The sequence below is a fragment of the Primulina huaijiensis genome, chromosome 13 (assembly GCF_012295235.1).
Source record: "Primulina huaijiensis isolate GDHJ02 chromosome 13, ASM1229523v2, whole genome shotgun sequence".
In the NCBI taxonomy this organism is placed as follows: Eukaryota; Viridiplantae; Streptophyta; class Magnoliopsida; order Lamiales; family Gesneriaceae; genus Primulina; species Primulina huaijiensis.
Genome location: NC_133318.1, coordinates 13,342,857 through 13,403,925, shown reverse-complemented (window position 1 = coordinate 13,403,925; position 61,069 = coordinate 13,342,857). Strand labels below are relative to the sequence as shown.

Genomic DNA, 61,069 nt, shown 5'->3' with positions numbered 1-61,069 from the left:
AACAATTTAATAATTTTCATGCATGCGGTTTACATGTACTGATTTTCAGACGTTACAATTATAGACGAGGATTGTAGTGGAGTAAAACAAAAATTGTCATCCTAGAATTACTAGGAGACTCTGGCCACAAGTAAAATCATATTTTTATCATATGCAAAAACGGTGTTGTCGTTTAATGGAAAATACACCAAGAAGATTCATAGCCAATGAGAATTTAATAAACTAATATTAATTATCCAAGATTTTTGAGAACAAATCTTAATTATTTTTATTAAGTATGAAATTAATTAATTGTGTTGATTAAATAATTTGTGTGTTAAAAGATTTATTAGTAAAATACCCATTTTGAGACGATATTAAACTATATCGGTGTGAGATAAAAGAAAATTGAAGTGGAACGCTCGTAAGTTTATACAATGGGACACGAAAACAAGAACTAAGAATTCTCTCCTTTTCATTCAAGTTCTAGGTCCCCGTTTCACCCAAAACCTAGTCAACCGATTTTCTCATCGTCGACCTCTCATCGCCTTCGGAGACACTGCGTCGACACCCAAAATCGATAGCCAAAGGTCTGAAGTCTTCGATTTTTTGTACATGCTCCGCTTCTCGGCACCCCTGACACCTCGTTCGTGCGTGTGGTTCATCTGTATCGTCGGAAATCTTCATTTCGAGTTTTGTGTAGTTTTATTTCAGCATTTGGGTGTGATTTCAAGTCCATTTTTCAAGGTGAGTAGAAACTGATGTGCTTCAAATTTCAGTCCGAATTTGGGTATTTCACTTCGAAATTTTATGGAATAATGAGGATGGTCGTATTCTTGTGCATAAATACAAGGAACTACTCGATTTTTCGCAGCAGGCCGAGGGTCGAAAATGTAAGAGGAAAATTTTGATGTTTAAATCTCTTTTTCAGCAGCTAAGTTCGAGTTTCAATGGTGATGATTTCGAAATTGTGAAAGTGAGGATTAATGAATTGTGTAAATTCTCATATAATGTAGACTGAAATCTTCTTGTGAGATTCGAAATGTCTTCTAGAGGTAAAAATTTTGGAATCAAACAAAGAAAACGATGTGTAAATAGAAATCAACCATATATGTTGATGTAATCCGGGTGAATTGGGTGAGCAGGGTCAGGGCAATCCACCGGATGCGATAAAAATTGTGTTTAAGGAAAATGAACTAGGGATATGGCTTCAAACGTAACCTGCAAACAAGGAAATGAACTTGTGAATGGGCGCCGGAGAGGTGTCCGTTGTAGCCACTCCGATGCTTAAGTCAGCAGGTGAAAGATGAAAAAGAAAAGTTGTATATGTGTGAGTGAATATTCGTGAATGCTCCAAAGTTCCCAATCTTTCAAATGAAATACATACCTGCTATTTATAGCAGGAAATCTCATGATTACCTTGTTTTCACTGCTCATCTACTAATTAGGGTAAAATGGATGTCCATACCCTACTTCTGATAACTTGTTCTGACACGCTAACCCTTGTGGTTCTGACAATAATTGTAACACCTTTCTTTTTTACTTGACACGATTAATGATATTTTTACTCATAGTCAAAATAGGGTTTGAATGATATACTTATATTATAAAGCAATTCAAATAAGGTGTATCAATTTGACGGTTTATAAAATTTTTGGCATGATGTCCCTACATTTTATAAAAGCTAAAAACTCAAGCAACAACATCTATACATACGTATAAGCATATTTTCATATACAAAAATACACCGTATCGTTATACATATAGTCATAAACGTCGTTTCAGACCCTGACATAAAATCCAATATAATACATATGCGGAAGCTATACAATAAGACGTCCAAGTTCTTGTCGAGGTAAGGCACGTCACAAGCATCCATTGGCGAACCGGCATCCTATAAATCTTCATTACCTGATCCTGTAATACACGAGCTACATCAGCTTATAAAACTCAATAAGTTGACACTTATACGTATCAATATGCATCGAAGAATTATACATATCAAGTCGTGATCAACAATGAATCTTTAAAGCATGTCATACTATAGCATATATTCATGTTCATTTCTGTACTTGAGCCTCATTAGTTGACCTGTACCACTGTGCTTGCTTTATTATATAGCTACTACTGTGTTGGACGTCAGGGTGCCCTGTGACAACCCCACGCCCCATGAACATATATTGGCCAATAGATTTGATGGAATTTAAACAACCCATGATGTCAACAAGCTCATATATCATATAAAAATCAGTCATTTTCTTTTTTCTTCCATGTTCATGTTCATGACATAGCACCTATCTTCAATATTCATGAATGTCTTTCATATTTAATACATAACAATGAAATATGCTGCTATGTTTTCATCAATAACACATGCTAACAATGCACATATAACAATACTCAATGGGAAGCATTTGAAATTCATAATATTACTTATGTATTACTTCAAGAACATGCCAACTTACAGTCCAAGCGTAAGAATACTGGTTTGGGACGATGTTTCTCGCTCCTATACTGTCAAATACATCAATAAGCCAATAACTATGTGTATACTAGGTGAAATGACCATGAAAGAGCTGAATATTTACCACCCTAGGATATTCTTGTGATGGAGAATAAAATTCTAGTGTAACGATCATGGGCCATTAGGCTGAACCAACATGGGTCTCGGCCCATACCCATGCACCACTACTGATCATGGGTTGTTAGGATGGTCCAGACACTGCCACTCATAGAATATCCCACCCCTGAAAAGTGGTTTATTTCGCCTTCCCCAACACTTGAACCCAGGACCTCCAGACTTAATACCTAGATTCTTGAAGTGTTGGTACCATGAGGACTAATTTATAACTGAAACTGTTATAAGGATTTTATGCTAATTTCCTCCTTATTTTTGACCCATGAATTTGAAGCCATCCACTTACAAATGCTTCCCCCAAAAATCACATTTTTGTGCCGAGCGAAATCGAAGCCATTCATCGACAAAGCTAGAAACCACCGCATCCACTACAAGAATCGTAGCTGACCCAAATTTAAGTCGGTTTCTTCTGTCGATATTGGGTATTAACCCCACCGAGAGCAGAAAACAGGTTGGAGGGAACTCTGAATCTGAACTCAAATTTCTTCAATCGTGGGGTTGAAATCAGGGCAACGAACGATCAGAGTTCTTCTCTACGTATGTAAGAACGTTACAGATTCAACTTAAGTTTGGTCAAGCCTATGAATTTCCATAAGAAATGAACCTATCAAACGTCTGATGTAAATGACTATTCTGAAATTTTGCGCTTATTTCTAGATTGGAAAATTCATATGCAGTCTCTCACACAGGTCGTGGCCAAGGAAACTGTTTGTTGAAAGTGGATATGTATTTTCGGTTTGAATGTCAAATTTGTTATTCCATATGGTGTTGCTTGTTTTTCGAACAATTATGCGCTCTCACAAACACGCACGCACGCACTCGCTTTACGCACATGTTTTACTATGTGGGCAGTTGAAGTACTTCTAAATCTTTATCTGACTTCAAACTTTTTTATTGTTTTCCAATCTTTTAAGTAAAATAACTCCGTGTAGATTGGCATTAGGGCCATAAGGATACAAGAGTAATTCTAGTTCAAAGTTGCGATTGTATTAGAAGATGTCAATTTCTTTTATATTTTGGTAATGGATGATTTAAATATTTGATTGGATAGACTGTTAATTTAGTTTCTTGCATATGTTGTCAGGTTTTGATTTTAGCTATCTTTGGGTTTTGAACGAAAACTGATTCTCTTTGGAGTGGGTGGGGGGACTAAGGGCTTGCTCTTGGTCCCCTGCTAATGAGTTGCAAAAGAAGTTAAGCTCATTAGATGGAGAAACTCAGTGCGAAACTTCAAAGCCCACTTCTTGGGGTTCCCCTTAAGTGCAAAGTTTTCGACAGGAGAAATAAAGGAGATTATGCTTCAGTGAATGGAATTAACATAAAACTCTGCAGAGAAGGTTCAAATTTTCAAACATGTAAATGTGCTAAGAAACATGATTGGATTTTCGAGAGGATGAAATTTACTCACTTTTATGGCAAACATGTCGAGTTATTGTGGAGGAACCTAGAATTGAGGAGTGGTTGGATGATTAATTCCGTGAAAGAGCCTTTTATTCGAAGCAAGACCTTGATCAAGTCTATTACTCCTGTGTGGGAAGAGGGGCTTTTTTTGGTTAGATGCTCTGTCCTTTTCACCGTGATATCTGGCTTATGTTTACTTGTGTGGTATGGGCAGTTGAAAGCAAAACATTATGTAGAAGGCAAGCTATTACCTTCTGTTTGTGCCATGCTGAGTGACCAAATTCAGCGGGAGCTTGATTTTGGTAAGGTTCGAAGAATTTCACCTTTGAGCATTACTTTAGAGTCATGCTCATTTGGTCCTCATAGTGAAGAGTTCTCTTGTGGTGAGGCTTCTGCAGTCAAACTACGTATTCGTCCTTTTGCTAGTCTTAGAAGGGGAAAAATTGTTGTTGATGCTGTGTTGTCCGATCCAAGTTTCTTGGTAGTGCAAAAGAAGAACTTCACTTGGTTGGGGTTACCATATTCTGAAGGCTGCCCTGACAGGCACTTGTCCGCTGAAGAAGGAATTGATTATCGCACAAAAACAAGGAGGATTGCAAAGGAGGAAGCTGCCATTCGATGGGACACCGAAAGAGATGAAAGAGCAAGAGAATCTGCTCAAAAAGGTTATATACTTTCTGAATGTAATCATGTTCAACTTGAGGATGATAATTTGAAGGAGACTATGAGTCTTCCCGGAAGGTTGGCGGCTCCGGAGTCGTTACTGTATATGGACGAGAAACTGCACTGGAGAGATCATCATTGCATGGAAGCTGGAGCAGAGTATGATTTGAAGCATGCCAACTTAGAGAAATCTTTTGGATCCAAAGTTTCTTCCGTGGAAACAAGCATTTGGTCGACAATTATGCCTGGACCTATTAGGCGTCGTGTCAAGAAGAAGGCCCTCAACAAAGATTCTTCTATATTGGGTGTTGCATCTAAAAGAAGACTTCTTGAGCGTAGTGCGTCTGCAGCTTGTTTATATTTCCAGAGACAATTGTTCGAGAAGTGTGAAAATTCAACCGATGAATCCAAAGGTTTCGATGACAGGGTTGCCTCCAATTATTCAATGAATTCTGAAGGAGAAGAGAGAGCTGAGCCTCAGGATGTTAAGGATAGAAATGGAAAAATCATTGACAGTGATGATGAAATTGTCCAAGATACTGAGAATGTTTCGACTAGCAAAGTAATCTCTCAACAGGATGACAAGTGGAAAAAGGATTTTGTTTATGGAGTGAATTTGGAAGGGCAGGCTAGGAGCCTCACAAACAATTTAAGTTCTCTAAGAGATCCGTTTCTTTTTACTCTTGATAAACTTAGCATGGCTACAAACTCCAGTGACGAATATTCATCACCTACAAATGCTCTAGGAATTATAGAAACCAAGAAAAGATCTGCAAGAAATGAAAATTTGGAAGCGGGGGTTATTAATACAGGCACAGAGACTAGAAATGAAGATGCTAGATTGGTTGGGGAACAGAAAGAGCCACAAAATGATATCTTGACTGCTCAAGCACAAAATGATATCTTGACTGCTCAAGCAGGTCATGCATGTAGTGAATTTAGTCCGATGCCACTTGACCCTTCAAGTTCGATTCAACAGTTTCTCTTGAGCTTACATTCTGGTTTATCTTCAGTCTCTAAAAATTTTGGTGAGGCATGGTCTGGTTTACTTGTCAATCGTTTGCAGAAACTAAAGTCGGAGATCTTTATCGGATTTGATGATCTATCCATGGAACTAGTTGATGATATTGATGCAGAAAATGCTTCTGGAATTGAGAAGAAGATTCCAGTTATACTCGATTCATTACATTTTAAAGGCGGTACCCTCATGCTACTGGCATATGGTGATGCAGAACCAAGGTAAGGTTTACCCATGCTAAGTTTACATCTGAATTCCTTTTTGCCTCACATTCTATCACCAAAGGACTTGATGTTTTAAGGCATTCGATAATATTAGTGTCTTATTTTTGTTTAGCTTCAATTGAATGCTCTTAAAAATGAGTGTTTGAACAGTTAGATTGGTAAAAGTTTGTGGTTTACTAGAGGATGGGCTTTTTTCATTTATATGCAAGTCTTACTTGGATTGTATATAGTTGAGGTTTGCTTGCACCAAGTATATTGGCTTAGTCCAGCTAAATTTGGTATTTTTTTATAGGGAAATGGAAGTTGCTGGTGGACACGTTAAATTTCAAAACCAATATGGGCGTGTGCATGTGCAAGTTAGTGGAAATTGTAAAATGTGGGGATCGGGTTTGATCATGGAAGATGGTGGATGGTTGTCCACAGATGTTTATGTTGATACCAGTGAGCAGAAATGGCATGCAAATTTGAAAGTTTATAATTTCTTCGTTCCGGTAAAGTACATTTGCATCATTTTTTTCCGTCCCTGTATTTTGATAAATTATAGCCAAGTTTTTTGTGCAGCTTTTTGAGAGGATTTTGGACCTTCCAATCACATGGAATAAAGGCAGAGCTAGTGGTGAGGTGCTTGTCAAACTTCACACTCTCTCTTGCATTATACATACAAGCATAAGTGCACACACAAGCGAGTGCATAGCCTAATTTATGAATATTATATGCATATGTATAATTTTTAATTTTTTAAATAATTGATTTAGTTTTGATTTCTTACAAAATCTTTTAAATAATTGATTTAATTTTTATTTTTTACAAAATAAATAATTTTAAATCCACGATTTAGTTAAGATTTTTTGTATCTAGAATGACAGAAATTACTAAAAAGTACATGGAATGATTTCTAAATATCAAATATGAGGTCACGACAAAGTTGAAAAAAAAAAAATATTTGTGTAAAAGGCCATATCAAAAGTGGTTAGTATAACACCCTCAAGCTTTATAAGTAGAATCATAGAATGTAGAGATAGCATGGATATAGTAGAGATAGTCACAATTACCATTAGTTTAAGTAGAAAGAAATATATGCTTCTTGTGTGATTTTTCGTTATAAATTATGAAAATTTGTTAATAATATGATGTTAATATTTATATGTATTAATTTGTCAAGTCCTTCATTGAGAAAGATAATGCCCAATGATTAAAATTTGAGATGGTTAATAAATTAAATCTTAGAATAATATCAAATAAAATCTCATAATCTAATTTTAACATGTGCTGTGCGACAAGTTTGATCATTTTATTCTGAATAAAGCAGTACCCTTAACCTCGATGAATGAAGAATGTTTGAGGAGTAATTCAAAAGAGAATTTAATAGTTAAATATCGAAAATTTTATCTCCAACTATGTCAATACAAAGTGTGGATCTCTAAATTGTGTTCTCTCATAATTTTCTCACTTTATCATTGAATTTGTTAGCGATGATGATGGTAATAGTTTTGTTAGATTTACTATCTTTCAACTTTGATTAGAAGATGACAAACTATTTTTGAAAAAAAAAATGCAGTTGTCATACTCTTCATCGTTTCATGCATTATTATTTTTATTTTATTTTTAAAATTTGCCTCGTGTGCATCTACTACGTATATTATAAATCAATCAATGAAAGTAATTTCAATCTGCATAAACACAATTGATCATTTATGACTTATTGAATGTAAAGTATGAATCAATTTACGTTAGTTGGTATAGTCTTGCTTAATTTCTTGGATCTGTGCATGCCATGCTGGTATTTCAATAAGAACTTGAAACAGTCAAATAAAGTATTTGCATTCTATAATGGTATTTTTTTTTTCAGTTGCCATTTATTCAAATTTATAAATGGTATGACATGATATGAAACAACATTACGATGTGCGCTTAAGAAAGGCTTAAAAAAGATGAACACATCCAACTTTTATTAAAGAATATATTGATTACAAAAGTTAAGAGAAAAATGAACTACATGTTATGAGGATATCCCACATTGAACAAAGATCAATTTGATTATGTAAATTTCTTAAATAAAATGATGAAGTGAATATACCAGAATATCAACATCACGTGTGCATGGATTTCTATAAAATTCAGCTTATAAGTTTTGCCCTTCCTAAGACAGAAAGTAACAGGATTGAAAAGTTAACTGCCAATCAATCACACTGAACCAAGTGACGACAATATTTTGTAATCTATAGATCCTAGGGAACAAAGAAGCCAACAAGTTGAAGGAAGGTGTGGGAATGGAAATAAACTAGTTGATAATCCCAAATACACATAGCCAGTGAAGTAGTCATTGAGGAAGGTGAAGCAATCGTAAATTTGTTAGTTTCTCCATGTGATTTCATGGGTTGGACGATTAAAACTCTTGAAAATTAATTTTGAGATTGTTACTGATAAATTCGTGAACTCTTGAAGTTCTTTTTCTATGTTTTACAATTTCGTTTCAGATTATTAGTAATAAATTGTACTTCTTCTTTTGTGAGTTCTATAATTTCTTCTAAGATTATTGCTGATAAATTTGCCGATCTATTAAAAATTCTTCTCACACTTATTACTAATAAATTTGACAAATCCTTGATATTCTTTTACATATGTTTAAAATTTGTTTGAAGATTATTACTACTAAATATGATAAATGCTTGACATTCATCTCTAAAATTCTTTTTAAGGTTATTAATATAAATTTTAAATTAATTACTAAAGTTTCAGAATGTTGTGTTTGAAATAAACTCAAAAGCGCTCGGTCTATGTTACCTCGTGGGAAATGCAGAATGTATGCTATATGGAAATCGTTTCTTCCAGTACAACTCAACCACTCAAATAGTTGTGAAAAGGAATAATTATGAAGAATAATTTTTTTCCATAATTAGACAATATTATCTCTGACCCACACTTTGAGATTCACACATATGGATAGAAATGTACGCCCGTGTGTGTGTGTGTGTGTGTGTAGATTAAGAAAGATCTAGTGAAGTTGACATTTGTTTGTGCAGTGTTTCTTCTTTTTTGTTGCATCAGAGTATCCAATATTTCACTTTCAATATCCTTTTTGTCTATTATGCCCTTTATTATTTCTCCAAGCAGTCAAGCATAAAGGTATCTTTAAAACAAAAATATGATGTTTTGTTACCAATTACAATTCCTGACCTTGAATTTGTGGCAGGTTCACATTTGCATGTCGAAAGGAGAAACATTTCCCAATCTTCATGGGCAGCTAGATGTAACAGGATTGGCCTTTCACATCTATGATGCCCCCTCACGGTTTTCTGTAGGTCTTTATATCACTTTTTTATGCTTAACTTTTTGTGCATCTCTCTGAACAAATTTTATTCCAATGTCAATCATATTGTTCATCGCATATCTTTAGCTACCAAGTTTGTAAATTTTGTAGGAATGTGGTGTTTAGGAAACACGAGCAGCAGGCATGCTTAACGGACCGGTTCGGGCCGGAACCGACCCGGAACCGGTCCGATAAGCCCGGAACCGGATCCGGTATGTGAGAACGGGACCCGAAACCAAACACAATCCATTAATTTGTGGGTTGAACCGGTTCAGTATTTTCTGAACCGGTTCAACCGGTTCCGGATCCGGTTCCAAACCGGTTCCGGGACGTATCCGGATCCGACAATCGAATTTTTTAAAAAAAAAATGAAAAAAGGCACTTGGGCCAACGGCTGCAAATTAGGAACCGGTAGGAACCCGTCCGAAACCGGTCCGGTGGAACCGATAAGCATGCCTGTCGAGCAGTTCTTGCACTTGCAATTAGTTCCATGCCTGCTAGTTTACTTAGGTGTCAAACAAAAGAACAGTTACAGCACAAGAGCATTCCGAAGGTTTTGATAAATTCAAAGAAAGCACAATCTATTCATCAGTAGCAACACTGTTCTATGCCTTTCTGTTCATCATATTGTAGCAATACTGTTCTATGCCTTTCTTGGTTGGTTGAAGGATTTCAACTCTTTCTTCATTCTTAGAAGGAATTTCAACTCTTTCTTCATTCTTAGGGTAAGATGTGGAACTACAAGATAGCTTTTTGTGTCTTAACTTATATACAGATATAGCATTGAATTGGTAGCAGGATGTGCTTTATACCAATGATTGTTAATGTTTGATTGCATGGAGAATCTTCCTTATGACTTAATTGTTTCTGTTTATTAGATAATTTATTTGGCAATTCAGCGTCATTAGAGAATTTTCGTGTATAATGGAAGCCCATTCCACTAGGAGAGCTGAAATAGGAAGTTTTCAGTTGTTTCGCTGCTTAAAGTTCAACCATTTTTTTCTTTATCCTTGTTTTATTTATCTGATGTACTTTAGTGGTTTCCCTTTTTTCATAGGATATATCAGCAAGCTTGTTTTTCCGCGCCCAGCGAATATTTTTACCCAATGCTAGGGGGTGGTTTGGCAATGTTCCTTTAGAAGCATCTGGGGATTTTGGTGTTGATCCTGAGGAAGGTGAATATCACCTAATGTGCCAGGTATTTAGATGCTCACCTTGACAACATATCCATCTGCAGGAATCATACATAACTTTATGAAATTTCTGGAATTTTTGTGCTCTGAAACCAACAAGTTTGATAAATGTCACGCTTTACTTTTATTGCTTTCTAATTTTAGTTTAAAGTTAAATTATTGATTTTCTAAGGATTGTCATTCATATCTCAGGTTCCGTCGGTAGAAGTGAATGCTTTGATGCGGTCCTTCAAGATGAAGCCTTTGTTGTTTCCAGTATGTCTCCCTTTTTCTCTAGATGATTGCTCTGAGCATACATCGGTTGTGCCGATCTTTCTCTATGTCTGGCACAGTGTTGCAAATATAACATACACAGTAAAATGTAAAGCCATCACCAATGTAAACTACAACTTCTTGAATATTAATCACCTTACCTATTACCACCATAGCTAGCAGTACAAATACCTTCAATCTGGCTTTAATACCACCACTGATGGATCCGCCTGAATTTAACCTGCAACTTAGAGTGCCAATTACCTCTGACATCAAGTTGAGATATGTATGACACATGCATACCACTATGTCATATTTTATGCAGCAAGCTGGTTGGATTTATATTATGCAACTATCCTCACATTTGTCAGTTTCTCCTCTCATAATGATGATCTTTCTCATGATTTTAGTTTTGCTGGGTAAATTATTTCTTAAGGAGTTTGGCACTAAATCTTCTTGCTTTATTTATGTTCACTTATTTTCCCTCAGTATGATTTGGTAGTCACTTTTGTTAATTTTTATTCGCTTAACCATAATTGTTTCAGTTGGCTGGATCAGTAACAGCTGTATTCAATTGTCAAGGACCGTTGGATGCTCCTATATTTGTAGGGAGTGCATTGGTCTCGAGAAAACTTATTCATTCGTCTGCTGATACTTCTCAATCCGCTGCACATGAGGCAATGATGACCAACAAAGAGGCTGGTGCAGTGGCAGCCATTGACCGTATTCCATTCTCTTACGTTTCTGCTAATTTTACCTTTAACACTGATAATTGTGTGAGTGTTTAGTGTTTACTGAAATAAAGTTTATATGGTTCAAAAAGAGGCTGCTTCAGCATTTTTTTCTCTTTACATTCCTATTCATCTGGAATTCTCCTTGTGCATTCAGGTTGCGGACCTTTATGGAATCAGAGCTACACTAGTTGATGGAGGTGAAATTCGTGGAGCGGGAAATGCTTGGATTTGTCCAGAGGTTTTTAGTTGACTAGAAGATAAACTATGTTCTATCAGTTTGATTGAATACTTGTTATTAGTCGAGTGTTTAAACCTTAAGTTATAAATTTTTGTTTTTAAGAAAAAGTAGATCTATAACTCAGGTTAGTTTCATCAATTTAGCTCTGTCATTTGTTTTATTATTTAACAACTCAAATCATACTTGTAAAATTAATTTCGAGATTGTGATTAGTTAATGACAAAATATAAATGATTGATTAGTTAAATCCCGTGTCATTTACGGATTGATGCCTAATGCTCTAGCCCAATTATATCAAGTTAGCTCTGGAATTTCTGTTCGATTTGATATTCTGTAGTTTGAAAGATCAACATATCAGGTCTTATGAGGATAAATTCTTCATAATGTGACGTATAGAGATAAAAAGCATTTTATACTATATTGTTCTTTATGGAATCTGTTAGGCAATTTGTGAAATGAAGCCCTGACTTATATTCCTACTCCATATGGTATTAAATTGCTTTCTTGTTTCAGGGTGAGGTTGATGACACGGCACTGGACATTAACTTTTCAGGCAATTTATATTTTGATAGAATTATGCGCCGCTATGTACCTGGTTATCATCAAGCGATGCCCCTTAAATTAGAAGATCTGAATGGTGAAACACAAGTTTCTGGCTCATTGTTAAGACCGTAAGATATCTTGCCAGATTTTTATACTTGTGATCGATACAGATTGATTTTGTCTGATGAAATCTGTTGTGCTTCTGGATGGAAATCTAATCATAGTTTAAGAATGCAGGAAATTTGACATCAAATGGGTCGCGCCTAGAGCTGAAGGATCACTTTTTGATGCCCGTGGAGATGTGATAATTTCTAATGATTACATTTCTATCAACTCTTCATCAGCTGCATTTGAGCTGTATTCAAAAGTTTCAACTTCATATACTGATGAAAATCGGTTAAATTGGAGAGAATGTGGTAAAACAGTTGCCATTCCATTCTCCGTGGAAGGAGTGGAGTTAGATTTAAGAATGCGTAATTTTGAATTTTTTAACTTGGTCTCTCCCTATGCTTTTGATTCTCTGCGGCCTGTGCATCTGAAAGCTACTGGAAGAATTAAGTTTCAAGGAAAGGTGAAGGAAACTTGCCATACTATAGAATTGCCTCCATTGGAAGGTGATAAAAATGCAAAGAGTCTTTCTGGTGATGTTTCGATCTCAGGTCTTAAACTCAATCAATTGATGCTGGCACCTCAGTTAGCTGGAGTGTTGAGCATTACATCGAAGGGTATCAAGGTGTGCCTCTTTCCTTCTTGTGTCTTCGAGTTAACCTTGAGATTTTTTATTTGTTCCTAGTGATGCATGTCTCAAATGATTCTCTCCGTTTAATTATTTCTAGCTTGTGAAGATGGTGGATGAGTGTGACCGATATCTTTCAGAGAAGTATGAAAATTTTAAATGCTTTTAAATTCATGCTTATGATGTAACTAGTGATGCATGTCTCAAATGATTCTCTCCGTTTAATTATTTCTAGCTTGTGAAGATGGTGGATGAGTGTGACCGATATCTTTCAGAGAAGTATGAAAATTTTAAATGCTTTTAAATTCATGCTTATGATATAAGGAGAAGTATAAAAAAATTTCAGGGATGAACAAAGGATCTCAGTTATGTGTCAGAGCCAACTTTCTGCAGTTTGATATGTGGCTTGTGCTGTTCTTGTTTCCAATCACAGTCTCTTTACCGTTGAACCTAGGTTTAGAATAATGACTAAGGCTATCTCTATAGGCGGTCCAAGGCTATCCGGCGGGCGAGTGGCAGAGCACGCGGCCAAAGCGATCAATGATTTTAAAATCCTAGTCAACTGTCGAAGTCAAATAATTTTAAAAACCAGTCAAAGTCAATCAATTTAAAAAACTTTGATATAATAAAAACACCTCTCGGTCTCTTTTGTATTAACTTTTGGTTTCAAGTGTCCACCATGATCCACCACCTGCCTTAAACCGTCTCCAATCGCCTCTGTCATGATCCACCACCTTAATTATCTTGTTAGTTTGCATTTATATATTTATTTACACTTTGTCTAGACTGTATTATATTGTTTGACCTTCGTAATCATTATGGAGGTGATCGAAATGCTTTTCCAATCACGAAGATCAAATTCCTAAATTGATTGGTCAATCTTGTTTCTTAAATATTTTAATGAAGGTCAAATTCTTGGATTGATTGGTCAATCTTGTTTCTTATATATTTTAATGGTGATGCAGTTAGATGCTACTGGTAGGCCAGACGAAAGTCTTGCAGTTGAAATTGTTGGACCTTTGCAGTCAATTTCTGAAGAAAATCTAGCTGGGAAATTGCTCTCCTTTTCTCTGCAGAAAGGTCAAATGAAAGCTAAAGCATGTTATCGACCATCTCATTCCGCCAACTTGGAGGTTCAATCTGCTCTGTTATGACTTGATTTACTTGCAACTCTGTCATTTCTTCTTGCTCTTCATGCTGTATGCACTTCTTTTCTCTGAATTGATGCAAATGTGTGCTCTTAAACGTGAGCAGATCCGCCACTTACCCTTGGATGAGCTGGAGCTGGCCTCACTTCGTGGAGCGATTTCAAGGGTAAACCTCTGGGGGTCATGACTAAACATGTCGTAACAAATGCCCAACATCTCACTTCCCTTTGCTGCCTTTAACTTTCTTTATCTTTAAATGCTATTTTAATTTCCACCCCAAACATGCTTGATATTTCAGTTGAATTATCCATTTGGCAGGCATTTTGAACTGAATGAAGCTTTATAAATTTCAAACTCTGTAACTAAAGAGTGGTTGATGCCTTTTCTTTGTCAAAAATAAGTACTTAGAATTTGATGCATACCTTGCTGTCTCTCTATGTTTTTGTAGCCATACGGTTATGATGGTGCCGGATTCAAATGAAAATAGCTTGGTTTCTGGTTAACACGAAATAGCATGATTATTTTATGTAGAAATACTGATCTTTTCAGTAGCTGAAGATGATCTCCGTAGCTGACAGCGAGGGCATGTATTGTTACTAGAGAATAAACATTGAAAGCATACGCGGAACTTTTTTTTGTCTAAATTGTTGCTTGTCTGCTGTTAGCTTAAGTTTTTATTATCTTCCAGGCCGAACTTCAGCTGAACTTTCTGATAAGAAGGGGCCATGGTGTGCTATCTGTCATGCGGCCAAAATTCAGTGGTGTGTTGGGAGAAGCTTTAGATGTGGCTGCCCGATGGAGTGGAGATGTGGTGAGTACCATCTAGCTTTGTTTAATGATGTTATTAAGCAAACTCATGAAATTGGTTTCCACTTCATGTTATAGATCACCGTCGAAAGAGCTATTTTGGAACAAAGCAACAGCAGATATGAACTGCAAGGAGAGTATGTGTTGCCTGGATCGAGAGATCGAAGCACTGCCGGGAACAAAAAAGGGAGCTTGTTCCAGAAAGTAATGACCGGTCATCTGGGCAGTATGATTTCTGCAATGGGTAGGTGGAGGATGAGACTTGAGGTCCCTAAAGCTGAGATTGCTGAGATGCTTCCGCTTGCTAGGCTTTTATCTCGAAGTTCTGATCCTGCTGTTCAATCTAGATCAAAGGTTGTAGTCTACACTTGTTACAAGATGACCAATTTTGAAGATGATTTAATGTGAATTGTGTGGGTGCATAGTTGAAGCCCAAGATACCATATCAGGAGCTCTGTTGCTTCGCTTTCATCTATTATGAGAATTTTGTACGAGCCATTTGGATCCTTGCAAGTGCATTAAATCAATTATCTTACTGGTAAAGATAAAATTGAAGTAATAAGCTTCAGGTTTATGTGGTAGGCACTGAAATTTGAGATTGGCTTTTGAAAATCATTTTAGCCCAGGTATCCTTATTTTTAATTGTAATACATTTGGATCTCACAATGAAAGTACTAGAAGTAATAGGGGCGGTCACTGATTTCAATTATAAATGCTCCAATGTAGCAGCCCAATAAAAGAGCTAGTCTGCTAGTAACCTTTATTAGGAAATTTTCCCATTTTCACTTGTATGCAGAAGGGAAGCTCTTAGCGGTAATCAATAGTCATATGTTATTAATTCAAATCTTTTTGTTTCTTCCCTCAAAAATTTTAAACTTGATCGAGGTAACTACTCAGAGCTAGATAGAAGGTTTCATTTGCACAGCTTGTTTAAATTTTATGAAGCGCATTCTATTATGTTTGTGCACGAATTTTATTCAGGAATTATACCTTTTCTTATAACACCCCCCCTTCCCCCGGATGTGAGGTTTGTGTTTTACTGTACTGCAGACACACATATTCGTATGTGAATAAATAACATTTGTTTATGTCTATCTTTCTTTTCAGGACATTTTCATTCAAAGTTTGCAGTCAGTTGGATTATGTGCTGAAACTGTTCAAAAGTTACTTGAGGTAATTCAGTTCCCAAGATTCTGATAAATTCAATCAAATGAGGAGTTTCTGAATGTATTTAACTCGTTTGATTTATATTATTGTATTATTGTGTAAACTTTTGTAGGAAATTCGCGGTCATTGTGCTTCATCATACGAAATTGTCCTAGATCACGACCTTCCAGGTTTGGCTGAGCTTAAAGGTCGCTGGCGTGGTTCGCTAGATGCAAGTGGAGGAGGCAATGGAGATACAAAGGTATACATATCTGCACCTTTTGCTCAATGAATGCCTGAGTGACATTGTTCGAAGAATAGAAGTGCATAATTGATTTACTACAGCTTGTTCAAAGGAAAATAATATAGACACAGAATGAATAAAATTCATTAAAATTTGTGCCTGAATTCAAAGTTGTTCAATAACTTTGACCGTCCTTGCTAATTGGTTTTTAATTTTTGTCTCCTTTAGGCAGAATTTGACTTTCATGGAGAAGAATGGGAGTGGGGAACATATACAACCCAACGTATTCTAGCAGCTGGGATGTACAGTAATAATGACGGTTTGCGACTAGAGAAAATCTTTATCCAAAGGGATAATGCGACAATCCATGCAGATGGGACAGTTTTAGGGCCAAAAACAAATTTGCATTTTGCTGTTCTGAATTTCCCCGTCAGTTTAGTCCCCACTTTGGTTCAGGTTATTGAAAATTCAGCCACGGAAGCCGTTCATTCTTTGCGGCAATTTTTGTCACCGATTAGAGGTATACTGCACATGGAAGGTGATCTTAAAGGAAATTTAGTGAAACCAGAATGTGATGTCCAAGTAAGGCTCCTGGATGGGGCAGTTGGAGGTATCGATCTTGGGAGGGCAGAAATTGTTGCCTCCTTAACTTCATCGAGTCGATTCCTTTTTAATGCAAAATTTGAGCCCAATGTTCAAAATGGTCATGTACATTTTCAAGGAAGTATTCCTTTGACACTTGTACCAAACATTGTTGCTGAGGAAGAAAGTACTGAAAGTGATAGAAAGGAAGCCACATGGGTAGGTGGTTGGGACACTGAGAGAAGTAAAATATCTGCAGATGAGGCTAATGATAGAAAAGGATCAAGAGAAAAAAATCAAGAGGTATGGGACACACAGTTGGCTGAGAGCCTTAGAGGTTTGAACTGGAACATACTGGATGCGGGAGAAGTTAGGATTGATGCTGATGTTAAGGATGGTGGCATGATGTTGCTAACAGCATTATCTCCTTATGCTAAATGGCTCCACGGCAATGCTGAAGTTATGCTTCAGGTTGGTATAAAATTTTCTGTCTTTTCATTATAGAAGCCTGTAAATATCAGAAGCATGCAAATTTCAGGGATGTTTATTAGGCATTGAAATTGCTTTCCAAGGAATCCTTGTTTGTGTAATTCGCCAGGTTTGTCTGTGATATGTTTTTCTTTGTACTTTGTAAGGTAAGGGGTACCGTTGAACAACCAGTGCTAGATGGATCTGCCTATTTTCACCGGGCGACTGTGTCTTCACCTGTACTCAGGAAGCCAGTTACCAATTTTGGAGGAACTGTTCTTATAAATTCGAATAGATTGCGTATCAGTTCATTGGAGGGTAGAGTAAACAGAAGGGGGAAACTGTATGTAAAAGGGAATCTGCCTTTGAGAACCAGCGAATCATCTCTCAGTGACAAACTGGACTTAAAATGTGAGGTTCTGGAAGTGCTCGCGAGGAATACTTTGAGGTATTCTTTTAAAAAAACTTAAAGTATATGTTGGCTAGGTTTGTTTTTTTTCTTTTCTTTTTGTGTTTCATTTTCTAAAAAAATATTTTGCCTTCTTACTCGAGCATTGCACTTAATTCAAATTTTCATCTTTCTCCAACAATACCATCATTGTTATTATTATATTATGGCAAAATACAATATATTTCAAAAGTTAGTCATATAATATGAAAAATTTACCAGAAAACTTACCATGATTCCGCTATTGTTTCTTTCCAAAACCAAACATACATTTCATTTTCCAATACATTTTCAAAACACATTTTCTTAGAAGAACCTTTAAAAACACCTGAAAAAAAAGCATGCATTCCCTTTGTATTTGTTAATAAGGGTTTTGTACCTTTCCCATCCCATTTTATCATTGTTTTGTTTATATTTGAAAGTTTGGATATCGTAGTGGTCAGGTTGACTCTCAGTTGCAAATAACTGGATCCATTATGCAACCAAACATATCTGGGAAGATTAAAATTAGCCACGGAGAAGCATATCTACCACATGACAAGGGTGGTGGGGTTGCTCCCTTTAATAGAGAAACATTAAATGAACCAAGGCTGCCAACTGGTGGTTATAGTCGCATGGTTGCATCAAAGTATATTTCACGATTTCTCAACCTTATACCCGATGCTTCAAATATCTCATCCAATGAACCATCTGGTTAGTTTGAGTCTCTTTAAATTTAATTTCATACCTATGGTTAATTTCACAGTAAATTTAATTTCATACCTATGGTTAATTTCACAGTATTCCAAAATAAGTTTTTCTTTGGAAGTACAACAATTTCCTACTGAAAAATAAAAAAAATTGAAAAAACTGTGTTGAGTTTTAAGTTGATACAATGCTTTGAAAATTCATATGGAAAGATATGCTTGTAATAGGTTGATTTCGTGAACTCTTTTGTCTGCGACCATGGGAAAAAAATACCAAAAATTGGAAATTTTCAGGTAACCGTGATGAGATTGAGAAAGAGACGGTGCTGGTAAGTACAAAGCCTAAACTTGATGTTCGCCTGATGGACTTAAGGGTCACTCTTGGACCAGAACTGAGGATAGTTTATCCTTTGATACTCAATTTTGCTGTACGGGGAGAGCTTGAATTGAATGGCCCAGCTCATCCAAAACGGATAAGAACTAAAGGCACTCTAACATTTGAGAATGGTGATGTGAATCTTGTAGCAACACAGGTGCTCTTTACATATTGTGTGAAAACCATATTTAGCTGGTGTAACTTAATGATCTCTTTTTAAAAGAAATGTTGTGTGCTTCTCCCCAAATCCAGGTTCGGCTCAAAAGGGAGCATCTTAACATAGCAAAGTTTGAGCCCGAAAATGGACTCGATCCTACGCTAGATATAACCCTGGTAGGATCAGAATGGCAATTTAGAATTCAAAGTCGAGCTAGCAAATGGCAAGAGAAGTTGGTAGTAACATCAACACGATCTGTGGAGCAAGATGTCCTTTCAGCAACTGAGGTAATTTGGATGCTAAATCACAAGAAGATTTATAGTGAATTGTGAGAAATTTTTATGTACGTTGGACATAAAAATATTATATTTTGAATGATCCGAAATGAGGTTAGTGTCAGAATAAGGCTCAAAAGTTGGAATATGAGTAGTGATATAATGGGGGCTTAATCATGAATTTATTTTTGCTAATATAATTGGCTTTACATTAAAAGATGATAACATGATATGAGTCATATGACTGGATTTTACTCTAGTGAATATTACAACACTCTGTCCACACTTGTATGCCATGGGAGCTAATGAAAACTAAATTATTTCGAAGTCTCAGGTTCAAATCACAAGCTGTTGCGTGCATGAAATTTTTTTTAAAGATATAGACTGATGGACTCTAAAGCCGTAAAACTGCTGGGTCTCTTGCATGTTTTACATATGCTTGTCGTATGTGAAGAAAAAATGTGGCATGTTTTATGTTCAAGGCTCTATCTGACTTTGCCTGTCCACAATTTTCTGAACCTGTTTTGTTGCTATTCATTTAGTTTTTGTACGTGGGAGGATAGAGATCAGTGTCTAAGAAAGAAATTAAGTTATCTTACATCAATTATGGTTTCTGTATATACAGGCTGCTAGAGTTTTCGAGAGTCAACTAGCTGAATCAATATTAGAAGGTGATGGCCAGCTTGCATTCAAGAAACTTGCAACTGCTACGCTTGAAACCTTGATGCCAAGGATAGAGGGCAAGGGAGAATTTGGACAAGCTAGGTGGAGGCTTGTTTATGCTCCACAGATCCCAAGTTTACTTGCTGTGGATCCCACCGTTGATCCTCTCAAGTCTCTCGCTAGCAACATTTCATTCGGGACAGAAGTTGAAGTTCAACTGGGAAAGCGGCTTCAGGTTCTCAAATTTTCCTTACTCTCTATATGAAAATTTACAGGTGTTTTGCATTCATCTCCCCAGTACTTGGTGTATTTGACACTAACTTCTCTTATCAAGTGCAAAAATTATAAGTTATGATCCAAAATTTGCTTTTTAAGATTTTTTATGAGTTTTTTTTGGGGAAACCCCCTGAAATGTGGATATTAGCACCTTTACCTATTTCTGACTTTTTTTGGTTTCCTAATAACACTTGTACGTATTCAGGCCTCTGTTGTCAGACAGATGAAAGATTCAGAAATGGCGATGCAGTGGACGTTGATTTACCAGCTTACAAGCCGATTGAGGGTTCTCCTACAATCCGGTCCATTCAAACGTCTTTTATTTGAATACTCTACAACTTCACAGGACTGACCTTTAAGCCAGCAAGTTTTCTGCATTCTTTTTCTATGACAAGAGTAGTGCAACACACACTGTTCTAGTCTAGGGCAAAGCTTTCCTCGCTGTGTTTTGGTGTAGTGTAAAGTTTTCCTATTTGATTCAGGGAAATCTTGACAGTGTAAATTAATTCTTGTAAATATCCATTATAGTATTTGTTTAAATATCTTGTTTCGTGGTTCTACTTTTAGCAGCTTGATATTTTATGCTACAATTGGTTCTCATATGTGATTATCCATATCATCATTTTTGCAATTTTATTAGCTTATCGTGTTGGATGTGATTGCTAGTTTTGTTTTGTTTTGTTGTTTTTAAAACAAAACACTACCCAGTCAGGATGGGGGTACCCCTACCAGTCAAAAAAGAAAATTGAGACCGGAACAAAACATCACCGTCAGTGATTGCTAGTAGTTAAGGAAACTAGAATAAGTTTTGCTTACTTCATCATCCCCTTCCGAAAATAAATTATGGTAGAAGTCGCATGTTTAAACAATTTATGAGGGGAATTTAATGCTAAAACAATTATATTAGAGCTATTTGATTTGATGCATTATTTGGTTCACACTTTTAAATTATAGTTTCGGGAAGTTTGACACAGCAAGTGTCGTCTTCCAAGCTTAATTGGCAAATCAGTTGTCATGTTCAGTCGGTGTCCTAATCAACTTCTTGGAATTTTGAAGAACATAATTTTGTTTGTATGATTTAAGTTTTTCATGTATATGAGTTCATTCAAACTTTTTGGTATTAAATTTGAGAAACAAAATTCTTTATATTTTGCCATAGTTTGACGATGTTATGAGCAATACTGCTATTTCCTACAGCCGGTTTATGATTTAAAAAGTAAGTTTGATTAAGTTGATTTGAGCTGTAACTGAAATGATATAGCAATAATTCAAACAGTTTTGATTCCAATTCGACGTAGATGCTGAAATTATAATATAAATATAAAAAACTAAATGTCTAAATCCAGAGACTCCCTCCTATGACTTGTCAATAATAATAATAATGAAATGGGCATGACAGATATAGTATCGCTAACAAATACATTCCTAAGAAAAAAACAACAAATTCAAGTAGGTTAAGCAAAAGATCCATCACCAAAATCTCCAGGGGTCCTTATAAGGAGGAACATAGTTTTCTGTGGGAGGGAGAAGACGGAAAGACGCCACGGTTTTCACCAGGAAAGGCCCCATCTGCATAACCAAAACAAGCATTCAGATTTGTGCAGCTTTCGTGTCCCTAATATCTTAGATTGCTTCCCATATCAAGGAATCTATAATAGGAACATGAGCACAATGAATTTTGTCCAAAGTAAAACCACACTCACTTTGTCCCATTGCTTGCTTAGAGTTGAAGCATTCAGAGAGTACAAATAACCTGCGATAGAACAGAACTCAGGAAAAATCCATTTATAGAAGCACCACATTAAACATCTTTTTATTCCCTTCTTCAAGAATTAACATTTCAAAACAATGAGGGAAAATTTAAACGTTGGAAATGCTCATAATGGTGTGTGAATATTAAGAAAAATATTAGTTGTGGATAAACTGTATATAATGTAATATTTAGTTGTAAATATTCTACATTATTACAGGTTAGTTAGTCGGAGAGAATCATTCACTCACATTTATTATGGCTTCATTAATGGGAGAGAATCACTCACTTTCTCTAGTTAATTGTTCTTATAGTTATATATATTCATTGTCTCGTATAATAGAAAGAAAGATATTCTTCATTCTCTCAACCTGTATCATTCTTCTTTACCATTTATATGGTATCAGAGAATAAAAAAATACTCAAACGAGTTTCGCTCTTTTCCAAATGGCCGAAACCCAACCTTCTGCCACCTCAAAATAATTCTTCAGCCACATCCTCCAGTCAAAGTCAACCCATAATTATCGATTATCTTGATAGTCCCTCATCCATCATTTCCATCAATGCCAACATTCAAATCTTTGTCAAACTCACATTCACCAATTACTCATCATGGCGATTTCAATTCCATGCAATTCTCATAGGCTATGACCTTGTGGGATTTCATTGATGGATCTAAACCTTGCCCCCCACAAATAATCAACATCATTGATGCTGTCACTTCAAATCCAAATTTCACTATTTGGATCCGACAAGACCAACTAATACTCAGAGCTATAGCCAGTTCTATCACTCCAAATCTTGTTCTTTTTATTTCATCTGCTCGTACATCAAGAAAGCATGGAAAATATATATGTCACCCTCTCGAGGTCGAGTTACACAATTAAAAGAAAACCTTTGAATTCTCGCACAAAAGGGACACAATCAATAACCGACTACATGTAACATGTTAAAGTTATTGCCGATGAACTTGCCATGCTCAATCATTGTATCGATAATGATGATCTTGTGTTGAAAATCTTAAGCGGTCTTGATGAAGAATACAAAGATCTGCGTTCAGCCGTACAAGTTCGTGAAAGCCCTGTTACATTTGAAGAATTGCATGAAAAACTCATTAACTTTGAAGTCCACCTCAAGTATGAAGCACGAAAGAAAATTAACATCTCTCACATGCCTCAACCATCCCACACAAAAATCATCTCATTTTCCACCACAATAGCCACCACCACCAAACCGCACAGTACACACCAACAAATATAAAAAAACCATCGTCCTCAATTTCCTGCCAATATATCCCCATATCCATCTCAACCTTTTTCTCATAGTCGTCCATATTTTGGAAAGTCTCAGTTATGTAGGGAACAAGGTCACTCCGCAAAGCGTTGCCCTATGTTTAAAAACATGACTCGGTCTCCCATGCCTCAGCCCAGCAAAAATACAAACAATTCTCCCATACACCAAGCACATTTTATCACTCCTCAAGCCTATCCAGCCGGCCCTCCTGCTCCTTCTGAAACAGAATGGTTACTCAACTCCGGTGCATCACACCATGTCACATCCGATCTACAAAATCTGTCTCTTCACTCTGACTACCCTGTAACTGAGAATATACATATCGGAGATGGCAAAGGCTTACCTATCACTCATAGCAGCTCAACAACACTATCTTCTTCTTCTAAATCGTTTCTGTTAGATAATGTTTTTGTGTTCCTATGAAAAAGAACCTCATATTTGTTTCACAATTTTGTTCTTATAATCATGTTTCAATTGAACTCTTACCATCCTCATTTTATATTACGCGGGCAACTCTATTGAAAGGAGCGACTAAAGATGGTGTTTATACGTGGCAGCATGTATCACCAAATACGAAACCCGTCATTACCTTTTCGTCAATAAACACTTCCGCCAACCAGTGGCATTATCGCCTTGGTCATCCCTCTTCCAGTATTTTGCGTCATTTAATTTTCAATCAATGGTTGTATGTGTCATCTTCTTTAGAGTCCAACTTCACTTGTAATTCTTGTATTGCAATAAAACACATAAATTACCATTTTCAATTTCATCTCTTTCAAGTTCTCGTCCTCTAGAATTAGTATACTCTGATGTGTGGACCTCCTCAATTGTTTCGTACAATTAGTATAATTATTATGTCATTTTCGTGGATAATTACACTGATTATATTTGGCTTTATCACCTTAAGCACAAATCTGGTGTATTCAACATTTTTACTCCTTTTAAAGCTCTTGTGGAAAAATATTTAAACAAATCATCATCACACTTTACACAGATAATAGTGGTTCACTCAAATCTTTGCTTGCCACCAATGGTATTTCTCATCTTACCACCCATCCACACACCCGAGCATAATGAATTTTCTGAGCGCCGTCAACGACACATTATCGAGACAGGTCTCACATTACTTCGTCATGGGCACATGCCACTTTCTTGGCCACATACTTTTCCACTGCCGTTTATCACATAAATCGTTTCTGTTAGATAATGTCTTTGGTTGGGATTTAAGGGGATCTTACCCTGAACGGTTGTTTGAATTTATTTAATCACCGACTTGTGTTTTATTCTTGATTATATTATTGTTTTTCCTCGAATTATTGAAGACTAGCTAACTTTGATAATATTTTATATTGTAAGTGAGTTCAAGAGAATAAGTTGCAATAGGAACGAATAATATAATCCGTGGATTTACAATTTGCATAGACATATAAAATTGAATACATGGTGATAGTCATAATCCAATAGGTCGAAAGCTAAGAGATTCCATAGATCGTGCATGCAATTCACCGTTGATATCGTATCGAATTAGTTTAAAATAGCTTGAGAAAGTGTGTTAATTATTTAGGAAACTTTGTCAAAGGTAATGAACATTAGTATAGATTAATAATTGAAAATAATTAGGGGTAGGTGAACCGAGATTCCTAACAAATTCACTTTCTGTTTAATTTTAAATATTCATTTTACATTGCTTATTTAGCCTTTGAGCCAATTAGTCAATTAAATTCTAGTAGTTAACACTCATCTCAATTATCATTTGCTAAAGAATATATAATTGAAAATAATATGCGAGTGATACAGTCTCGGTTGAAGGATATCCGTACTTTATACACTATACTATACCTTGAATCATGCATTTGCGATCATTTTGAGCTTGAACTTTTAAATAATTTTTACTGGAGACTTTTAGTGCAAGAAAAACTTGATCATTAGGTTGTCTCTCTTATCCATGGCTTCGGCCATACGGATCTCACAAGCTTGAACCTCGTTCTCACCCTTGCGTATTTCTTGGTTACTCATNTATCGCGCCATGTCACATTTGTTGAGACAATTTTCCCTTTTTGAATTAATCACTAACTATTCCCCGTCCGCTTGATACCATTTTCCAAGAGTGGACGTCGAAAACTATATCTACACTCCAATCTTCCTCGCATAATACTTTCTCACCTCCTCAATCTTCATCACCTCCTGATTTCTTCTTCCCTCAACAAAGTTCATTACATGAAGTTATTCCTTTGCCTACTCCACCATCAGCTACTATAATTTCCCAAATTCCTGCTACTTCTCCGAGTCAACACCAACATTCTAGAGTTTCTCCTTCCAATCCCAAACATATCTCCATTGGGGTAGACTTTGGCGATCATGTGGCCAACCCTACTCAGCATTCCCTTCGCGAACTCCATAGTATGTCATCGTATGAATTATCTTTATCAACATCCTCCATTCCTTCACCCCAACCAGCAAATCACTCATCATCTCAAAATATTCATCCAATGCGAACACAAGCCAAAAACCACATACACAAACCTATCACCAAACTTAGCTTGACTATCACAAATTCCTCACCATATATTGAATCCACTTCTGTCTCCCAAGCCAAGAAACATTATGAATGGCGGGCAGCCATGTCCGACGAGTTTAATGCTCACTTAAGTAATGGCACTTGGAGTCTTGTTCCTCCAAAATCTTCACAAAACTTGATTGGCTGTAAATGGGTATTTCGCATTAAATGCCACCCTGATGGTTTCATCAATCACTTTAAGGCTAGGCTTGTTGCCAAGGGCTCTCGCCAACTACCGGGCATTGACTATCAAGAGAAATTTAGTCCAGTCATCAACCCAACCACAGTTCGCCTTGTAATTAGTCTTGCCCTCTCTAAAGGGTGGTCTGTCAAGCAAATGGATGTCAATAATGCTTTTCTTCATGGATACTTAACTAAAGATGTCTACATGGTTCAACCTCCAAGCTTCATTTACAAGAACAACATTCGTCTGTCAACTCAAGAAATCACTTGTTGTAGCCTCTGTCACTGCTGAAATCACTTGGCTTCAGTCGATATTACATGAATTAGGAGTTCATATTTCCACCACTCCGGCAGTTTATTGTGATAATATTGGTGCTACATACTTATGTGAAAATCCAGTCTTCCATTCTCGGATGAAACATATTGCTATTGACTTTCATTTTGTTCGAGAAAAAGTACAAAGCAGCACGATTCGAGTTTCCCATGTCTCTTCCGATGATCAACTGGCGGATGGACTCACTAAAGCATTATCTCGACACCGTCTCAAGAAACTTCGAGTCAAGATTGGTGTCCTCCCAAGAGACACCATCTTGAGGGGGTATATTAAGGAAAGCATTAGCTGTTGATAAACTGTGTATAATGTAATATTTAGCTTTAAATATTCTACATAATTACAGGTTAATTAGTAGGAGAGAATCTTTCACTAACATTTATTATACTTTGATTAATGGTATAGAATCACTCACTTTCTCTAGTTAATTGTTCTTGCAGTTACATATATTCATTCTCGTATAATGGAAAATAAGATATTCTTCATTCTCTCAAACTGTATCATTCTTCTTTACACTTTACCGTGACACCCAACACATACACAACATATATATTTATATTTTATACATACAAAAATGTAGATGGAGAAAAAATTACACCAACACAATATACTCTATAAAAAATAAAATTTTACTTCACATTAAAATTTAATGTACTTGTATAGTGTATATATATGTAATATTTTATAAAGAATTACCCCAAATATTAACTACTTTGGTCTCTATGTGTGAATAACATTTTAAAAATGACAATACTACCCATATCCCTCTAAACAAACTAATTTTCAAATTACCAAACTATTCATTATCCACAAAATAAATTATATTTATATTTAATATAATTGCTAATTTTCATGCAAAAATTCACAATATTTATAGAACATACATAATTTTTTAATGTAATTGCATCATTAATTTCATTTTTTTTTAAAAAAAATCGCGCATAATCCAAATAATAATCACAATTTATAAAATTAAATAATTTTTTAATATAATGCATCATTAATTTTCATTATCCAAATAATAATTACAAATTATAACAAAATAATTACAAATATTTTCAATATAATTATTCATAGTTATATATAAAAATTAACTTAACTTAAAAAATAATAACAAACAATTTGTAGAAGCATGCAACACATGCAGATGCGTGCAAATTAATACCAGAATATAATAATGTATCTTACCATCACGTGCAGCTGTCGAAGCAACAAAATGTCTGTAAAGATTTGGTNTATACAAAAGCCAATATTCTTCAGTGGTGAATGAATGGGGGCCAACTTACAGATTTGGTTGGTGATTTTCGAACCAGGTATTCGTAATACCAATAAGATTCACCATCAATCTGAGAGAAAAAAAACATGATAAGCTTGATACAAGAAAATGTCAAATTATAGCGCCAAGATTAGTGCTGTTACTAGTTGAGACAAATAGATTAGAGAATAAAAATTATACTTACTATAGAAGAATGTGCATCAAGAACTGAACTTTCATCCATTCGCTGACTAGAGGTTACACGCTGTTCGTAACAATAGGATGCAATTCAAAGAATTTTAGGGGAGAAAATGGCTATCTATTTAAAAGTCATTTGGAATTGATCAAAAGTGGCGAAACAAAATTAAAATTGAAATCATACAGATTCGTTAAACAAAATTTCAAAGAGAGCAGCAGGCATGAGAGGCGAAGCCTCATAGAGACAGATCAAATGTAGTTGGTGTTTTAAAAACAAGATTAATAAATATATAGAAGTATATCTCTGATAAAGTTACACATTCCCTGAATCCTCCTTTGTAGCTAGCAAACTTGACAATAAATCAGAATCTGGAGTGATTATTTAGTGATCAGATGACCAAAAAGTATATTGCTTGTGGTAGACAAGAGAGTCAAAATACCAGAGCAGACTTGTCAGCTAAAACGGATTCAGCAACATCTTTAGGACTCCACGTACTTTTGTCCTTGGATCTCAAGAACAGTGAATTGGGGGGACCTATCTGAACCAAAGAGCATAAAAAAAATTCTTATCGGAAAACCTGCAAAGACATGTCAAACTGAAAAATAAGACCGGCGGACCAAATTACCGAAACAGAAATTATGAGGTTATCGATGAAATCTACTCTCTCAGAAACAATGCGGAGCCGTGCATCAGCTGTGTAATAGACCAAGACATGAGTGAGTAAGTTAGATGCATGTATTGTCAAAATCTTGTTTCACTCTGAAAATACTAAAGCCACTTCATCTTGATCAGCCATCTACATCACGGACCAAAGCATTCAAGGAATATAGGTAGAATGGATAAGCAACATATTGACACTTTTACTCACAGAATTTGCACAAAAACTATGATAGAGCTTACTAACTTACGGGACAATGGCGCAGCTGATGAATAACGCTCCGGTTTTCTCGATTCAACCCTTCAAATAGATGAAAAGAGTGAGGTTCCTACAATTAGTGATACAAGCTAACTAGATTAGGTTATAGTAGGTTTTTCGGTCATTCATATCCCATTCAAAGAAAAGGTAAATCGATGTATCACCAGAGCATCCAAGTTTTGAAAAGTTTTCTTGTACTCTTATTCATCTTTGTCACAAATAAAAGGTTTTGTGTTGGAAGAAATGGAAAGCGCAAGTAAGATATTGAGGAAATTAATTGTTTTATTCAGGAATGGGTGGCTTGGGGTCATCTCCATAAGAGGTCATTTCCATAAGAAATTGATCAATCTCTAAGTCAACAAAAAATGGAAGGTCTGAACAACCATTTTCCAAGCTCAATTTTTCATTTCACAAGCAGGCATTGAAAAAAGTTATGTAGCTGGAGTTTGTTCACGACAACATGCAGAAAAATTGTTCCTTGAATATTGTTAGGATAACCAATAACAAATTGAATATGAAGAATGAAATCAAGTTGCACAAACTGTGCAAGAACCTTAATAAAGTTTGATGCATCTCATTTATTCATTACCATCCTGACCTTAAATTCTACACCATATTATCATTTCATAGATCATATTTTTCATGCACTCTGCCTCACGAGGCATGAACCAAGCAAACAGGGGGAGCAGTATGCAAAAGGCAGATGTACAGAAGTGCTTTCAGGTTTTAGACAAAAATATATAATGTCCCACTTAATGAATATTTTAACAACTAAGCATGTCTTACATTCACCAATTTTCATTAGCTATGTCTAAGATCCACCTATACGAGATGAAATTAATTGGCAGTGCTAAGGATGCAGCCTGAGATTGGGAGATCAAACACATAAGAATCAAGCCTCCCAATTCAACTCACAAGGTTCATCACCAACGCTTAGTCAAGAGAAGGGAATGTAGTAGTATTGTTGTTTTAAGAAGTAAATGGCATGTTTTGATATATTTCAATATTTCTCAGAAACATATTTCCAGGGAATGTGGTGTTGTTCAGTTTTGGAAGCAACCTCTAAATATCTTGTATCATGAATATATTGGATAACTTAAATTTTCAAATATAATGTAAATATTTTAAAAATTGAAAGAATAATGCACCATGTTAGAATTTAATATACTGATATAATTATAATTTTTTTCTATATAATGAAACATTAATTGAAAAATAATAAAATTGAAGGAGAATGTGGAAGCCAATAAAAATGCATGTTTGGGAAAGTATTTAAAAATAACATAGGTATGCTTATATTTCTGGGCAATGAAAGTATTTCCCAAAAACATAAACAAATATTTCATAGCATTCTTCACAGAAATCCTGGATGACTTAAAAGGGCGTGATAAAAGCTGAATAACAATGCATAAACAAATTCAAGAAGTGCTCACCACTTGAAGACAAACTTAGAAGAAGGTAATTCTGTTGGATATGAGTATGAGTAGGCATTTAATTCATCAACCATCACATCCATTTTCAAGTCTTCCTCGCTGCAAGACCCTGCAAAGTAGGCTAGGCAGTTCAACATCCATGCAAACTCATCAACACCCAATTTATCAAGCCCCTCATGGACATTGGAGGACAATCTGAATTCAATCCTTATATTGTTATATAACAGCCCTTGATCTCTTCAACTTCTCCCAAGAACAAAACAAAACGATCATAAAAAAAATCTGAATTAACATGATAACTTCATCTCTTGATTGACATTTAAACAGGAAAAACATTCAGCAGTATCAAGGTGGCTAGTGTCTAAAATTTTTAAGAACTTAACGGGATCTCGAGCCTTTGGCCATCCATATTTTAAAGTGGCCTCTCATACATTGCAATATTCAAATGCATAAAATTTTGGTGACTTGATCTAAGACACTTACGCACTGCATATCTTATATAAATCTAGTATTGAATTTTGTTATATCCAATCCAGAACTGTCCTCAGTCAGAACACTTCACCTTATTTTCACAGTTGCACCACAATTGGCCTTGCCTAATTAATGATAACCACAAATATATGAATAATGATTCCTTTTTCAATAACACGTGCATTTCAATATTCAATAGGGTTGAACGTAGCTCAATTAGTATCAACCCCTTTTCAGTCTCTTTTATGAAAAATATAGCATTTTGAAATATTTAAACTAAATTTAGCATACCTTAAATATCAAAGTATGACACTCCTAATCATCATCCACACATTTATCAATTCAACCATCATTTAGTGATTATTATGAAATAAAATTTTACTTGGGTTGACACATACCACAGACCGTCTCCTCATAAAAAAACACCAAATAAGTATCTTTATTTTTTTTATCATTAAAAAGCATTTCTCAAGACTTCCCCCATAACATTTTCCCAAAACATACAGAAACCTTAAGCTCCTTCTCAACTATATCATTCAACAGCTTAGAGAACTTATAAAGCAAATAATAGTCTAGTTGAAAATAAAATATTACAAATTGGTGCTGTCAAAAAAAATCAAAAATTGGCAGTACCAGTCAGAAATATTCATTTTTAGATCCATGTCGAAATCAAAACAAATAAGATAATGCGTGGCCTATATTTACCCAAGGTTGGGAAAACTAGAGAAAGTGAAGAAGAGAACCCCGTAAACAATAAATCCCGCCTCCACATTCCAAGTTTCGAAAATGGTCTCGAAGAATCAACACAGCATGCCGTTACCCTTCTTACTTTCCAATGTTTTTTTTGGGTTGAAACTGGAATTTTTTCAGTATTATCCCTTGTCAACCAAGAAAAAAAAAACAAACTCAGAACAAGAAAAGATATATCCCTTGGAATTCAGAACAATAAATGGGGATATCACCTGAAAAAAGAGAGATTTGGAGGGACAGTTGAGAAAAGAGATGTAGTCATTGGGTTTTTTGTGTCAGCACTACTCTAGTCTTTAGCAAGATAACTATGCTACTAGTTTTACCTTTTTTATTTTATTAATTTATTTAAAATGAGAAATTTAGTGTTATAAATTTAACAAGCAAGATAAAAATGGAGAAGAGTGAATTTAGATATGAACTATTGAAAATTAATATTTAAAATGTGTATGTTGAATATTTGAATGTTGAAAATAAGAGTTGTAAATATTGAAAATTAGTGCGTGATGGTGTAGGTAATGATGATTTTATTTTTGTATTATTTGTAAGATTTTCTATAAATAGATCTCTCATTTGTGAAGAAAATCACAATTGAGTTGAGAGAAAAATATTATAAAGTGTGTACTGTGATAATTTTGAGAGTTTGAGATTTTTACTTTTTACCGTAAATTTTTACTTTTTCACAACACGTTATCAGCACGAAGCTCTAAAAGTCCTCCATATTTTTCCAAGCTCCAAAACGGAAGAAAAAGATAACAAAAGTAATAATATTTATTTTACTGTTTATTTATTTATTGTGTATATACTTAATATATAATATAATGTTATAATAAAATAAATTTTTCAAAAACTTGTTATAAATCCTGGGAAGATGTTAAGACGACATCCCAAACTCCCGGTAAGGGATACGACAAGTATAAAAGTCTATAAGGTTTTTTAAAAAAAATATCTTATGACACCTTATTATAATATTGTGATATGATATACATAATTATTTAAAACATTACTAATATTATATACACCATATTATTACCATAAAATTATACAAATACATACATTTATTTTCTTGTACACCAACGGTCATAAACGGTAACAAAACGGCTAGTTTTTGCCCTATAAATATGATCTCACAAACATATTCAATCACTCCAACTTTCTCTTCTTCTCTAAAATTATTCTTCATCAAATTTTTGAAGAAAAAAGAAGATGGCTTTCACAAAGTTATTTTTAATTATTTTGGTTATAATACTCACGAATCTTGTACTTATCGGAGAATATCCTCCTCATGTGTTTTCTTTATTTTTACGAATGCTTGTATTTGTTGTTTATCCATTACTTTGTATTGTAATATTCATTAACTAATAAAATGCATCGTAATTTTTTTTAGTACCACCATGTCAAACTTGGCAAAGCTCGAATTCATTGCTCTTGATATTACGGGGAAAAATTATATGCCATGGACTCTCGATGTAGAAATGCATCTTGAGTCATTAGGTCTAAATGAGACCATAAAAGAAAATGGCATATGCACATCACAAGAAAAGACAAGAGCCATGATATTTTTGCGTCGACATCTCGACGACGGATTAAAATGTGAATATCTGATTGAAAAAGATCACATGGTTTTGTGGAAGGGATTAAAAGAAAGATTCGAACATATAAGGGAAGTTATACTTCCGACCGCCCGGGATGAATGGAATACGTTGAGATTCCAAGATTTTAAGAAAGTCAGTGATTACAATTCAGCGATGTATCGAATAATCTCGCAGCTAAAATTTTGTGGACATGAGGTTACAGAATCAAAAATGCTTGAAAAAACATTTTCCACGTTTCACGCATCAAATATAACTCTACAACAACAATATAGAGTGCGTGGATTTGCGAGATATTCTGAACTCATCGCCTGTCTTCTCGTGGCGGAAAAGAATAATGAGCTGTTAATGAGAAATCATCAAGCACGACCCACTGGTTCAACGGCATTTCCTGAAGTAAATGTCGTAAACAAAAATGAATGTAAACCTGGAAACCAAAATCATAGTTATAAACAAGATTTTGGTCGAGGACAAAATCGAGGTCGTGGTCGTGGACGTGGACGTGGAAGTGGTCGTGGTCGTGGCGGTGGTTTTGAAAATAATCGAGATAGTTATTTCTATAACTCAACTCAAAAGAGCGTCCCAAACCATCCACCGAAAAGGCATCATGAGAATATGAGTGTTAATGAGAATCACTCAAAAAGATTTGAAATTTCTTGTTTCAGATGTGGTACTCCAGGACATTTGTCCCGTATTTGTCGAGCCCCTGAGCACCTTTATAAACTTTATAAAGAATCATTAAAGGGGAAAGAAAAGGAGACCAATTTTACTGAACACAATGAACATTTGAATAATTCAACTCATTTCGATGCTGGAGATTTTCTGATTGATTTCTCAGACAATGACCAATTTGCTGATGGAATAGATATGTAAAAAAATTTTATTTTTCCATATACTTGTATGATAATATTTTATCGTGTGTTAAATTTTTAAATATGTATTGCATTGTATTTTATTTTTATAAATGTATTGTCAGTAATTTTATTTCATTGCACATTTTTTTTGAAGTTCAAATATGGAAAATGCTATGAACCAAGCTGAAGTTTGCATACCTGATAGTGGTACAACGCACACTATCCTCCGAGATAAAAGATATTTCTTGGAACTAAAACCAACAAAAACAATGGTGAATACAATATCAGGTCCTGTAGACTTGATTAAAGGATGTGGTAAAGCACAATTTTTGTTACCTAATGGTACAAAATTTTTGATCAATGATGCTTTATATTCACCACAATCGAAAAGAAATTTGTTGAGTTTTAATGATATATATTCCCATGGGTATGATACTCAAACAATGAATGAAGGGAATGAGAAATATATGTGTCTTACCACATATAAATCAGGAAAGAAATATGTGATTGAAAAACTACCAATGCTCCCTACTGGATTGCATTATACACATATACGTCCCATTGAATCAAACATGGTAATTGATAATTCTTCAATATTAACCAATTGGCATGATCGATTAGGACATCCTGGTTCAACAATGATGCGAAGAATTATAGAAAATACACATGGTCATCCATTGAAAGACCAGAAGATCTTTCAGAATAATAAGTTTCAATGTAAAGCATGTTCTCTTGGAAAACTTATTATAAGACCATCACCAGCCAAAATCCAAACTGAATCACCAATGTTTCTTGAACGTATTCAGGGTGATATTTGTGGACCAATCCATCCACCATGTGGACCATTCAGATACTTTATGGTATTGATTGATGCCTCCAGCAGATGGTCACATGTATGTTTATTGTCAACTCGAAATGTTGCATTTGCAAGATTACTTGCTCAAATAATAAAATTGAGGAATCAATTTCTCGATTATACAATCAAGAAAATTAGACTTGATAATGCTGGTGAATTTACTTCCCAGACTTTCAATGATTATTGTATGTCTATGGGAATCATTGTTGAGCATCCTGTTGCTCATGTACATACACAGAATGGATTGGCTGAATCATTGATTAAACGTCTGCAAATGATTGCTAGACCAATGATTATGAAAACAAAGCTCCCTATTTCTATATGGGACATGCAATTTTACATGCCGCTGCATTAATTCGGATCAGACCAAGTGCATATCATAAATACTCCCCATTGCAGCTTGCATTTGGTAAAGAACCAGACATTTCTCATCTGAGAATTTTTGGATATATGGTGTATGTGCCTATTGCACCACCTCAACTGTAACGCCCCGAAAATTTAAAGGTTCACGCGAACTACATGCATTGAGTTATTAAATTCTTTGTATTTTAATTAAATGTTTTAGTTGCATAAATTAATTATGTTGTGCATATTTACATGTTTAAAATATATTTTTCTACACGGTTGCATTAAAATATATTTTTAAAGGTTTTTCGAGTTGCGATCGAGGAACGGAGACCGAGGGCTGAAAAAATGTAAAATATTTTTATAAAATAATTGTTTTTAATTATTTAAAATATGGGTGATGCTTTTTCTTATTTTTGAAAATAAGGGGTTTTGAGGTGATTTTATACGTCGGAGCGTGATTTTTATCGGTGTTGGATTTTCAACAAAAATACGAACTTTTTAGCAACCCGACTATTAGACTCACAAACATATTTTTACCAAAACAATTTTTTATATTTTAATTAAATATTAATTAAGACTAATGGGCCTAATTGTTGGCTTAATAGGCCTAAAGCCTAATTAGTAATTAATTAACTATAAAATATATGAAAAACCCTCCCCAAACCACAACTCTCTCACGCCACTTTCAGTATTTTGTGCCATCAAAACTCTTCCAAACACTTGAGAAAACACACGGCACACACATAAATTTTGAGAAGAAACCTTCGGTGAAAGCTAAGGGAGTTTATAGCCACGGTTCTCGTCCGTTCTTCGCAATCGTCAACAAGTTTTCGTGCGTTAAATACGCAAAGGCATGCCTAGTCTTTCCTTCAAACATCATCACACCATATTATGATTTATTGCATGTTTTGAATGACAAATCAAGGGCCATGATAATTATTTTCGAAATTGCATGCACATGGGTTCTAAACTTGAGTTTTTGTTTACCCAAATCATGTATTTGTATTGTCTAAGGGGCTGCCATGATTAGAGTATGGATTAAGGGTTGTTTTATACAATTTTAAGGGCCTAGAAACAAGCACAATAAGCTGCACAAATATTAACAGAAGCTGGAAACCCATTTACGAATATGTGTGTCTTGAGGGCTCGGTTGATGGGTGCTTGTGGCTTGGCTTGGCTGGGGCTGGACCAGGCTGGGATAGGGTCATGTGTGAGTCAAGGGAAGAGTCCTAGCCATGCTAGGACTCAAGACAAGTGGGCTGGGAGGAGTCCTATCCAAGAAGGACTCCCACCCGAGAGGAATTAAGGGGCTGCGCAGGTGTTCAGCAGGTGCAGGGTTAAGGAGCTCGGCCTGGGGGCTCTGGGCTGGGTTAGGTCAACTCTTTAGGGTCTTAGTAGGGTGCTTAAGGGCCTGGGCAGGGGCTGTGGCGGCTTGGTTGGCTGCTGGTTCAAGAAGACGTGAGATATGCATGGCAGCAAGTGCTGCGCGTGATGCTGCTGTCACGTTTCAGTGCTGCGTGCGTGGGTTCTGGTGGCTGGGCTGGGTCTGGGCTTGGTCCAGGGATGGTTAGGGATAGGTGGGTGGTCAGTGGTTAAGGGCTGGTAGAGTCCTAGGCGGCTAGGAGTCCCAATGCAACAAGGACACTACAAACACACACATGCAGAATTTTAGGGCGAGTTCCAGCAAGTTTTTGGTCGGGCCAGGGCTTGTTTTACGGGCTGGGCTTGGTCAGTAGGGTCCCTAGGTGGGTTGGCTAGGTTTTGGCTCAAGGTGGCCCGGGCGTGGCTCGAGTAAATCGGGAGATGGCTCGGTAGGTTCATTAGTGTGTCAAAAACGAAAATTAAAAGGCTAAAAATGAATCTATGGGTCCACGGGTGTGGCTCATGACTTGAAAGGGTAGAATAAATAATAAAAATTCTATGTTTAAAATTTGGGATCAAAATAATGAGTTTTGAATTTATTCGAGATTTAATCGCCGCACGAAACGCTAATTAACGAATTAATTGAAACACATAGTTTTAAGCTTTATAAAATTATGAAAAATTAGATTTAAGCTTGAATAATTATTATAAGTCTAAGTTTTTAATTTGGGAATTTTATATTAAGTTTTGGTTTAATTCAGGATTAAAACGCATTAATACGTCACATTTAAAGATTAATTTAAAAGTCCTCGTTTTAGGCTAAATAAAAATATGGGAAAATTCATGTAAGCTTAAATAATTATTTGGGACATGTTAGAGTCAATAGAATTAAGAAAATATCAAAAACGTTAAATTTTACGTGTAGGGGTAAAACGGTCTTTTCACACCTAGAAATTAGTAATCGTCATGGCAGTGTCCTGAATGCTNAAAATTCATGTAAGCTTAAATAATTATTTGGGACATGTTAGAGTCAATGGAATTAAGAAAATGTCAAAAACGTGAAATTTTACGTCTAGGGGTAAAACGGTCTTTTCACACCTAGAAATTAGTAATCGTCATGGCAGTGTCCTGAATGCTGTTTTATATGCTAATATGATTATTTTCAATGATTATGGATGTTTATGAATTTTTATATGTTAATATGTCTATTTTAAATGTTAAGGATTCTTATATGTTAAAATGGTTATTTTAAAGGTTTATGATTTAAATGTCAAAAGGTTATTTTAAATGTTTATTATGTTAAAATGTTGATTTTAAAACGTTTATGGCTTTTAATGATTTTTATATGTTAAAACGTTGATTTTTAAATGTTTATGGATTTTTATGATTTAACATTGACATTTAAAAGATATGTTGCATGCTTGGTTTAAAAGAAAAACGATATTATATGCATATTTTTGTTAAGTGATGGAAATACGACATGTTGAAGGACGTGAAGGGATTGTGACTACTACATGTTGGAAATATCGTGAGGGTTATGATCCTAGTGGGAGCCGACGATCGTGTTTCCTTGGATACGGATATGAATACGAATACGTGATACGAATACGAATATGTTAATACGTTGGCCAGGGCCCAGTTGACCGGTGAGAGTGTTGCTGGTGTCCCCCGCCGCCCAGTACTGTGGTTTCTTTAGATGGATCCATCGCCCATTAAGATTAAGAATACGAGTCACAATCACGATCTGAATTCAACATACACGAACATGAATATGAATATGGATACGAATATAGATATGGATATGAATATGAATATGTTTATGTTGATAGNTATGGGAATCATTGTTGAGCATCCTGTTGCTCATGTACATACTCAAAATGGATTGGCTGAATCATTGATTAAACGTCTGCAAATGATTGCTAGACCAATGATTATGAAAACAAAGCTCCCTATTTCTATATGGGGACATGCAATTTTACATGCTGCTTCATTAATTCGCATCAGACCAAGTGCATATCATAAATACTCCCCATTGCAGCTTGCATTTGGTAAAGAACCAGACATTTCTCATCTGAGAATTTTTGGATGTATGGTGTATGTGCCTATTGCACCACCTCAACGAAAGAAAATGGGACCTCAAAGAAAGATTGGAATTTATATTGGTTATGATAGTCCATCGATCATTCGATATCTTGAACCACAGACAGGCGACGTGTTCACAGCACGTTTTGCTGATTGTCATTTTAATGAGGAAATCTTCCCAATGTTAGGGGGAGAACAGAAACATACCGAAAAAGAAATTACATGGTATGTATCATCATTGTTACATCTGGATCCAAGAACAAAACAATGTGAAAAAGATGTACAGCAAATTGTGCACTTGCAAAGAATAGCAAATCAAATACCAGATGCATTTGCAGACACAAAAGGGGTAACTAAATCATATATACATGCTGCAAATGCCCCTGCTCGAATTGAAATTCCGAAGAAACAAATTGAAGATAGTCATGATGTCATTAAACGCCTGAAGCGTGGAAGGCCAGTTGGTTCCAAGGATAAAAATCCTCGAAAAAGAAAATTCATAGAGAAACACAATGATCACAAAATAGAGAATGATGTTCCTGAAGAAACACATAATGATCACAAAATAGAGAATGATGTTCCTGAAGAAACACATGATGATGAAAATGTTTTGTCAGAACCACAAACTGACGAGAATCATGAAATCTCTATCAATTATATTAATACTGGAAAAATATGGAACCGAAAAGATATAGAAGAAATTGATGATATATTTTCTTATAATGTGGCAATCGACATCATAAATGATAATGAAGATCATGAACCAAAATCTTTTGGTGAATGTAAAAATCGGCAGGATTGGATAAAATGGAAAGATGCCATCCAGGTTGAATTGGATTCGCTAAATAAACGTAATGTTTTTGGACCTATAGTCCTTACACCTGAAGGTGTAAAACCTGTTGGATACAAATGGGTTTTTATTCGAAAGCGAAATGAGAAAAATGAAATAGTAAGATATAAAGCTCGACTTGTTGCACAAGGTTTTTCTCAAAGGCCTGGAATTGATTATGAAGAAACGTATTCTCCCGTGATGGATGCAATTACGTTTCGGTATTTGATTAGCTTGGTAGTATCTGAAAATTTAGAAATGCGTCTTATAGATGTTGTTACAGCTTACTTATATGGATCACTTGATAGTAATATATATATGAAAATCCCTGAAGGATTTAAGATGCCTGAAGCACAAAGTTCAAAACCCAGAAAATGTTATTCTGTGAAATTACAAAGATCATTATATGGTTTAAAGCAATCTGGCCGAATGTGGTATAATCGGCTAAGTGATCATTTGATGAAAAAGGGATATGTAAATAATTCAATATGCCCTTGTGTTTTCATTAAGAAAATAACATGCGGATGCGTAATTATTGCTGTATATGTTGATCATTTAAACATCATTGGAACAAATAATGAAATTCATGAAGTTGTGTCATACTTGAAGGAAGAATTTGAAATGAAGGATCTTGGAAAAACCAAGTATTGTCTGGGTTTACAAATTGAACAAAAAAAATGTGGAATATTTGTTCACCAGAAAAATTATACAGAAAAGATCCTTAAACGTTTTAATATGGATAAATCAAATCCTTTAAGTACTCCAATGGTTGTTAGATCATTAAACATAGAAAAGGATCCATTCCGTCCATGTGAAGATGATGAAGATATTCTTGGTCCAGACGTACCATATATAAGTGCTATCGGTGCCCTTATGTATATTACAAATTGTACAAGGCCCGATATATCTTTTGCTGTAAATTTATTAGCANGAGATTATTGCACTACATGAAGCAAGCCGTGAATGTGTGTGGTTAAAATCAATGACCCAACATATCCAAATCTCATGCGGATTATCATTCGACGAGAAGCCTGTGATACTATATGAAGATAATGCTGCATGTGTTGCTCAAATGAAAGAAGGATACATAAAAAGCGACAGAACTAAACATATTCCTCCTAAGTTCTTCGCATTCACCAAAGAGCTTGAGAAGAATAAATGTATTGATGTTCGTCACATTCAATCAAGTGAAAACTCATCAGATCTCTTCACAAAGGCACTTCCTACGACAATATTCAGAAAGCACATATATAATATTGGGATGCGCAATCTACGAAATTTGTGAAGAATTGTTCGTATCAACATGAGGGGGAGTTTACGTGACTGCACTCTTTTTCCCTTACTATGGTTTTTATCCCAATGGGTTTTTCCTAGTAAGGTTTTTAATGAGGCAGTACAAAAACACGTAATGAAGACATCATCGTATCATGATCATCATTACAAGGGGGAGTGTTGAAAATTAATATTTAAAATGTGTATGTTGAATATTTGAATGTTGAATATTTGAATGTTGAAAATAAGAGTTGTAAATATTGAAAATTAGTGTGTGATGATGTAGGTAATGATGATTTTATTTTTGGATTATTTGTAAAGATTTTCTATAAATAGATCTCTCATTTGTGAAGAAAATCACAATTGAGTTGAGAGAAAAATATTATAAAGTGTGTAGTGTGATAATTTTGAGAGTTTGAGATTTTTACTTTTTACCATAAATTTTTACTTTTTCACAACATGAACCTTATTTTTAATTTATAATTTATAATTTATAATTAAGATCTACGTTTAAAATAGTATCATAACACTATCATTTTCATGATTATTTCCATTTGATAAAATGGTTTGGTTTATTGGAAACTTTATAAAGACTCAAGTCTTGTCTAGTTAAAATCTTAGTAAAATTTATGGGAGAAAATACTCGATCTAAAGAAAATAAGAGTACAATAATATATCATTCTCGTTGGATATGCTTCTGACGATGAATGCGTATGGTTAAAAACTTATTAGTAAAAACATAATGGGACAAAAAACCGGTGAATGAAAAAGAATAAGACATCCATGCAGCTTGTGAACAATCTCATTAAAAATCTTGTTATTAAAAACTGAGTAAGAAAATCATATACAAGAAAAAAAACAATATATGATATTCCCCATATTACAAACGTCACTTTAAATCGTTACGTCCTTACATTTCGATCTTGTACACTGCTTTTTCAAAAAGTTGATGTAGGTTATAACTTGGTGAAAAGATAGGTTATATCATATTCAATTGTTGCGTAGATATAGTTCTTTCGAGCATCAAATGATCAAACACTTACCAATTGATGTGACATATCCCATAAAAGTATTTTGTACCTTTTGTGGTTATATGATTGACAAACATATATTTTGAAATATCTTCTAATTTAAAATGCGGAAATATATATATATATATTTAAAACTCACATTTTCAAAAATAAACCTTTAAATATTATGCATGCATGCAACCCCGTTGAGAAATATGTAATTTAAAAATTAATCGTAAATGATCGACAAAGAAAATACTGTAATGTAAAAATTGTCAACTCGGCCTTCAATCATGCGTGAATAAAACAAAATAAGTAAAATCCTGAAAGTCAACAGCGTATCATAAAGAAAAACGTGTAAAACTGATCATGTCCGCTCAAAACTCATAAAAACGTGATGTGCGGAAAAGTGTGGTCATCGGGTCGTGCTCGCACATTCAGCCCTGCCTACTCAGAGTTCGGCCCCTCCACTCTCCTCATCTAAATGCTCACCTGCATCAAACACGTCTAGTGAGTCTAAAGACTCAACACATCTGCACCGATAATAGCAAATACATATACATAGCACACAGCAGTGAAAAATAACGTAACCAACACACATTTCATGAACTTAAAAGCATGAAAGTAAACGTGTCGAATAAAATCATAACATGTCAAAACATGTCTCATCATATCATCTACGTATACATTTTCTTTTAATTGAATTCAGTTCATTAGTTGTGACTTTCGTATCAGCTCTATTCGATGGATCCATCTATAAACAGCGGTATCCGGCGGCGGGGACATCAGCGACATCATTACCCGTCCACTGAACCTTGGCCTCAGCTCATAATATCTCATATAATCGTGTTAGTCACAACTAAATCTCGTCCTTCAAAACGTATCATCATGTTCACTACTTAATAAAAACATGCATATACGTAAATTTCCTTGAAATCAAGCATGTACCGTATTTTTCTTCATTACATAACAATCATAAACATAATGCATAAACATTTAAAACATGATAAAATTGTGCTCAGGGCGCTGCCAGGACTAAAATCTCACCCCGGGTGCAAAATGAGCATTTTGCCCCCAGAATATCATTCAAACCTTGATTCAGACATTCCTAATAAGAATCTAAATTTAAATGATAAATGCAAACGATGTTCTTGCATAAGCCTCGCTAAAGTTATACGCCTTTCGAAAGATATAAACATTCAACGATGTGTCTCTAATGATCTATAATCCTAGTCCCTCTCCCGAGTTGTAGAATTAATCAGACAACACACAATTTATGACCAGTAAATTGCAGTTAAATAAACACAGGGAACATAATTAAACAAAAATGGAATTCAATCAAATAAACCACATCAAATCATCGTGTCCACAAAGCTACATCATTCTCTAGACTGGAAAATTAGTTCATGACGAATTCCAAATAAAAGCAAAACATGTTTGAATATTTAGACATCGAAACCATAGAAAATAAAGATGAAGGAATCGGATAACAAATCAGAAGTGGCATCTCTGTCCCCAGATTCATCGTTCTTCGTCTTCGTAATCGATTCTTCCGCTCCAGATCTTCGTCTCCGTATTTGTTCTTGTTCTATCGTTTGTTTTCTCTCAAAAACGGCTGCCCCTCATGTCTTTCTTTCTCCAAGCACGGCTCTCTCTTTTTAACATAGGATTCGCGCAATTTATAAGCTTTCTGGACGCCCTTGCGCGTGATCTGGCGCGGTCGCGTGCCAGGTTCTGCTCGTCTGCATTCTTCTGCGCGCACGTGATCTCACGCGGCCGCGCACGAGCTTCTGGTTGTTCGCCTGTATTCTTGCGCGCGAGCCTGCGCATGATGTTGCTCGTCCGCGCGCGCGACTCTGCCCGAATCCTTGCATGTATGCACGCGCGGCTGCGCATGAAGTGGCGCGGCCGCGCGCGCCATTCTTCCCAATGGTTATGCACTTCGTGCTACTCTGTTTTCTTGCATCTACTTTGCTTTGTGTGCACTATTTCTCCTTTCCTGCAATGACAACAAAAACGAACAAAAAAACGCATAATTCCGTTCGACACTAACATAATTCAAAATGGATTCTTATATAAATTAAGTGCAAAGCTTGCACTTATCAAACCCCCAAAACTTGAACTTTTGCTAGTCCCGAGCAAAATAAAATAAAAATAACTATTCATGGAAAAATTAACGCTACTACTGGTCATGACCATGCAAAAAGTGATATTGGCCTCCGACTTATCTATTTTCATGTAATTCACGATTTCTCAAAAGTCACGTGTGTGTGTGATATGTATTTGTTCATTTCCCCAATCAAATGCTCAAGTATTTTCACAAAACCCACTAGCCTTATAATTCAAGATATCTTCAGTTCAGTTTAAACCACACTTCATTAATATCCAAATTCACTTATACAGATCCCGAAGGACTTTATTGGTAATTATTTGGTCCATTAGATATTCAATAAAAGTATACCAAAGGATGAAGTCACACAATGAGATGCTTACATACAAATGATTAAAGTCCATACTTGCTAACAATGTTTCTCAGGTATCCATAGGCTTGACTTGAACAACTTTTCTCCACTAGTATATTGAATAAACGTGACAAGGTTAATAGGTCTTGTAAGCTTGTAACGTTAGGCCACGGCTCACGGTTAAAATAAAAGGTATGAAAATCAAAATTTGAGATAAATAATCGAATTTTCATCATTTTCACCCTCATTTAATTCACCATCACTTTATTGTTTTCTTCCCAATCATATCCTCCATTTCCCATATTTTTCTTTTTCACCATTTTTCGATTCATTCTTTGATTGTTTTTCTTCGTTTTGTCTCTTTTTCAACTCCTTTTTGCACGTGTAATTTTTTTTCTTTTCAAGGAGTACTTGAATCATTACAACATCGATGAACTTATTTATCTCAAAATTAGGTAGGACAATAAGTGTATAAGCTTCATTAGATAGTTGTTGTGGGATCTAGAATATATACAAGTGGGGGCTGATTGTATTTCATTGACACACACCACTTGATTTTTTTTAGTAGGCTCAAAATGGGACACTAGGGACATTTCATGTTCATTTGGTAGGTTCTAAGTCTCAAAACGACTCCAAGATTGCCTAAATCATTCCTATGTCATATGTTATCCGTATTTCGCCTTGAAAAGTGTTCAAATAAGTTCTAGATCTCCGTCAATCCATTAGTTATCTCATACAAACTAATCACATGTATTGTTCAATCAAAATGATATATGAAATAGGTGCACAAAGAATTTAAGCATCTCAATCAACTTGAGGCTCAACGGGCTGACAATTGATTATAAACAAGGAAAATATGCCCAAAGACATTGAGAAAAATTGCCTAGATCATCTATGTGTTAGCAAAAGTGTCAGTCAATGTCATGTGAGAATTACTAAAAACTAGATCTCCATTGTTTATTAAGCATCACAGGTGTGTAAATTGTAACTGAGCATCGACAGTATCAACAAACATGACAGTGCGAAATAATTGTGAATCACAAGTTATCATGAACACATAAATACTTCAGGACCACAATTCCATTTTCATCATCGGCCGCACAGTGACTTATCCATGACTCTTTCTAACGACTCTAGCAAGCAGTACAGATTTTTTTTATTTAATAAAAATACTCGACTAGACTCTTACGAAATACTAAATTCTAGCTACTGTGCAGAAAATAACTAGCAACGAATTTAACTAACAATGAATTAACAACTCAAACAATCAATACGCAAATAAAATTGACCCCCCAAACTTACAATATGCATTGTCCTCAATGTATAATTTAAAAGATAAACGTGACAACACATACCTCGAGCATGAGTGTCAGAACACGTTGCTCAAGTTGTCGTCCGCAGCATCTTCAGCATCCTCGTCCATGGGCTGCGGCGGTGGTAGATCTGGTGGTGGGTACTGTGGTGGCCAAGCTGGTGGTGGTGGAAAGGAAGCATCCTCGGGCCCAATAGGTCGAAAACGCTGGGCGAGCACCGAAGTGAATCCATCATATATGACATGAAAGTATTAGTAGTGTGTCGGTGCTCGGCCAAGTCTTGCTCTATTCTGAATACCCTGTCTCACAGACTGAATCGAGGGATCGATGGTGGTGGAGGCTCTTGGCGTTCTCAGGCCCTCTGGTTGTAAGCCGCCCGAGCAGCTTGTCGTTCTAACTCCCATAATCCGCGCCCGCGGTCTCTAGCATAGACTGTGATCGGGCCCTTGGCTCTCAAAACTTGTTCATCCGCGCCCAATGGTACACCAGCATGAAGACATAAAGCAGTGATAGTGTGTGGACAAGGGAGGCTCACGGTCATGAGTCTTGCACTAGCACGCATAATGAAACTATTAATTATCATCCCAAGATCCACTGTCTTCCCGGTCATGATGGCGTAAATCAATGCCACTTTGTCTTTTGTAATTTCTGTCTGATGAGAAGATGGCATGATTCGTGATAAGATGAATGAGGCCCAACTTCGTGGGTCATGGAGCAATTCAGATTTCTTTAGAGTAACTGGGGAGCTTTGATTCAAACGCCACTCTGCACCCTCGATGCACAATTCTCTGATAATAGCACCATAATCAACAGTGCCAGTAATAAATTTTGTATACTCGTCGTTGTCAAAGCTTTGTAGATTATAGATAGAATTAATGGTTGCCGAGTCAAAAAAGACCAGTTTCCCTCGCACCGAAACTCTATAGTCCTCATGTTTGATTCTGAAATTGGTATAAAACTCGCAGACTATAGATATAACTGCGTCTGGCGGTGACTGGGCTATATCCAACCACCCCTTTTGCTAAACTTCCTTTATTACCTCACAGTCAGGGTTTGTCAGATCTAGCCCTTTTTTTTATAATAGACCTAGACAAAGTGCTCTCGTAAACTCTGAAGACTTCTTCGTTCCAAAATTTATTGGGGTCATAGGAACGAGAAGAGGAAGCCACGTCTTTCGATCTCTTTCTAAGCGGCATGATTTTTCAATAATATACACACTTTCAACAACAATTATAGAACAATACTGGCACCCACAATTGCTTGATTGCTAGAAGTTAACTCAAATAACAAAAAATAGAATAATTGGTAACCTCGAGTGTAAAAAAATACTTGCAGATGACACTTGGCGGCGGTATGTCGGCGGTGGCGGCTGTAGGTGGTGTAGTGGCTGTGGTGGGTTGGTTGGATGGAGGAGACGAGTGTTTGTTGAGGGGAGGAGATGGAGGCGTGTGAGGGAGAGAAATTTTTAAGGGAGGATTGTAGGGTCTGTAAGGAATGGATTTGTGAGATAGCAGAGTCGGGTTTTAAAAAAAAAAGGAGGCTGGTGCTCGGTGTGCGCGGTCGCCCGGGATGTGGCGCGGCCGCGCGCGCTACTGCTCTTCATTGCTTATTGGGGAGCGCGCCTATGCGCGTGATGTGGCGCGACTGCACGCGCCTCTCTGTCGGTGCCCATGAACCTGTGCGCGCTGCTGTGCATGAAGTCGCGCAGTGGCGCGCTTAAGTCTGCCTCTTTTTTAATAATAAGCTCCGTTCGACGCCCGGTTCAACTTTTATTGTATAATATAACACATATCAATGTCTAATCGTCACATGCAGAGTTCAATAACATAAAAAATAAATAAAATAAAATAAAAATAAAATAAAAACAGATAAAGAAAACGAAAACAATAAAAGATACTGGTTGGGTTGCCTCCCAACAAGCGCTTTGTTTAACGTCGTCAGCCCGACTGTCACCAGTTTGCTCAGTTTGGTTCGCTCAAACTAATGATATCGATATTCCTTACTTCGGTCCCATAGTAAGGCTTAACCTGTTGTCCATTCACCTTGAAGGTTCTTCCATCACTGCACCTTAGCTCGATAGCCCCATGAGGATACACTGTTTCCACAACAAATGGACCTGACCAACGCGATTTCAGTTTACCAGGAAACAACTTCAGACGAGAATTGAATAACAGTACTTTTGTCCTGGTTTGAGCTCCCTTCGTACAATGATTCTGTCATGACATTTCTTGGTCTGCTCTTTGTAGATCTTGGCATTCTCATATGCATCATTACAGAATTCCTCCATTTCATTTAACTGCAGTTTTCTAACATCGCCAGAAGCTTTCAAGTCAAAGTTCAACTTTTTAACTGCCCAGAATGCTCGGTGCTCTAATTCTAGCGACAAGTGGCATGCTTTCCCAAATACTAGCCTATAGGGAGACATCCCAATAGGTGTTTTGAATGCAGTTCGGTATGCCCATAGTGCATCATCCAACTTGAGTGCCAAACCCTTCCGGTTAATGTGGACTGTCTTCTCCAATATTTGTTTAATTTGCCTGTTGGATATTTCAGCTTGTCCATTCGATTGAGGGTGATACGCTAGTGTCACTTTTTGCTTCACACTGTATTTAGCCAAAAGTGAGTTCAAAATTTTATTGCAAAAATGCGTACCTTCGTCACTTATGATGGCCCTTGGTGTTCCAAACCTGGTGAAGATTTTCTTATGCACGAATTTAGCTACAACACGAGCATCATTAGTATTGGTGGTAATTGCTTGCACCCATTTTGAGACATAATCCACGGCTAGAAAAATGTAAGAATTACCAAAAGAATGGGGAAAGGGTTCCATGAAATCTATGCCCCAGACATCAAAAAGTTCCACTTCCAAAATATTTGTCAGTGGTAATTCATGACGCCTAGAGATGTTTCCTAACCTCTGGAATCTATCACATGATTTCATAGCTATCTTTAAACAAATTAGGCCAATAAAAACCATATTGCAATACCTTAGCCGCTGTTCGTGATGCTCCAAAGTGTCCACCATATGGTGAAGAATAACATTGCTCCAGAATTTCCTTTGCTTCGACACCGTCCACGCATCTTCTAATAACTTGGTCAGCACATCTCTTATACACAAATGGATCATCCCACAAGAAGAACTTGACATCATGGAAAAACTTCTTTTTCTGATGATGGCTCAAATCTGGAGGAAGGGTACCACAAGACAAAAATTTGCAATATCAGGAAACCAAGGAAGTACAGAGTTTACCTCGAAGAGTTGCTCATCCGAAAATGTTTCTTGTATAGCACCCTCTTTTTTCTTCTCCTCAAGCTCAAGTCTCGACAAGTGGTCAGCCACTTAATTCTCACTTCCTTTCTTATCTTTGACCTCGAAGTCAAATTCTTGTAGTAGCAAAATCCACCTTATCAAGCGTGGTTTTGCATCCTTCTTGGCGAATAGGTAGCGAATAGCTGCATGGTCAGTAAAAAACCCACCTTTCTGCCGATCAAATAGGGCCAATTTTTGTCGAAGGCAAACACTACTGGAAGCATCTCCTTCTCAGTTGCAGTGTAATTTTGCTGTGTGGCATCCATTGTGCAGCTTGCGTAGTAAATTGCCCTAAACATCTTTTACCTTCTTTGTCCTAAGACAGCGCCCACTGCATTATCACTTCCATCACACATCAGCTCAAAGGGCTCCTTTCAGTCCGGTACTCATAATCGGTGCAGTCACCAATGCCTTCTTGATCTTCTCAAATGCCTGCAAACAATCATCATCAAATATAAAAGTGGACTCTTTTTCAAGCAAATTACATAGGGGTTTACTGATCTTAGAAAAATCTTTAATAAATTTACGATGAAACCCCGCATGTCCTAGAAAGCTCCTTATTCCTTTGATGTTCTTTGGTGGGGGAAGTTTGTCGATGGCAACCACCTTGGCTCTGTCTACCTCTAATTCTCGAGAAGACACTTTATGTCCGAGAACAATGCCCTCTTGGACCATAAAATGGCATGTTTCCCAATTAAGAACTAGGTTCTTTTCTTGACATCTCTGCAAAACAAGGGATAAGTTATGTAAACAATGATCAAATGAAGAGCCAAATACCGAGAAGTCGTTCATGAAAACTTCCATGATTTCCTCCACCATGTCTGCGAATATATCCATCATGCACCTTTGAAAATTAACAGGCGCATTGCATAGCCCAAAAGACATTCTCCTAAAAGCAAACGTCCCATAAAGACACGTGAAAGTAGTCTTCTCCTGATCTTCTGGCGCTATAGTAATTTGGTTATAACCTGAATAACCATCTAAAAAGCAGTAATGACAATAACCATCAATTCTATCAAGCATTTGATCGATAAAAAGTAGTGGAAAATTATCTTTACGTGTGGCATTGTTTAACTTTCTATAATCAATACATACTCACCAGCCAGTTACAGTACGAGTAGATATCAGTTCATCATTTTCATTTCTAACCACAGTTATTCCACTTTTTTTGGGGTACAACTTGCACAGGAGACACCCAACTACTGTCAGAAATAGCATAAATTACACAAACATTTAACAATTTCAACACCTCATTTTTTACAACTTCCTTCATCGCTGGATTCAACATCCTCTGATGATCCACATAAGGAGTATACAACTCCTCCATCAAAATTTTATGCATGCATATAGTGGGACTAATTCCCCTAATATCATAAATCGACCATCCTAAAGCAGTTTTAAATTTCCTCAATACTCTCAATAATTTATCTTTTTCATTACAAGTAAGAGAGGAAGAGATGATTACCGGATATGTCGACTTTTCACCTAAAAATGCATAGAAAAGGTGGCTTGGTAGTTCCTTCAAATCAGGGGAAGGAGGAATTACCTTTGTTTGCTCATGTACCTCCAATTCCCAAGCGGTGCATCCGTTTTTCTTTCTTTCTGTGATCCATCAAGAGCCACAAGTTGCTCTTTCACTTCCCGATCATCTTCATCAACAGTTCCTGTAGCACCTATCAAACAGCTCTCCAAAGGATCCCTAGTTCCTGTACAATCAAGAGACATACATGAGTCTATAACATCAATGCTTTTACAAGTACTTACCTCATTTGATCCCTTCATGGTTTGATAGATATTAAAAATGACTGCTTCTCCACCAACTCTCAAGGTGAGTTCACCCTTATGCACATCTATCAATGTCCTTCCAGTTGCCAGGAAAGGTCTCCTAAAGATTAATGGAGCATCATGATCTTCTTCCATATATAAAATCACAAAATCAACAGGAAAATAAATTTATCTACTTTAACCAGTACATCCTCGACGAACCCACGTGGATACGTGAGACTTCTGTCTGCAAGCTGTAAAGTGATAGTGGTTGGTTTAACCTCTCCAAGCTCCAATTCTCTGTAAATAGAAAATGGCATCAAATTAATACTTGGTCCTAAATCACATAAAAGTTCTACTACATTTAGAACCACCAATAAAGCAAGGAATAGTAAAACTCTCTGGATCTTTTAATTTTTGTGGTAGCTTCTTTTGCAGAATGGCGCTACACTCTTCAGTCAGCTTCACAGTCTCAAACTCCTGCAGCTTCCTCTTCTTAGACATCACATCTTTAATAAATTTTGCATAATTCGGCATTTGCTCGAATGCATCAGCAAATGGTATGTTGATGTGTATCTTCTTAAAAATAACTAAGAATTTTGCAAACTGATCATCCAAATTCTTCTTTTTGAACCTCTGAGGGTATGGAAGGGTCAACTTAAATACTAGAGGTTGTTCAACTTCAACTTCGGCCTTGGACTCCTCAGTTTTATTTTCTTTTCTATCCTCAAACTCACCCTCTCCAACAGTCTTTATCTTGTCCATTTTCCCCTTGGACTTTTGCACCTCCAATTCTTTTCCACTCCTCAAAGTGACTGCCTTGCACTGCTCTTTTGGATTAACTTCTGTGTTATTAGGAAATTGACCCCTGTTCTGATCTCTCAAAGAATTGGCCACCTGTCCATTTTGCGTCTCCAAAGATTTCATCGTCACACTCATATTTCCTATGTGAGTCTCCATATTGTCAAGACGAGACTCAGTCCTTGCCATCTTTTTTCCAGATTCAGCAACAAACGTTCCCACTAAATCCTCAAATGAAAGCTTTCCTTCCCCCTTTGATGTATTGAACCCCGGTGGAGGATTCAACACATTTTTATTATTCGTATATGAAAAATTTTCGCGATTTCTTAAACCAGGATGATAATTATTAGGGGGAGGGTTACCTCGATATCCTCTAAATCCACCAAAATTTCTGTTGTTGATATACTGAGCTTCTTCAGGAAGAGATGGTTCTTCAGCAAGGGGGAAAGTATTTTCCAGAAATTTCGTCGCCAGCTCCTGCCATGTCATGATACTTCCCAAGGGAAGCGATTGGAGCCATCCTCGTGCTTGGTCCCTGAGAGAAAACGGAAACAAATGCAATCTAATAATATCATCAGGAACATTATTAATTTTTACCGTATCCGTTATCTCCAAGAAAGTCCTCAAATGAACGTGAGGATCAGCAGTTGCAATTCCTGCAAATAGGTTCTGTTGAACCATATTTATCAATGCAGGCTTCAGCTCGAAATTATTGGCGTTGATGGTCCCTCGAGCAATGCCAGAATAATGAGTTTTGATCACTGGTCGGAAGTGATATCTGATAGGTATAGCCTCCGGCAGGTTATGTCTGTCATTCTCTCTGTGTTCAGCCATTGCTTGGATCTCTTCTCTTCTTGCTTTTCTTTATCTTCTCGCAGTTCTTTCGATCTCCAGATAAAAAATAAGCAGGTCAGGGTTTTACGATCTTAGCATGCACTCTATCAATATAAAATAAAATAAAATAAAAAGATATAAATTAAAATATAGACTAATTGATAACAATACTGATATAAATTTAAATTTTGACACTCCCCGACAACGGATGTAAAAACTAGTTGCGATATTTACCACTCGCAAGCGCACGGTTGTCAAGTTTTTCATATACGTGAGTAAAATATCGTTCCCACGAGGAGTGTAAACTAAAAAAATATATCAATTCTTGTAATTAGAATAGTCCCGACTTTATCAAGAAAATTCAGTAGAATGATTGGTTTGTTTAAACGAATTAATTGAAAACAAAAATTAATCTAATCACCGAATTGAAAAATAAAAATTAGAGAAATATCTAGAGAAATGATTTTACTAAGTTTTCACGATAATTATTCTAAGTTAAATTTATATTAATGAATTCCAGTTATTTATTGGCCAAGAACACTTAATTATTTTATTCCTCATTTCCCAAATGACGAATAAACTGTATCATTCAAACTTCGATTCAAACATTCCTAATAAGAATCTAAATTTAAATGATAAATGCAAACGATGTTCTTGTCTAAGCATCGCTAAATTTATACGTCTTCCGAACGATATAAACATTCAACGATGTGTCTCTAATGATCTATAATCCTAGTCCCTCTCCCGAGTTGTAGAATTAGTCAGACAACACACAATTTATGGCCAGTAAATTGCAGTAAAATAAACACAGAGAACACAATTAAACAAAAACGGAATTCAATCAAATAAACCACATCAAATCATCGTGTCCACAAAGCTACATCATTCTCTAGACTGAAAAATTAGTTCATGACGAATTCTAAATAAAAGCAAAACATGTTTGAATATTTAGCCATCGAAACAATAGAAAATAAAGATGAAGGAATCGGATAACAAATCAGAAGTGGCGTCTCTGTCCCCAGATTCGTCGTTCTTCGTCTTCGTAATCGATTCTTCCGCTCCAGATCTTCGTCTCCGTATTTGTTCTTGTTCTATCATGTGTTTTCTCTCAAAAACGGCTGTCCCTCATGTCTTTCTTTCTGCAAGCACGACTCTCTCTTTTTAACATAGGATTTGCGCAATTTATAAGCTTTCTGGACGCCCTTCCGTGCGGTTGCACGTGATCTGGTGCGGTCGCGTGCCAGGTTCTGCTCGTTTGCCTTCTTTTGTGCGTGCGCGGTTGCACGTGATATCGCACGGTTGGGCACGAGCTTCTGGTTGTTCGCCTGTATTCTTGCGCACGCACCTGCGCACGATGTGGCGCGGCCGCGCGCTTCATTCTGCCCAATGGTTATGCATTTCATGGTACTCTGTTTTCTGGCATCTACTTGGCTTCGTGTGCACTATTTTCTCCTTTCCTGCAATGACAACAAAAACGAACAAAAAAAACGCATAATTCCGTTCGACACTAACATAATTCAAAATGGATTCTTATATAAATTAAGGCAAATCTTGCACTTATCAAAACCCAAAATGACCAATTTACCCCTGGACTTCTAAATTTCGACACGAAGCTTACCAAACTCCTTTAAACATCCCAAAACATATTTTAAATTATTTCTTAGACGTAAACTCGAGCCCGTTTCAAAACTTAAACTTAGCCGATTCTTTTTAAAACTTAGACCGGGGTCCCAGTTTTAATCAGAATCGACCCGAAAATTAACCGAATTTTCCCAAAATTAAACCATGCCTAAAACACACCCTAACAGCCCCTAATCCATCAAAACCCTACCACTTAACCACTCGACCAGCCCCCTGAAAATTGCTGGAAAAAAACCAAGAAAAACATGAAGGCACACCACGCAATTTCGAAAATCATGACAAAACTTGCGTAGAAACGTTTTCCCATGATGGCCGAAAAAAATCTTCACGCATATACATATATAACAGCAATGATACGGCGTGAATGAATATTAAACAAAATTACATGCGTGCCTTGATGTTTTATGAATGAAAACTAGGAGAATTGCGCGTCGGGGAGGCACCGAAAGAGCGGGGAAGGAGGCTTGCTTGAAGAAATTCGAAGGCTTGAAGCTGCTGAAGGTTTCTCACATGAATGAGGCTGCTGGAGAGTGGGAGGGACGGCTGATATCAGTAGGGTTAGGGTTATGGTTAGGGTTAAGGATTGTTTAGGGCAGTAGTTAAATAGATAAATAAAATGTTAATGGGCCCTAACTTTGATTTAAAAAGGATTAAAAGAATTTTGAGCCCATTAAGCCCAAAAATAAGCCCGTCAAGTCCAAACACACTCTCAAAAAATATTTTGTTTTGGTACGTTTTTGAAAATATTGCCCGAACCCTCAAAATGTCCTCCGTTCGATAAAATTTGTGTATCGATTAAAAATATGCTCCGGCGGATAAAAATACCCAACAAAACCAATTTCTTGAAAAATACAGTTAAAACACCTCGTATTAATTAATAAAAATTAAATATGTAATAAAAATAATTTTCCAGATAATTCCCTAGTCTTCGTTCCTCAATCGAGCGTGAAATGCATGAACTTTTAAAATAATCGTGAAATGAATCCTATCATGCAATAATTATGCATTAAATGAATAAAAATAAATAAACACAACTTTTCAATAAAACCTTAGATTGCATACATTCAGGTTACGTAAATTTAATTTCCTGGACCTTACAACTCTCTCCCCTTAAATAAAATTTCGTCCTCAAAATTTAGAACGTATCGAATAACTCTGGGTAGCGATCCTCATCTCAAGTAGCCTCCTCCTCGGAATGATTTAGTCACTTGACTTTGACCATATTGATCACCTTGTTTCGGAGCCTCTTATCCTGTCTTTCTAAAATCTAAGTGGGTATTCGACAGGTGCGATGTCAGCTGAAGTGGCTCATAGTTCAGCACATGCGAAGGATTCGACATGTACTTCCGCAGCATAGAGTCGTGGAACACATTATAAACTCCGCCAGACTCGGTGGTAATGCAACTCTGTAAGCAAGTGTCCCGACTCTTTCTACGATCTCGAATGGCTCAATGAATCTAGGGCTAAGCTTGCCCATCTTCCCGAACCTCATCACCCCCTTCATCGGTGCGACCTTCACAAACACATGATCCCCTACTGCAAACTCGAGATTCCTGCGTCTCTGATCTGCATAACTTTTCTGACGGCTCTGAGCGGTCCTCATCCTGTCTCGAATCCTGCACACTAACTCTGCTGTCTGCCTGACAATATCTAGACCCAGCTCTGCTCTCCCTCCTAAATCATCCCAATACACTGGCGACCCACACTTCCTCTAGTATAGTGCCTCGTATGGAGCCATACCAATCGATGTCTAATAACTGCTGTTGTATGAGAACTCTACAAGAGGTAACTTCGGCTCCCAGCTGCCCTGGAAGTTGATAATGCAAGCTCGGAGTAGGTCCTCTAGAATCTGAATCACCCTATCTGACTGTCCATTTGTCTGAGGATGGAAGGCAGTACTGAATAGCAGCTTAGTACCCAACGCCTGATGGAAACTCTTCCAGAACGCAGACGTGAACCTCGGATCCCAGTATGATACAATGGACATTGGAATCCGGTGCAGTCTGACTATCTCTCTGATGTGCAACTCTGCGTACTGAGTCATGGTGAAAGTCTTCCTCATTGGTAGAAATGAGCTGATTTAGTGAGCCGATCAACAATTAACCAGATGGCATTAAATCTTCCAGTAGTCCTGGGAAGCCCTGTCACAAAATCCATGGTGATGTTCTCCCATTTCCACTCAGGAATAGGGAGTGGTCTCAGCTTCCCTAGAAGTCTCTGATGCTCTTCCTTGACCTGCTGACAAGTACACTCGGAAACGAATCGTAGAATATCCCGCTTCATGCCCGGCCACCAATAAAGAGTCTGCAAATCCTTATACATCTTCGTACTCCATGGATGGATGGAGTACGGGTTGCTGTGGGCCTCGCTCAAGATATCTGCTCTCAAGAAATCACCTTCAGGAACCCATAGACGGTCTCTATATCTGACAATGTCGTCCACAACTGCATACAGTCTCTGGCCCTTAGTGTCGCCTCTCTGTCTCCACTTCTGCAACTGCTCTTCAGAAGTCTGCCCTGCCCGAATTCTGTCCTTCAATTTCGGTTGTATTGCCAGAGTAGCAAGATTTGGGGCATCGCCCCTGGCATAAACTGCAATCTCAAATCTCTGAATCTTTGCCTGTACCGGTCTCTGAACCGACAAATGAGCAATCACTGCGTGCTTCCTGCTCAGAGCGTCTGCAACCACATTAGCCTTACCCGGATGGTAGCTAATGTCATAGTCATAATCTTTCACCAGCTTTAGCCATCTTTTCTTTCTCGTGTTCAGCTCTTTCTGTGTGAAGAAGTAATTCAGGCTCTTGTGATCATTGAAAATCCTGCTTTTTTCCCCATACAAATAGTTTCTCCAAATCTTCAGGACAAATACCACTGCTGCTAGCTCGAGGTCATGATTCGGATAATTCTTTTCATTGACCTTCAGCTGTCTGGACACGTATGCTATAACTTTGTCCTGCTGCATCAGTAGCGCACCCAAACCGAGCTTCGATGCATCTGTGTAAACCACAAACTCTCCCTTCCCTGATGGCAAAGCTAAAACGGGTGCAGTGGTCAATGCTTGCTTCAGTCTGTCAAAGCTCTCCTGGCACTCAGATCCCTAGATGAACTTGGCATTCTTCTTCGTCAAGGTGGTCATAGGCACCGCGATAGAAGAGAAGCCCTAAATGAATTTCCTGTAGTACACAGCCAATCCCAAGAATCTATGGATCTCTGTCACGCTCTTAGGCACTGGCCAATATCTGACTGTTTCGACCTTACCGGGGTCGACCTCAATACCATCCTGAGATACAATATGGCCCAAGAATGCCATCCTGTCAATTCAAAACTCGCACTTACTGAATTTGGCATAGAGCTGTCTGTCCTGTAAAGTCTGTAGTACGGCCCTCAGATGCTGGCTATGCTCCTCTCTGCTCCTCGAATAGATCAGGATATCGTCAATGAAAACTATAACGAACTGATCCAATTATGGCTGAAACACACGATTCATGAGATCCATGAAGATTGCTGGCGCGTTCTTCAAACCAAAAGCATCACCATAAACTCATAGTGCCCATCCGGGAAGCTGTCTTATGAACGTCGGACTCTCTCACCTTCAGTTGATGGTATCCGGATCGGAGGTCTATCTTCGAGAACACTGATGCTCCCTGAAGCTGATCAAACAAATCCTCGATCCTTGGCAATGGATACTGTTGGAACATTTCATATTTGCAATCTTGATTTTGATGTTAACAAAACTTGTTATTGTATTTCTAACATATTTACTCAAGTGTGAAGTTAATAAAACAACAAGCTGAAACTGAATTCTGCACAAACTGAATTTCTGGCACGCTTTGGTATTCTGATTATATCTCTCATCTGAATGATTCAAATGACAATCCGCTAACATGACTGATCAGAAAACGTAATTTGGCACAAGTCGTATTTCATGTCAGTTGGGTAAATTCGGATGTTATCAAGGTCTAACGGATCACTGAAATACCGAACTGATTGCACGAAAACAACAATCAGTTAGGTATGAGCGGTTGCGATATTTTGGTCATATCTCTCAGCTCGTTTATTGGAATGATGCGATTCAGTAGGCGTTGAAAAGATAATACAATAATCTACAAATCATTTTCAAAAGTCAAAGTCTGAATCAAATCACAAGATGCTGATAAATAATGATTAAGCTACTGGTTTTGCACAAATTGAAATCAGCTAGGCCGATTTCAGCACACCAGCTGAAACTGAACAGAACCAGCAGCTGACCAACTGAACCGAACCAGCTGCTGACCAACTGAACTAAATTAGCAGTTGACCAGCTGAACGGAACTAGCTGTTTACCAACTGAACCAGACCAGCAGCTGACCAACTGAACCAAACCAATTGAACCAGCTGAACTGAACCGAATCAGCAGCTGACCAACTTAACTGAACTGAACCAGCTGCTGACCAGTTGAACTGAACGACCAGTTTCAGGCGATTATTCGATGCGAGATCGAGGAATAGAGACCAACGACGATTTTGGCAATTTTAAAATGCGGTATTTTATTTTTAATTAGGATTGAGGCATTTTAAATGATTTATTGAGTTTTAGTATTTCAAAAGCCTAATTTAATTATTAAGTGATTTTATGAGTTTTAAACTTTTAAAGAGGTGACACTTGTGTATTTTTATTTTTAAGCTAGAGGTAAGTAATTGTTTTTTTTAGAAATTTTAATTACTTAATTAACACCCTAATTACCATCTAATTTAACACTCACACACACATCACACTTTTACACACACCAACTCACGCACACCAATTAAGCAGCACACATTTCAATTGTATTTGTTCCATTCATTTTTATTAGAAACCTAGGGTTCTTAGTGTCTAGTGCAGCCGCCCCCTTCCTCTGATTTTTCAGCAAGGTTTCGCTGATTTCGTTACAAGAAAATTGTTCCACGATCGTCCTGGATCAACCCTCGCTCCGTCTTCACTTCGGTATCGCTGTATCGTGAGTTTTAAACGTCAAAAAACATGTATATTCTTTCGTTTTATGCATCGATCTCGTCATAGTAGATATATTGATGTATGTTATGCGTGAAAGTTTGAGCGATTATGTTTTGAATCGATTTCTGAAATTTTTTTAGATCTCAAGAAAATGTTTTGCTGTCATTTTAAAAACTGCGATTTTTTGGTCGAGTTTCTGGAAAAACTTTCAACATATAAAACGTACTACTCTTTGATACCTTCGATTTGATGTAAAATTCATAATTTTTAGATAAGAAACCAGTGAGTTATGATTGTTTTTGTGGGACTGCTCAAACTGAAATTTTCTTAAAATATGTTCTTGAAATTTTATTGTTGCAGACTTCGTTGGGCATCAATGGGTGATCATTGCTGCGTTTAAGTATATCGAGAATGATGTTGAGATGTTAGTTGGTGTTTCATTTCGTGTCGTTAGGCACTTGATTGAGTTAGAAATCGTAGGAATTGATTTGGTGTCAAATTTCGTGTTCATGAGTTGTATTGCTTTGTAAGTTGGACGTCATTGTTTTGGGGCCTTTGTTTGAGTTTGAATCAATGTTCTAGCACTCTAGGATGGGTCTCGAGGCGTCGGTTCATGGTCCGTCCCTGTTGTCCTTCAAAATACGAAATTTCAAAGCCTACCTGGACCCCTATCCAGACCCGTACACGGGGTCCGTGTCATTTTTCCTTCAAAATGCGAATTTTCACCATGTACCCGGACCCCTACCCGGACCCTTACACGGTGTCCGTGTACCCCTTTTAAAAAAAATAATAAAAATAAAAAAAATAATTTTTTTATTTTTTTTAAAATATGAATATAAAGTATATGAAGTGTTTTGTGGTTATGAATATAAAATATAGGATTTGTTTTGGAGTTATTAATATAAAATATAGGATTTGTTTTGGGGTTTTATGTCATGGTTTAGTACGATGATTAAACGAGATCAAGTCCCGAGTGATCTAGAATGTCATAAGCTATTTATTTAATGCGGTGGTGAGCAAGAATACCTACGTCTAAGCTATGAAAGATAAGTGTTTGAATTTATGTTATTATGTGCAGCAGTGGCCCCAAGCGAGATCCAACGAATCCCTCAACGTCAAGTATGTATGTTCGACGTGCAAAAGAAAATATTTCAAGTTTTTTAGGTATGCTAAATGTCTTGTGACCAAATTATGTATGAGATTGGAAAGCGGTAAAGTATGACCAGGGACCAATCCACGCCGTTAAATTATGAACGGGTTTAGATCAGGATTGGAAAGCGGTAAAGTATGACCAGAGACCAATCTACCCGTTAAATTATGCACGGGCATCTCATGTATGTGGCAGTGGATCTTCCCTGTCAGCCCAGTACTGTGGTTTAGTCTGATCAGGTGTATTTATGTATGGGTCACTAGCTTTGAAACATGCCTCTATGCAAAAATTATGTTATGTATGCTCAAGTATGTATGATGCAAGTACGTTTAAGAAAATTTTCATGACTATGGCACGTCTATGTTAATATATTACGCTCAAGTTCCAAGTACGTTCATGTTATCAAGTTCAAGTTCATGTTTCTACTATGTACGCTCTATTTTGAAGATGCATGTGATTTTATTACGTGTTATTTGATACTTTCAGTTTATACGTGTTGAGTCTTTAGACTAACTAGATTTGATCGATGCAGGTGAGGATGACTTTGAGGAGACGAGGGGTAGGGACCAAGGAGCATGCTTGGACTGAGCAGGAGGCTAGGCCCGAGGACCGCCCATGTTTTATGTTTTTAAGTTTTTAAGTATCAAAATTTAATACTCTGATTTCACGTTTTGGCTTACGATGTTTAAACAAGTATTTTCTTTAGTAAACTTTATTTGTGAGCTCTTGTATAGCAAATAATTTTGGATGGGCAGTTTGATTGTGATCACACTTTGAAAGTTATTTGTATTTAAGAAAATTTTTAATTTTTCCGCAAATTTTAAGTAGTAAAAAGTCTGGTACGTTACAGAATCGATGCAAAAGAATCTCCCATATTTTGTGATAATACTAGCACAATTGCGATCACATATAATCCAGTCCTTCACTCTCGGATCAAGCACATTGATTTCAGGCATCACTTCAACAGAGATCATGCTCTGAAGAAAGCAATCAGACCGGAATACGTTCCAACTGAACTATAAGCTGCTGACATCTTCACCAAACCATTACCAGAGACTAAGTTTTCTCATTTTTGAAATATACTTGGTTTAGTTGACTTATCTTAATTTTATCACTTTGTTGTTGTTATATAAGTTACTAGTCAGTTTATCAGTTTATTGCTGCTATGTCAGTTGATATTCACTTTTATTCAGCTAATCTTTTGTCAGTTATTACTCATTCAGTTAGTGTACTATTTGTCAACTGATGTCTGTTAATCTTGCAGAAAATAAAAGAGACA

General features: G+C 36.5%; 3 protein-coding genes across 5 annotated transcripts; 1 reads left to right on the top strand and 2 right to left on the bottom strand.

The window, feature by feature from the left end:
• The first annotated feature begins 461 nt into the window (after positions 1 to 461).
• On the top strand, positions 462 to 20,771 carry LOC140991109 (protein TIC236, chloroplastic). 3 transcript variants are annotated; one of them, XM_073461049.1, is made up of 24 exons: positions 462 to 726; positions 3,702 to 5,920; positions 6,216 to 6,414; positions 6,485 to 6,544; positions 9,117 to 9,221; positions 10,291 to 10,431; positions 10,619 to 10,681; positions 11,224 to 11,454; positions 11,567 to 11,650; positions 12,164 to 12,321; positions 12,431 to 12,926; positions 13,895 to 14,062; positions 14,184 to 14,243; positions 14,766 to 14,888; positions 14,963 to 15,238; positions 15,992 to 16,057; positions 16,164 to 16,292; positions 16,503 to 17,327; positions 17,492 to 17,772; positions 18,209 to 18,465; positions 18,753 to 18,991; positions 19,087 to 19,278; positions 19,892 to 20,164; positions 20,411 to 20,771. In XM_073461049.1, exons 2-24 carry the CDS (start codon positions 3,825 to 3,827, stop codon positions 20,555 to 20,557), a joined length of 6,669 nt encoding a protein of 2,222 aa, XP_073317150.1. In that variant the 5' UTR covers positions 462 to 726; positions 3,702 to 3,824; the 3' UTR covers positions 20,558 to 20,771. The 3 variants fall into 3 exon arrangements, with proteins under 3 accessions (XP_073317150.1, XP_073317148.1, XP_073317149.1); XM_073461047.1 differs by lacking the exon at positions 462 to 726 and adding an exon at positions 2,880 to 3,158; XM_073461048.1 differs by lacking the exon at positions 462 to 726 and adding an exon at positions 2,880 to 3,237.
• A 687-nt stretch (positions 20,772 to 21,458) lies between these two features.
• On the bottom strand, positions 21,459 to 31,675 carry LOC140991896 (psbP domain-containing protein 5, chloroplastic). The gene is made up of 11 exons (XM_073462061.1): positions 31,556 to 31,675; positions 31,299 to 31,471; positions 30,123 to 30,231; positions 28,682 to 28,731; positions 28,399 to 28,466; positions 28,213 to 28,311; positions 27,780 to 27,839; positions 27,590 to 27,665; positions 27,508 to 27,552; positions 21,909 to 21,958; positions 21,459 to 21,774 (listed from the first exon to the last, which is right to left on the bottom strand). The coding sequence occupies exons 1-11, from the start codon at positions 31,603 to 31,605 to the stop codon at positions 21,676 to 21,678; spliced, it is 879 nt and encodes a 292-aa protein (XP_073318162.1). The 5' UTR covers positions 31,606 to 31,675; the 3' UTR covers positions 21,459 to 21,675.
• Positions 31,676 to 50,736: 19,061 nt separating this feature from the next.
• On the bottom strand, positions 50,737 to 52,029 carry LOC140991233 (uncharacterized). Its single transcript, XM_073461172.1, has one exon. The coding sequence runs from the start codon at positions 52,027 to 52,029 to the stop codon at positions 50,737 to 50,739; it is 1,293 nt and encodes a 430-aa protein (XP_073317273.1).
• Positions 52,030 to 61,069: the final 9,040 nt, after the last annotated feature.

Excerpts from the sequence above, each read along its gene's own strand:
- LOC140991109 (XM_073461049.1), top strand. The coding sequence starts at position 3,825 with ATGGAGAAACTCAGTGCGAAACTTCAAAGCCCACTTCTTGGGGTTCCC. Across the intron at positions 11,651-12,163 it reads ATGCTTGGATTTGTCCAGAG|GGTGAGGTTGATGACACGGC; the intron begins GTTTTTAGTTGA and ends TTCTTGTTTCAG. Across the intron at positions 14,063-14,183 it reads CTCATTCCGCCAACTTGGAG|ATCCGCCACTTACCCTTGGA; the intron begins GTTCAATCTGCT and ends AAACGTGAGCAG.
- LOC140991896 (XM_073462061.1), bottom strand. The coding sequence starts at position 31,605 with ATGACTACATCTCTTTTCTCAACTGTCCCTCCAAATCTCTCTTTTTTC. Across the intron at positions 28,312-28,398 it reads ACCTCATAATTTCTGTTTCG|ATAGGTCCCCCCAATTCACT; the intron begins GTAATTTGGTCC and ends TCTTTGGTTCAG. Across the intron at positions 21,959-27,507 it reads TTCGACAGCTGCACGTGATG|GTTATTTGTACTCTCTGAAT; the intron begins GTAAGATACATT and ends GTTCTATCGCAG.
- LOC140991233 (XM_073461172.1), bottom strand. The coding sequence starts at position 52,029 with ATGGCTGAACACAGAGAGAATGACAGACATAACCTGCCGGAGGCTATA.